Source organism: Delphinus delphis, chromosome 3, assembly GCF_949987515.2.
Source record: "Delphinus delphis chromosome 3, mDelDel1.2, whole genome shotgun sequence".
In the NCBI taxonomy this organism is placed as follows: Eukaryota; Metazoa; Chordata; class Mammalia; order Artiodactyla; family Delphinidae; genus Delphinus; species Delphinus delphis.
Genome location: NC_082685.1, coordinates 81,669,494 through 81,741,582, shown reverse-complemented (window position 1 = coordinate 81,741,582; position 72,089 = coordinate 81,669,494). Strand labels below are relative to the sequence as shown.

General features: G+C 40.4%; 1 protein-coding gene across 1 annotated transcript; it reads left to right on the top strand.

Moving 5' to 3' along the window:
- Positions 1-26,144: 26,144 nt before the first annotated feature.
- REEP5 (receptor accessory protein 5) lies at positions 26,145-69,589 on the top strand. Its single transcript, XM_060009023.2, has 5 exons — positions 26,145-26,394; positions 27,049-27,142; positions 52,070-52,208; positions 62,221-62,389; positions 67,197-69,589. Exons 1-5 carry the CDS (start codon positions 26,277-26,279, stop codon positions 67,244-67,246), a joined length of 570 nt encoding a protein of 189 aa, XP_059865006.1. The 5' UTR covers positions 26,145-26,276; the 3' UTR covers positions 67,247-69,589.
- Positions 69,590-72,089: the final 2,500 nt, after the last annotated feature.

Here is a 72,089-nt window from a genome sequence, read left to right as displayed (position 1 = left end):
CCACCCACACCCTTGTGTTTTGGGAGGGTTTGATTCCTCACCCCCAACCCCTTCACCCTAGCCCCCAATCTCCAAGAGCATTTGTCACAGTGATTAGTTAAGGGATAAGCTAGGAACACAAGTCATGCTCAATAAACCCAATACTATGACATTTGGGGGGCTTAGTGGAAAAGGAATGTCTTCTTTCTGCTCTTCTTGCTAAAGTGCTCAGAACATAAGCTTGGAGATTCTGTGCCTTCTCTGCTACCACTCAGGAGAGCCTGCCTGAGAATGAAGCCAAGACAGATGAAACAGGGGCACGAGATGAAAAGAAACCATTTCTGATCACATTGTTTGCACTCTGGAATCCAACTGAGCCTTGAACTACATGTATCCCCTGCATTTTTCGTGACCTTAGCGAACACATTCTCTTTTACTGATGGTGGTGTTGTTGCTCTTTAAAACAAGTTTGAGTTGAGTGTCTGTCTCTTGCAACCCTGAGTCCTGACTGACACACTAAGTCTGGTCTTCCTGTGTTTTGGGGAATCAAGGAAGAAGTGTGTGCCTACATTTGGAGTGTATGTTTATTAAGGGAGCAAAGCATCAAGAGAAAAAAGTTGTGAGAGCAAGAGAAGATTGGCAGGAATGGAGCAGCAGGCCAAAAGCAAGAGGGCGACCTTGGGAATGGAGATGAAAGCTTAAACCCTGTTTGACACTCAACAAGAATGACCTCCGAAACCTGGAGACCTTGGGAACACTCCGATTATACTAATAAAGTCAGTATATCATAAATGAAATATGGTATCTGCAAAAACCGTCTCATATGTCCAAGTGGGAAGAGCTGAATCAGATGGTTGGCTAATATTATTCACATCTTCAAAAAACAGCGAGCCAACAAGGTGTAGAGAGGAAAGCCTGAAAGAGATCTGAGATGCGGAGTTTGGCACTGCCTCTCCAAGTCCCACAGACTGGAGACACACTGAGCAGCCAACTTGAGCCTCTGCTTGGCACTTCTTCCACATAATGGCTCTGATAGGACCTTTAACCTTTAAAAATTACTCAACTTAGGTGCCATTTCAATTCAACACTCTTCAAGCAACTTTAAGATTACAATTTCACATCCATGTAGCCTTCCATCAGCACTGTCAAGGCTGATGCAAGGCCATGGAAAGGAGAGGAGGCAGGTTCAGATTAAAACCATTTGAGAGCATGCAACATCAAACGGCACCAGAAGGCCAAGTCCAAAGACCAGGTCTGGAGGGTCCTAAACAGAATCAGAGTTTGGGAAAGGGGTGTGAAATTGGAAGGTGGTGTTGGGTGAGGGGGCTACACTTTCTGAGACAGAGACAGAGTAATAAAAGATCAGGTTGGAAATGAACAAAGAGATTTGGTAATGGTTCTAATCAAACTAGAGGGTCTGCATCTGGCCTTTGTTGGCTTGGGCTCTGAGATGTGGGGCTGGTTAAAGGACAGGGCCCACAACACTTGGTCCTAATTTTTGCATGGTAGAAGGCTCCCTGCCCACTAGGGGCCAAATCCACATTTTCAGTAGTGTTGGAAATACCATTTTAGAAACTTAGTCCTTTGTTCTTATGCTTTTTCCCCTCTTTTGCATTTGGACAAATGCAAATGTCCATGAAGAGCATTAATACATTAAACTTCATCACTCGTATAGACATCCTTATTGAGAATTTTCTTTTTTTTTTTTTTTTTTTTTTTTTTTTGCGGTGCGCGGGCCTCTCACTGTTGCGGCGGAGCACATGCTCCGGACGTGCAGGCTCAGTGGCCATGGCTCACGGGCCCAGCCGCTCCGCAGCATGTGGGATCTTCCCGGACCGGGGCATGAACCTGTGTCCCCTGCATCGGCAGGCGGACTCTCAACCACTGCGCCACCAGGGAAGCCCGAGAATTTTCTTTTTTTAAGCAAAAATTAAGTGCCTTCTGTTTTACTTCTTAAAAGAGTTTCATTGTTTTTACTAGTAATCGACTTTCTAAAAGTTAATTTTCCTAACTTTGAATATGAAAAATTCATGCAAATCGATGAAGGACTCACTCTGAGAATAAATAATGCATGCAATTTTTATGCTAAAAAGTCCAAGCCGTGATGTCATTAATATACAAAAATAGATTGTTAATTTCTGTACACCTGCCCATACATATTATTATTTTCATGACAGTGGGGTATGTGAACCATAAATTTATATTTTCCAGAATTACATGTTTTAAAGATGATCCACATCTAGCTTTTGAGTGCCACTTCTTAAGAGGTATTTGTTTGAGAAAGAATTGAAAATAATGACCAGCTGGCAGACTGCCAGGTTTCAAAAGGACTGGTTTGGCCTTGTATCAGTACTTACATTAAAGTCTGTTTATTTAATTTTCTACAGAAGAGAATTTGCATTACTAAAGTTGGCATGTACAGCATGTGTCCCTAATTTAGGTAAAACACCCATTCTGCCAGAAATCCATAATTAGAAAACAAGCATAAAAGCTATACAAAAGCATATGTTAGTTTTTACAGATTTAAAGTTTTATGTCCAAAGCATCAGCCCACTTGATACAGGTGTTACGTGTATCATGAATTATTGAATGAATTATTGCTCACTTCCTCTGCCCTGCTTTTGTTCCTAGTCTGGCTTACCTCCTCTCTCTTCCCTTCTCCCCAGTAATCCGTGTCCCCTACCCTGAGCAAGTTAACAATCTCTGCATGTCCTTGCATGCCTTCTCCCTACTCTTTTTTTTCTTTTTTCTTTTTGGCCACGCTGCGTGGCATGTGAGATCTTAGTCCCTGACCAGGGATCGAACCCATGCCCCTGCAGTGGAAGCACAGATTCCTAACCACTGGAGTGCCCGGGAATTCCCTCCCTACTTTTTAACTTAGACAAACATATATACATGGGGATTTCCTCCTCATTGTCTTACAAAATAAAGGAGGGTTATAAAATTTTTAAAATTTTCTTTCTTAGTAAAAATATGTGGAAATCTCTCCAGTCAATTGATAGAGAACTCACTCATTCTTTTAAGTATATATTTTGTGTTGCTTTATATTCTATGATGTGGCTATACCACAATTTAGTCAATCATTTCCCCACTGATGGGCATACACTTTGTTTTCGATCTTTTGTCCCCACAAAAAAAAAGTTCTGCAATAAAAGTCCTTTATGCAAGTTCTTAAGTACTGGTGCCTCTATTTCTAAGGACTAGCAGGAGTGAGATTGCTGGGGCAAGGGTGTGCATATTTTAAATTTTAATAGGTACTGCCAGATTGCCTTCCCAATGCACAGTATTGAATTCACAGTTCCAAATGTAACGTATGAGTGTGCCCTCCCCTGCACTCACTTCTACTGCCACCAGTCATAGGCACTGTTATTCTTTTTAATTATTGCATATTGGTAAAAAGTGTTGGCATGCTCCCTGACTTCAGACTATACTACAAAGCTACAGTAACCTAAACAGTGTGGTACCAGCACAAAAACAGAAACATAGATCAATGGAACAGGATAGAAAGCCCAGAAGTAAACCCCCACACTATGGTCAATTAATCTACAACAAAGCAGGCAATAATATACAATGGAGAAAACACAGTCTCTTCAATAAGTGGTGCTGGGAAAACTGGACATCTACATGTAAAATAATGAAATTAGAACATTCTCTAACAGCATATATAAAAATAAATTTTAAAAAGATTAAAGACCTAAATGTAAGACTGGATACTATAAAACTCCTAGAAGGAAACACAGATAGAACACTCTTTGACATAAATCACAGCAATATATTTTTGGATCCATCTCCTAGAGTAATGGAAATAAAAACAAAAATAAAAAAATGGGACCTAATTAAACTTAAAAGCTTTTTCACAGCAAATGAAATGATAAACAAAATGAAAAGACAACCTATGGACTGAGAGAAAATATTTTCAAATGATGCTACCAACAAGAGATTAATTTCCAAAATGTACAAACAGCTCATACAGCTTAATATCAAAAAACAAACAACCCGATTAAAAAATGGGCAGAAAACCTAAATAGACGTTTCTCCAAAAAAGACATACAGCTGGCCAACAGGCACATGAAAAGATGCTCAACATTGCTAATTATTAGAGAAATGCAAATCAAAACTACAATGAGGTAGCACCTCAAACCAGTCAGAATGGCCAATTTTTTTTTTCTGGCCACACCACACAGATGTGGGATCTTAGTTCCCCCACCAGGTATTGAACCCATGCCCCCTGCATTGGGAGCACAGAGTCTTAACCACTGGACTGCCAGGGAAGTCCCCAGAATGGCCATTATTTAAAAAGTCCACGAATAATAAATGCTGGAGAGAGCGTGGAGAAAAAGGAACCCTCCTACACTGTTGGTGGGAATGTATATTGGTACAGCCAGTATGGAGAACAGTATGGAGGTTCCTCAAAAAACTAAAAATAGAGTTACCATATGATCTTACAGTCCCACTCCTGGGCATATATCTGGAGAAAACTCTTAATTCGAAAAGATACAGGCACCCCAATGTTCATAGCAGCACTATTTACAATAGCCTGGTCATGGAAGCAATCAAAATGTCCATCAACAGATGAATGCATAAAGAAGATGTGGTATATATATACAATGTAATATGTATATATATATATATATATATATACACAATGGAATAGTACTCATAAAAAAGAATGAAATAATGCCATTTGCAGCAACATGGATGGACCCATAGATTATCATATCTAGTGAAGTAAGTCAGAGAAATACAAATATCATATGATATCATTTACATGTGGAATCTAAAAAAATGATACAACCTTGTTGAGATCTATTGAAAGTCAGCTCTCGACACAAGGCTTTGTAAAAAAAAAAAAAAAAAAAGAGAAGAATAAAAAAAAGAAAAAACTGATATACAAAGGAATTTATTTACAAAAGAGAAATAGACTCAGACATAGAAAACAAACCTATGGTTACTAAAGGGGAAAGGACTGGGGAGGAATAAATTTGGAATTTGGGATTAACAGATACAGACTACTATATATGGAATAGATAAACGACAAGGACCTTCTGTATAGCACAGGGAACTATATTCAATATCTTGTAATAGCCTATAATGGAAAAGAATCTGAAAAAGAATAAATAAATAAATATTTATTTATTATTTGAATGTTTTGAATCACTTTGCTGTATACCTGAAACTAACACAACATTGTAAATTAACTATACTTCAATTTAAAAAATAGAAAAAAGTGATAGTTGTGTTTTTAATATTCATTTTTATTAATTTTATCTTGAATGCACACACGGCAGTTAGGGATCAGAGTCAGATTTCTTAATACCTCACAATAAATAGCATACTGGTCCCCTTGCACCAGTTCTGATTCACTTGTTGTCTGTATCATGGGGAAGTTATGTGATGTGCTCTCTGAATCCTTGTGGATCCATACAGAATTTTCTTTCACCTCAATAGATGAATGCTATCTGAGCTGGGTAAAGATTCTTGGGTAGGGATTTTTGTTTTTTCCTGTCAGTATTCTGTAGATTCTATTTCATTCTCTCTAGCTTCAGATTTTTAATGGGAAATCTGATGCCAGACTGATAGCTTTCCTTTTAAAGTAACTTTTTCTTTCTATCCAACAGATTCTAAGATTAGTACTGCTGATTCTTGAAGTTCAGGAATTTTACTAGAACATACCTGTGTGTAAATATATGTTTGGTTTTTTTGTCATTATTATGTTTTAATCAATCTGACTGGAACTCAGGAAGGCCTTCCAATCTTCAAATTGTTCTTTAGCTCATATAAAATTTCTTCCTTTTTGGTTCAGTTATTGCCTCTTCTCCATTTTTTCCTTTTTCTCCTTCTGGTAATACTATTTACATGTTGCATCTCTAGTATCTGTCTTCCATGTCTTTATTTTTCACCATTTCTACTGCTTTTCTTCTTCTGCGTTTTGAAATATTTCTTCCCTTTCCAGACCACTAATTCAGGTTTCAACATTACCATCCCATATTTAAATTTATCTGCTAAATTTTAAAATTAGAAAATTATCCTTAATATTTCTAGAAATTCTCTTTCATGCTATAATTGAATCACATTAAATTCTCTGGCTTTTTGGCTGTGGTTCAGGTTGTCATTTTTCTCCTGCAGTAATTTCTATTTTGCTAGGAGTCATCTGGTGTATTAGTTATCTATTGCTGCAAGACAAATTACCCCAAAACTTTGTATCTGAAAACAACAGTAAACATTTATCTTCTCTGGAGAATCCAAATGGAATCAAAGTACTCCAAGAAAAGTAAAAGTCATTTCCAGGTTTTTGAGCACAAGCCACCTGTCCTCCTTGCTTGGCCCCTCAATAAACTTCTCTCTGCTCCAAAAACTTTTTAAAAAGAAAGAAAAAGAAAGAAAGAAAGAAAGAAAGAAAGAGTAAAAGTCTTCCTTCTACCCCAGAACTTCACTTCCATCTATGCATTCATCTACCCAGAGATAACTATATTTTATAGTTTTAAAATATTTCTAAGCATATACAAGCAGATACACATATGTGTAAAGATATATTTTTGGCTTTTTGCTTTGAAATAATTTCAGACTTACAGAAAAATTACAAAATGGCACAGAAAACACATACCCTTCACCCAGACTCCTCAAAGATGAGTATTTTGCCACATTTGTTTTCTTATCCTCTCGCTCTATACTTTTTTTCTGAACAATTTGAAATTGGGTTGCAAATATGATGTCCCTTTACCACTTTATGAATGCATCACTATGTGTTTCCTGAAAACATGGACATTTTCCTTTATAACCATAGTATAATTATAAAGATCAAGAAATGTACATCAATGGGAAAACAGAATGGAGGTTCCTCAAAAAACTAAAAGTAGAGTTGCCATATCATCCAGCAATCCCACTCCTGGGCATATATCTGGACAAAACTCTAATTCAAAAAGATACATGCACCCCTGGGACTTCCCTAGTGCTCCAGTGGGTAAGACTCCATGCTCCCAATGCAAGGGGATGGGGTTAGATCCCTGTTTGGGGAACAAGATCCCACATGCATGCCACAACTAAGAGTTCGCATGCTGCAACCAGGAAGTGCACATGCCACAACTAAAAGACCCCATGTGCCACAAGGAAGATCCCGCGTGCTGCAACTAAGACCCAGCACAGCCTAAATAAATAAATATAAATAACAAAAACAAAAAAACCCAAAATAAAAAGATACATAAACCCCTATGTTCATAGCAGCACTATTCACAATAGCCAAAACATGGAAACAACCTAAACATTTATCGACAGATGAATGGATAAAGTAGATGTGGTACATATATATATATGATGGAATACTACTGAGCCATAAAAAAGAATGAAATAATGCCATTTTCGGCAGCATGGATGGACCTAGATATTATCATACTAAGTGAAGTCAGACAGAGAAAGACAAATACCATATGATATCACTTATATGTGGAATCTAAAATATGACACAAATGAACCTATCTTTGAAACAGAAACAGAATCACGGACATAGAGAACAGACTTGTGGTTGACAAGGGGGAGGGATAGATTGGGAGTTGGGGGTTAGCAGATGCAAACTATTATACATAGAATGGATAAACAACAAGTTTCTACTGTATAGCGCAGGGAACTATATTCAATATCCTGTGATAAACCATAATGGAAAAGAATATAACAAAAAATGTGTGTGTGTATATATATATATATATATATAAAAAACTGAATCACTTTGTTGTACAACAGAAATTAACACAACATTGTAAATCATCTACATTTCAATAAAAAAAGAAATGGGCATCAATGTAATATTGTTATCTAATCTACGGATCTTATTCAAGTGTTACTAATTACCCCACTAAGGTCTTTTATAGCAAAAGAAGAAGCATTTTTCTCTGGTCCAGGATCCAATACAAGGTCATATACTGCATTTAGTTGTCATGCCTCTTTAGTCTCCCTTAATCTGGAAGAGTTCCTCAGTCTGTCTTTTCCTATAGATATGTTTTCATAAAATCACAAGATAGAATAATTCTATATAAATCTATGTCCCTTGTCTCTTGTACTTAGTCTATCTTGGACATTTTCCATTTCGGTACATTTTTATCTGTCTCATATGTTTTATTAGCTGCTCAGTAGACAGAATCAGTCAGGATAATCTAGGTTATGCTATGATAACAAACAACACCAGAATCTCAGTGGCTTAACACAACAAAAGCTGATTTTCTGTTCATGTGAAGTTTGCTGTCCTTGCTGTGAAGGCTCAGTCTGGCTGCTTCTGTCTTGTGACTCTCCCTCCCAATGTGTGTTTCTACAAATGCTGCATCAGAAGAGAGCATGGAGAATCTACCATGGGCTCTTAAAATTCTTCTCAAATCTCAGGGGCCAAAGCAAACCACACCAGCATGCTCAACTGCAAAGGGACAGGGAAATGTATTCCTTCCATGGACTCAGAAAGAGAAGGGATTAAGAAATGTTGGTGAACACTAGTAATGTCTACCACACATATCATTGAATGGCTATACCATAATTTATTTAAATAGTCCCTTATGGGGCTTCCCTGGTGGCGCAGTGGTTGAGAGTCCGCCTGCCGATGCAGGGGCCGCGGGTTTGTGCCCCGGTCCGGGAAGATCCCACATGCCGCGGAGCGGCTGGGCCCGTGAGCCATGGCCGCTGAGCCTGTGCATCCGGAGCCTGTGCTCTGCAACGGGAGAGGCCACAGCAGTGAGAGGCCCGCGTACAGAAAAAATAAAACACAAAAGTTAAATAGTCCCTTATGATGGACATTTAGATTACTTCTGGGTTTTTTTTTTTTTAGAGATCTTTCTACTTTTATTTTTGCACACTTGTGTGAGTATATCTACAGCACAAATTCCAAGAAGTGGATTTGCAAAAGTAAAAGGAATGTGCGTCTAAAGTTTTGACAGATCAAGGCTGCCATTTTGAGCTATGTGCCACGTGAGTGAACAGAAGAAGACAGAAAACAACGAAGGAGACAGAAACAGGAAAATCAAGGAAAGAAAGAGATGGGAGAGACAGAGAGAGTAGATTTCAAAGCCTGACTTTCCAATTCACAGGCCCTTTGAATGCAAGTATTCATGTCTATTAAACCTCAGCATGTGTTCAATAAGCACTTGTTTTCACTTTTGCATGTTTACGTGGGTTTCTGCTCCTTGCCTTAAGTTATACCAGAGTTCAAGGGGAACAGAAAGAGGCCTAGTATGATCCTTACTCTCATGTCAGCTTTCAACCTAGTACACAGTGGGGGCAGGAAAAGACGTGAGCACTGAGTTATCCAACCAGAAGGTTCCCCACTGGACCAGTGTTTATGAGTAGAGCTGCTTTTAAATCCAGTGCCAGTGGTTATGGAATGAATTTTCCTCAGGTCTGGAAAAAGAGCACAGTCCAAGAAAAGCCTTGCTTTTCCATCTCTACACCAGAGGACATTTTTCTCATTTTTAAAAGCCCAGCTCAGATGTCACTTACTTCATGAAGCTTCACCAACTGCTATCAGATCTTATCTGATCTCCAATTTTTCTAAATTCTTATGACACATGACATACAAGTTAGCCTATATTTGGTTTCATATTGTCCTCTGTCTTATATCTAGAATTAGGTTTTAACTTATTTGAGTGTAGGGAAAATATTTTATATTTATTTTAAATTTCCTACAGAACCTTGCAGATAAAACACTCAATAAATGTATAACTGTTGACTGATTAATTCTACCTAAGCCATGCAAACCAGAATTAACATGAGTGTATTTAAAGCCACAAACAAAATGAAGGACAACTCAGCTGAAACCAACATGTGGTTCACATTTGCCAGGATTCCCAAGGAATAAAGATTATTGCCTTGTTGATATAACTGCAGCAATTTTGAAAACCTAGTGTGTGCACCTTCTAATGACTACAGACTATTTTCTTAGACTTGTATTATAAACTTGCCTTAAGTAAGCTTACACACATTCTATAAGCAGATTTACAAAATCTGGTACTCACTCCATAAGTAATCACTCTAAAGAGAGATTTATTTTAAAGTATTGAAAGTCTCTTTCTCCCTTTCTTGGAAAATCATTCTATAAATGTCATTGTATATCATTCCTGTGAATGTTTTCATATTTTTGCCATATTAGTATATATCCATAAATAATATGTGCTATTGCTGTCATGTACATTTTAAGTTGTTTTTTTTTTTTTTTTTTTTTTTTGCGGTACGCGGACCTCTCACTGTTGTGGCCTCTCCCGTTGCGGAGCACAGGCTCCGGACGCGCAGGCTCAGCGGCCATGGCTCACGGGCCCAGCCGCTCCGCGGCATGTGGGATCTTCCCAGACCGGGGCACGAACCCGTGTCCCCTGCATCGGCAGGTGGACTCTCAACCACTGCGCCACCAGGGAAGCCCCATTTTAAGTTTTAAGTGTAATCATACTCTACTTATTATTCTGCAACCTCCCTTTTTTCTCTTTATAATATGTATTTACAATTTACCTCATGTTAATATAACTGCAGATAACTTATTTTAACTGTCTAGAATTTTATTTTAGTAAACCCATTTTCTTCTTGATGCATATCCAAACTACCTCCAGGGACTTCCCTGGTGTTCCAGTGGTTGGGACTTCACCTTCCAATGCAGGGGGTGCAGGTTCGAGCCGTCAGGGAGCTAAGATCCCACATGCCTCGCGGCCAAAAAACCAAAACATAAAACAGAAGCAATATTGTAACAAATTCAATAAAGACTTTAAAAATGGTCCACATCAGAAAAAAAAATCTTTAAATAAACTACTTCCAGTTTTTCCCAGGTTCAAAAATAGGCTGCAAGGAAAGTTCTTGTTCATATCAACTTACACAGATACAGAAGGAGTTTCTCTGTGGTATTTGCCTACAAGTAGATTTCTGGGTATTGATATCTTCAACTTTGAGAAAGAAACCATCAACAAAATGTAAAGACAACCTACCGAATGGGAGAAGATAGTTGCACATGATATGACCAATAAGGAGTTAATAACCAAAATATATAAACAGCTCATACAACTCAGTATCAGAAAAACAAACAACCCAATTAAAAAATGGGCAGGGCTTCCCTGGTGGCGCAGTGGTTGAGAATCTGCCTGCCGATGCAGGGGACACAGGTTCGAGCCCTGGTCTGGGAGGATCCCACATGCCGCGGAGCAACTAGGCCCGTGAGCCACAACTACTGATCCTGCGCATCTGGAGCCTGTGCTCCACAACAAGAGAGGCTGCGACAGTGAGAGGCCTGCGCACTGCGATGAAGAGTGGCCCCCGCTCGCCGCAACTGGAGAAATCCCTCGCACGGAAGCGAAGACCAAACACAGCCAAAAATAAATAAATAAATAATTTTTTAAAAATGGGCAGAAGAACTGAATAGACATTTTTCCAAAGAAGATATACAGATGGCCAACAGGCACATGAAAGGATGCTTATCATTGCTAATCATTATAGAAATGCAAATCAAAACCACGAGATATCGCTTCACACCTGTCAGAATGACTACCATCAAAAAAAACACAGGGACTTCCCTAGTGGTCCAGTGGTTAAGAATCCACCTGCCAATGCAGGGGACACGGGTTCAAGCCCTGGTCCGGGAAGATCCCACGTGCTGCGCTGCAACTAAGGCCATGTGCCACAACTACTGAGCCTGTGCTCTAGAGCCCCCGAGCCACAACTACTGAGCCTGCGTGCCTAGAGCCCGTGCTCCGCAACAAGAGGAGGCACCACAGTGAGAAGCCCCCGCTGGCTGCAACTAGAGAAACCCTGGGCACAGCAACGAAGACCCAACACAACCAAAAATTAAAAAGAAAAACACACACACGCACACACACACACACACACACAAATAACAAACATTGACAAGGGTGTAGAGAAAAGAGAATCCCAGTACACTGTTGGTGGGAATGTAAATTGGTAACCGCCACTGTGGAAAACAGTACAGCGGTTTCTCGAAAAACTAAAACTACCATAAGATCCAGGAATTCCACTCCTGGATGTATATGCGAAGAAAACAAAAACACTAATTCAAAAAGGTAAATGCACCCTAACATTCATAGTAGCATGATTTACAATCGCCAAGATATGGAAGCAGCCCAAGTGTCCATCAATGGATGAATGGATAAAGAAATATTTTACATACATACATATATATATATATATATATATATATATATATATAAATAGAATACTACTCAGCCACAAAAAGGAATGGAATTTTGCCATTTGCAACAACATTGATAGACCTGGGGGGTATTATGTTTAGTGAAATAACTCACATGAAGAAAGAAAAATACTGTATGTTATCATTTATTTGTGGAATCTAAACATAAAACAAATAAATGAATATAACAAGAAGAAAAAGACTCAGATACAGAGAACAAACAAGTGGTTACCAATGGGGAGAGGGCAGCAGGGAGTGGCAACATAGGGACAGAAGTAAGGGATTAAGAGATACAAACTACTTTGTATAAAATAAGCTACAAGGATATATTGTGCAGCACAGAGAATACAGCCAATATTTTCATAATAACTTTAAATGGAGTATAATCTATAAAAAATTTTGAATCACTATGTTTTATACCTGAAGCTAATATAATATTGTAAATAAACCATACATCAATAAAAATTAATTAATTAATTTCTGTGCTCACTATTTTTTCTTGCATCTAATTTCTGCTCCCTGGGTTTACTGTTCTTCTTATTGAAATACATCTTTTACTAGGTCTCTCACTGTAGGTCTATGGTTAGTACATTCTTTTCCTTTTGTATATTTATTTTCTGTATTTCATATCTAAAAATGTATTTTCATCCAACACTTAATGCTGCCTTTCCTATACAAAGTAAACAAATAGAAGTGGAGAAGTTTCTCATTATGGAAGTATTTCACCAACTAAAAAAAGAAAGAATGATTAAATTTGAATATCACCATTTTGCAACTCCTAATGAATTAGTAGATCAGTGGCTCTCAATATTACACAGAGAGAGACAATCAGCTGTTACATGTCTCCTCCATGCCACCTACAATGGAGTCTGTCACAAAATTGTACTTAAATCTGATCAAGTTCATAATCTCATTCCCAATTTGTAGAAAATACAGAAGACAGAGGAATGGGGAATACAATTAACAAAATCCAATTGTGGGAAACTGTACAAGCAAATCAAACAACCCAGTTTCTTACAGAACTAAGTTGTAAAGAAGAAGGTGGGGCAAAGGAAGAATAGAATGTACTTAGAGAATTGGAAGAGACTTAAAAGGTGTACATTTTTTAAACTATAGGGTTTAGAGATGTATCTTGGTTGACAGACTATAAAGAAAGTAAGGAAATGACCATACAAGTCAAGATATGGTTACTTTTGGGCAAAAGGGAAAGGTTTGGGATTGATACAGGGTAAATGAAGGACCTCTGGGGTGGCTGGCGCATGGACCCAATCAGGGTACAGCAGAAAACAAGACAAAGTCCTGGGTCTCAGGGAGATTGCCTTCTATAGGCAGACATATACCAATACATGCATAATATTACAATGACAGTGATAAGTGCTATAAAGAAATATAAAGGATGATTGATCCAAAACCGCTAAACAAGCAACAACTGAGTTTCACTCCTAGCATAAAATATATAGAAAATGTAATTATTTGATGAAGTCAGTAAGTAACACAATTTTTCTCAGTATCTTACGGCAAAACCAAAGACTGATACATAGAGAGATACCCACAAAGGCATAAAGAAACACCCACATCCATGGGGCTAGTAATTTTATGGAGTAAAATCTTTTACTACTGCTACAAATTCACCACTCTATGTAAATACATTTTCTATTTTTAAAATTAATTAATTATTTTTTGGCTGTGTTGGGTCTTCGCTGCTGTGTGCGGGCTTTCTCTAGTTGCGGCGAGCGGGGGCTACTCTTCGTTGAGGTGCGTGGGCTTCTCATTGCAGTGGCTTCTCTTGTTGGGAGCACGGGCTCTAGGCACATGGGCTCAGTAGTTGTGGCTCACAGGCTCTAGAGCGCAGGCTCAGTAGCTGTGGCGCACGGGCTTTGTTGCTCCGCGGCATGTGGGAACTTCCGGGACCATGGCTCAGAACCCGTGTCCTCTACATTGGCAGGCAGATTCTTAACCACTGCGCCATCAGGGACACCCTACAACCTTACTTTTTTACTTAATATATCATAGATATTCTTGGTATGTGGTAGAATGAAAAAATAAGTTACTGAGTAATACATATGTTCATAGTATGAATGTATTTCATTTTAAAATTCTATGTTTATATCTAGATACAAATATAAACCTAGATATACAGATATATGCTTTATTTATACAGAAAATGATCTGGCAGGGTACAAATCAAACTGTTAACCGCAGGGGATGGGATGGAAGGGGGATAAGTAGAGGAAACTTAAATTTTTTACTTTATATATATATATGCATCTATTCTAAAAAGGCATGTACTGTTTCAGAAATTAATAAAAGTATACATAATGAACAGCTTTTCATGTCCATTAAAATATTTGTCACCCTTTTTAATTGTTCTTTTAAAATTTGTCACCCTTTTTAATTATGTCATCTTTCAAATTGTTTAATAATATTCCACTGTACAGCTATACTCTAGCATTTAATCCATTGTCTACTTATTGGGTTTAGGCTTTTACCTATCTTTTGGTATTAAAACAGTGTTGATAGAATATCCTCCTGTATGTTTTCTGCACTTTCTCATCAGTCCTGGGTATTATCAATTTTAATTTTTTTTTTCACCCACCAGTCAAAAATGGTATCTCATTGTTTTAACCAGCAGTTTTTGATTTAAAGTGAGAATGAACATGTTTCCCATGGTTGTTGTGTATTTTTCTTATTTTGTGAATTATCCTATTCACTTTGTCCACTTTTCTTGTAATTTTCCTATTTTTCTTAGATAACTGCTTATACATAGTTACTAACCCTGTCTGTGATATACACATGAAATATTTTCCAGATTTGCTTTTGCCTTTTAGATGTCTGTTTTTACCATTCCTCTCCATTAAAAAAAAAAAAAAATATATATATATATATTTATTTATTTGGCTGCATCAGGTCTTAGTTGTGGCACGTGGGATCGTTGTTGAGACATGCAGGATCTTTAGTTGTGGTATGCGGGATCTAGTTCCCTGACCAGGGATTGAACCTGGGCCCCCTGCATTGGGAGCGAGGAGTCTTAACCACTGGATCACCAGGGAAGTCCTCCCCTCCGCTTTTGTTCACATGTTACTTTTACGTATATATTGTTGTCTGTCTATATGTTGTTTTATTTCTCATTTGTCCATTCTTTTTTTTTTTAATTAATTTATTTATTTTTGACTGTCTTGGGTCTTCGTTTCTGTGCGAGGGCTTTCTCTAGTTGCAGCAAGTGGGGGCCACTCTTCATCGCGGTGCGCGGGCCTCTCACTGTCGCGGCCTCTCTTGTTGTGGAGCACAAGCTCCAGACGCGCAGGCTCAGTAGTTGTGGCTCACGGGCCTAGTTGCTCCGCGGCATGTGGGATCTTCCCAGACCAGGGCTCGAACCCATGTCCCCTGCATTGGCAGGCAGATTCTCAAACACTGCGCCACCAGGGAAGCCCCATTTGTCCATTCTTGCACCAGGATACATGGCTTTAATTACTGTAGCTATACACCTGATAAGACAGTCTCCCCGCATATTTTTCTTTTTTTGAATGTTACTAGTTATTTTTGCATGCTTATCCTTACCGGTGAAATTTAGAATCATCTTGTTAAATCCAAAATGTTGGGATTGTGTTAAATTTATGGATACATTTGGGAAGAGCTGACACATTTATAATATTGAATATGTCCCAAGGCTTTTATGTTCCTCAGTCAAGTTATGTAGTTTTCTTTAAATATGTCCATCAGGGACTTCCCCTGTGGTCCAGTGGGTAAGACTCCGTGCTCCCAATGCAGGGGGCCCAGGTTCGATCCCTGGTCAGGGAACTAGATCCCACATGCATGCCACAAACTAAGAGTCCATATGCTGCAACTAAGAAGTCCGTATGCCGCAACTAAGATCCCACGTGCTGCAACTAAGACCCAGAGCAGCCTAAATAAATAAATAAATATTTTTAAAATGTCCAACAATATCTTGTCAAATTTGTGCTTATCTATTTTATGCTTTGTGTTATTAACGCCAATAGGAATTTTTATTTCTGCTTAATAGTATGACTGGCATTTTATAGGCATGCAACAGCATTTATTGAATGAGTAAGTGCATAATAGAGAAAACTACTTTTAAAAGTCATGAAAACTGGGCTTCCCTGGTGGTGCAGTGGTTAAGAATCCGCTTGCCAATGCAAAGGATGTGGGTTAGAGCCCTGGTCCGGGAAGTTCCTTCATGCAACAGAGCAATTAAGCCTGTGCGCCACAACTACTGAGCCCATGTGCCACAACTACTGAGCCGGTGCACCTAGAGACCGTGCTCCACAGCAGGATAAGAAGCCCGTGCACTGCAACGAGAAGCCCGTGCACTGCAACGAAGAGTAGCTTGCCGCAACTAGAGAAAGCCCGCACGCAGGAACGAAGACCCAACGCAGCCAAAAATAAATAAATAAAATAAATTTATTAAAAAAAAATTAAAAGTTGTGAGAACTTTAATTATAGATGAAAGGAGAAATGTGCTTTAATATCTAAAAGATTTTGGTTTAATTGTACTAGCACAAAAAAATGTAGCCAGCTTGGTTTACTAGGACTCGTATCAAAAAGTGAACTGATCATTCAGGACTCAAAGTCAGGACTAGCCTTATTCATTTATGGTGGACCTTGGGAAATTACATACATTAAGGGGAGAAAACCTCCATTATTGCTTCACTAATGTCTAGAGCTCTACCGTTAATGTCACTGCTTCAAATTAAGGAATTCCTTTCTCTGACAATGCAAACACCTCTGAGAAAGATAGTAGAATACAATGAATTTAGCCATTACAGTCTTTTACACAATAGTGTGAATTAACAATCAATTTATTCTCAACTTGTAGCTAATTAAGAAGAGCTTTTGACAACAGGAGAGAATAAAGAGAGCAATGAACAAGAAGTACTAGGATACTGGACATATGAGGGAGGTACAGAGGTTAAAAAGAAAAGGTCAGGAGAGGAAAGCTAAAATTTATAAATTTCTTTGGGCAGGAAGTGCATCTTATTCACCTTCAAGAACAATGCTTAGCACATCACAGCCACTATATAGATACGCGTAAAACAGATGAGTCAGTGAATAAATAGCTCTGCTCACCTCACAATTTTGGCTTTGGGTTGTCCTGCCCAAAGCTGTAGTCTCAGGCTATTTTGGGGTGACTCTGCTATTCTGGCTTCCTTTCCTCAGAATTACTCAAGTGGGATAGGATGCCAGAATCTCATTGTTAACATATTAGTTCACTGGTATAACAAAAAATTTCTAATTGCCAACACATTTTACATTAAGGTAAAACAATAATATGTCTGTTTATACATTGGAAATGTCTCCCTACAGAATAAAAGGAGATTATTAACATAAGGTGCTTGGTCAGGTCAATGATTAGCTCTCCCTCCCACTCCTCACGGGTCTGATCATTTCACAACTGACCCCACTAGGGAAGTACTGGGAGACTGGAAGATGGGGGATAAACAATGGGTCTTTCCCCCTTGTTTAGTTTTTTCCACTATTAGCACTTATGAATTTATTATGTAATGTGGCATAATGATGATTCACCCGTGAAGTCACTACTCCCCCAACTCCTGTTGGATCTGGGGAAAGGGGGAGAGAAAAGCTGATGGAGTTGGAAAGGATTTGCTGCTAGCAGAGTAGGCTGTGGCTGGTAAAGAATGAACAAATGATACCACATAATGGTCAAGTGGAGAAGTTTCTTGACCTTGATAATAGTTTTCTCTTTAGTGAAGAAAAACATAAGTATTGGGTTAAGATATTAAAGTTTCTTTCAAATTCTCACTGATATATATCAAATATTTTGAGATACATAAAGCTTGGACCTCATCTTTCTTGGTTTCTGGTGTATATTCAGTGCCTAGCAGATAGTAGGTGTTCAGTAAATAAATGTTGAATGAATGAATATTAAGTACTGATGATTCAGTAGCCTTCTGAAAATGAGTCTGAAACCTTTAGCAAATTAAATCTAAATAGTTAGGTCTAATATTAATGGAAAGTGACTTCAAGGGTGGAGGAGTATATTCTGGAATATTTTCTATACTTGACAAAAACAGCACTGACCATTCTAACTCATCCTGAAAAATCTACCCATGTCCAATTTTTCTCTGTTAAAACGCCATAGCATGGGGCTGTCTACACCAAGTTATTGTTCATATAATTTTTAGCAGTAAAATCCAAAGATTTTTGCTTAACTCTCCACTTTCCTCTGTCAGTGGGGATGTAATCTAAGGCAAGTGAAAAGAAATCATACTCTATAAACTGATGCAGGTCTTCAGGCTAAGTTGATTCTTTTCTTTATTCTCCTCTGAATTAATACAAATTGGAAAAAGTAATTTGAGGTAACTATAAAAAATTATGTTAAATAGATTACTCTGAAATTGAGCCAATGTTTTTATTTTCGCTTATCAAGATAACTGCCTATCCGCCACTTAATTTTGCACTCAAGTCTTTTGTGGCTTATTTAAGATATCTGTATCTAACCAAATCATGGCATTAACATTAAAGTTGTGAACTTGATATCAAGCAATCTAAGTATAAAGGTCCTCCTACATGTTAAAGACATATGCTGTAAGTAACCACACTCGCCCAAAATCCAGAAATGGAAACTCCTCCTTTAATCCATTTCATATGTCACTGTGTTATAAACATACCAAATATTCAGGTGATGTAGACTTGGTGTACTGTGCTAAACATAAATTTAGTGACAATTGTACAAAATTATAAGTTACAGCTGTAATGACTAATGTTTCCAAGTTCAAACTGTTTGCCTAAGAATGATCATCAAAAGTCTCAACACTGTGACTTTCAGTAAATTGTGTAAAGGTGATTAAGATGATACACACAACAGGTGATGTTTTTTGGAGGCAGTGTACGTACATCATAATTTTTTATACTAATACATTCTCACTTTCAGCAGAGAGTTTTTCTTTCGGTGGTCGATAGGTAAGGAGTTCTTAGAAACATAAGTGACAAAAAAATCTGGCCTGTACTCCCAAATCTTATTCCAAACCCCTCAATACTAACTAGTTATAAATCTACATCAGCATTGATTTTAGAGAGACCATCCTGGATAATAAGCAAAAGGCTACATGATCAAGTCATCCTCTCCTAAGTGCAGGGCAGACCTCATAATAAAGCAAAAGTTATTTACGTATTTTAAGGAAGAGGCATGTTCTTGAGTCAATGAGTGTGGTCACAGCATGAATGATGTCCAAGAGCTTGAGGATCTTGGGCCAAAACCCATCCAAAAAAGGATGAAAGACAGAGCCCAAGGAGAGAGAGGAAGCATTTGGAGACTGTTAAGTGATAAAAAGCTGCATACATCAGCTTGCTGTGTGTCAGAGGACAGCTTGACCTGACCGGGCATGCGTTGTTAGGTCAGTTCCTTGTTTGCATCTGTGCAGGCCTGGCGAGTCCATTTCCTTTGGCCACTGATTAGTCAAAGGGTCCTAAACGCAATAGGAAATTAGCAACTTGGTTTCACTATTGTGTACCTGGAGAAAGTCTACTTTTTAAATCCTCAAGCACCTGGTGCCTCCACTCTATTAAAATATGCTCTTAGATCCTTCATGGACACAAATCGCTAACACGAAATAGGTGCTCAGTAAAAATTTTTGTTTTCCTTCCTCTTTCCCGTAATTGCTGATGAAAATATGCTCTTATTTCTTCTAGAGTATTTTTATTTTCACAGATAGCAGATATTGGAATCAAAGGGATGAGACAAGAGAGGAATTTCAGGTATCGACTCTTATGATACTTCACGTATGTATGAATCTTTCAGATTAGCGCCAGCACTCATGAGGCTGGGCACTCTAAGGAGTGCTTTATTTATTTTTTTGTTTTTTTGGTTTTTTTGTGGTACGCGGGCCTCTAACTGCTGTGGCCTCTCCCGTTGTGGAGCACAGGCTCCGGACGCACAGGCTCTGCGGCCATGGCTCGCGGGCCCAGCCGCTCCGCGGCACATGGGATCCTCCCGGACCGGGGCACGAACCCATGTCCCCTGCATCGGCAGGCGGACTCTCAACCACTGCGCCACCAGGGAAGCCCTAAGGAATGCTTTAGATGAAGTAGGCCATTTGTCTCAACAACCCTATGAGGTATTATATTAGTCCATTTGGACTGCTATAACAAAAATAGACTGGGTGACTTAAACAACAAACATTTATTTCTCACAGCTCTGGAAGCTAGGAAATCCAAGATCAAGGAGCTGCCAGATCTGGTATCTGGTGAGAGCTGACTTCCTGGTTCATGGACTGCCATGTTCTCTCTGTGTCCTTGCATGATGGAAGGGGCGAGAGAGCTCTCTGGAGCATCTTTTACAAGGGTACTAGTCCCATTCATGAGGCCTCCACCCTCATGATCTAATTACCTCCCAAAGACCCCATCTCCAAATACCACCACATTTGGGATTAGGTTTCAACATATGGATTTGGGGAGGACACAAACATTCAGGCTACAGCTGGTAGATACTAACATTACCTTCATTTTATAGACCAAGGAAAGTGGGGCTTTTGGAGTTTGAGAACTTTCCTAAGATTTTGCAGCTAGTAACCCAGGGCGTCTGCTTCAGGACCTGTGCCTTAATTAAATCTTTGCCATGTCCTGGGTGGGCCCTCAGTGTGAATAAAAGGGCTACACCAGCTCATTGATCTTAACATATTCATTCTTTCTAGGGACCTTGAGACTGGTTTTGGACCTTCCATGTATGGCTGGTACGTTAGGCAGAAAAATGACTCCCCTGAAAATGTCCATGCCATACTATCCAGAACTTGTGACTATGTCCCCTTACATGGCAAAAGGGACTTTGCAGATCTTATTAAGGCTATGGACCTTAAAATAGGAAGATTACCCTAGATTATCTGGGTGGACCCAACATAATCACATGAGACCCTAAAAATGAAAGTGGAAGGAAGATGGGTCAGAGAGATGAGATGGAAGAAAAAGGAAGAGAAATTTGAAGTATGAGAGGGATTTGACCGACTGCTGCTGGCTTTGAAGATGAGGAAGGAAATGGCAACCTCAGTCCTACAACCACAAGAGCCTGAATTTTGCCAAAAACCCAAAATGAGCCAAAATACAGATCTTTCCCTGAGTTTCCAGAAAGGAATGTAGCCTTGCTGACGACATGTTGGTTTTAGCCCAGTGAGACGTGTTTCAGACTTCTGACATAAAGAACTGTAAGACAACAAGGCTGTGTTGTTTTAAGCCACCAGGTTTGTGGTAGTTTGTCACAGCAGCCACAAGAAACTGATACAACTGCTTGCTTCCTTTATTCAAGTTAAGTACATTTTCCTGATGCCTAGTCACAAAGGGAAGTGCACAAAATTGTCTGAATCTTTCTCCTCCTTCTCCTCCTTCTCCTACATGGAAAGAAAAGCAAAAAATGCACACCACCCTATAGGCTATGAGGCGAATCTGGATTGCTCTCTGTGGTTGGAACCAGACACCAGGGTCAGTGGACAATCTCAGTATGGAATCCAAATGCCATGGTTTGTCCAGAACTGGACTAAATGGTCTTGAACATAGAGAAACAACCTACCAGTGACTTATTTTCTATTTGTCTCCTGTGCAGGGACTATAAGAGAAATGGACGGCCATTTTATACCTGGTGAAAATCTCAAGATTTATGGGCAATAGCAATGGCATATGATATTTAATTTCAGAATAAAAATCTTTTGCTAAACAATAGGTTATTCCCAGGTTGATTTATTCTCAATCGTGAGCAGTAATTTTCTAAAATTCAACTTCTTGTTTGATACATGGAAACACAATAAAATGCTTTGTCCATATTTTCAGTAGAAAGTGTTTAAGAATAAGACAAATGAGGCAAACAAAATGTAATTCAAATGTATTCAGTGAAGCATGGTAATTTTCACATTTTATTTCTTTTAATACTCTTTCTTCAGTTATATTAATAGCCTCTGCATTTTCCTCCTGTCGTCTGTGCCTCAGGTTTTGTTTACTTCGTCTTTTCCTCTTTTTATTTCTATGACATGTTGCCACTAGCCTCCTCCAGCAGAGGGAGGTGGGGTGTGTCCAACAGGGCTGTGTCCACAGGGTCAGAGGGTCTCTTGACTGAGAAGGCTGGCTACCTCATGGGTGCCAGGCTCCAATAAAAGCCAGGGTCCCCCCTCCATATGTGGGGTGGGTAACAAAGAGATTATCTGGCAAACTATGCCCTACAACTTCTTCCTAACATACATGAGAGTTAGAACAAAAATATGTTAATGACTTCAAGTGGTTAAGAGATTATCTTAACCTGAAGAAACAGCTTGTGGAGAACAAAAGTGACCTGATCATAGGTCTCGGGCAGAAATTTCTTCCCTAGCTCAGGAAAGGGTAGAGTAATAGCATTTGCATCATCCCGAGTTGGTTTGACTTCCTTCTTAGGAACTGCCAAAGTCAGCGGGCTTCAGGCCAGCCTGCTCCATCGCCTTCCAGGCAGAGACCTGGTCTGTCTGCTTCCCAGGTCTAACAGCGTCTGGCATCTAGGATATACTCCATAAATACAACTAGGTGAATGGTTTGAGATCCAAGTCTGAGCTCTTATCTTCTGCATCTTTTTTCTTAGCTCTGAAAGAGTCTAAGCTTTGTAGTGGTGTCTGAATGGGCTAAGGGTCCCACACTCCCCAACCTTACTGTCATTTCCTAAAGGCAAGAACTATGTACTCTATCTCAATTTTAGCATCTAGCTGTGTTTTTTCTTCTTCTTTCTTAAATTATTTAAGAGGGACTTCCCTGGCAGTTCAGTGGTTAAGACGCCATGCTTCCACCACAGGGGGTATGGTTTCGATCCCTGGTCGGGGAACTAAAGATCCCAGAAGCCAAAAAAAAAGAAAAGAAAAAAATATATACACTTAACCAATACTTATTTTGCAACAGGCACTCTTCCAAAAACTTTACAAATAGCAACTCATTCAATCATCATGATAACCCTATGAAATAGGTTCTATTGTCACCCCTATTTTGCAGATGAGGGAACAGAGGAACAGAGAGCTTATGTAACTTGCCCAAAGTCACACAGCTAAATGGTGGACCTGGGATTTCATCTGTACAGGCTGGATCCAGAGGCTGTGCTCCACACACACACTACGCCTTACCTTGCTGCCTCATCTTGCCAGTGTTAGAATGACGGAGGAAAGAAAAAATTTGGAAGCTAACTTCACAGAAAACTGGGAAGGGAGCAATATTTATACAGAAGAAGTCCAAATGAATGGTATGTTTCCAAATACTTCACGCATAGTGTGTTGACACTATATGAAACGTAGTCATAAAAATCTAGGCTGATTTGAATACCTAACTTGAAAGATGTTGTTCCTTGGCTTAAAAAAGATAACACTATCAAACTGTGAATCATTTGAAGTTCTCAAAAACATGACACTGACTTCCAACCAAATGAATAATTACTGTACTCACTTAGTAGGAAATTATACAAACACACAACTGGTTAAAAAGTTCAAAATTCAGTTATCCTCGTAGCCAGTTGTACTAGCTACGGCTGCCGTAACAAAGTACCACAAACTGCCTTAAATAAAAGAAATGTATTGTCTCACAGTTCTGGAAGCCAGATGTCCAAGATCAAGGTGTCAGCAGGGTTGGTTTTATTTGAGGGCTGTGAGGGAAGGCCTCTCTCCTTGGCTGGTAGATGGCTGGCTTCTCCCTTTGTGTCTTCAGATCATCTTCCCTCTATGTGTGTCTGTCTCTGCATCCAAATTTCCCCATTTTATAAGGACCCAGTCATATTGGATTAGAGTCTACCCTAATAACCTCATTTTAACTTGATTACCTCTATAAAGACCCTACCTCCAAATAAGGTAGGGGTTTTAACTCCAACTTATCCATTTTGCAGGGGACACAATTTAACCCGTATCAGCAGGGGGTAAGAGTCCTGTCTGAATTCTAGCTCTGACATTTATCAATTTTGAGACCCTGGCATACCTCATTTCCCTCCCTTAAATGAGGATAAAATAGATAGTATCTACACCATGCTGTTGTGAGGATTAAGTGAATTAGTACATGTAACACATAGAATACTGAGTAGTACAATGCATGTTAGATATTCGTTAATTCATCAAATAGTTTGAACACCTATTAAGTACCAGGCACTGTTCTAGGTGTTTGAGACACAGATATAATCAAAACATGCAAAAATACCCACATTTGTGGATCTCATAATTTAGTGGGGAAAGAAAAAAAATACAAATAGAACACACAGACTATCAGACAGTAATGTGTTATAGAGCAAAATAAAGTAAGACAGTGGCTAGAGAGCATCGGGGGTTGCAATTCTGGATCAGAGAGGGCCTCACAAATTTGTCATTTGATCAAGGACCTGACGAATGGGAGGAGACAGTTAAGTGCTTATCTGGAGCTTTTAGAAGGGTTTCCCCACTTCAGCACTACTGACATTTGGGGCTGGATTATTCTTCTTTGCGGGGGTGGGCGGTGGGGGGGACTGACCTGTGCATTGCAGGATGTTTAGCAGCATCCCTACTAGATGCTAGTAGTGGTGAGTAACATCTGCTACCCCAGTTGTCACCACTCATCTGACAACCAAAGATGTCTCCAGACATTGCCACATGTCCTGTGGGGGACAAAATCACTGCGGTTTGAGAGCCACTGAGACAGCAAAAAAGTAAAAGCCCAGGGGCAGGAGTGGGCTCAGCTTGTTTGAGGCACAGCAAGGAAGTAGGCAATAGGAGATGAAATTAGAAGGGAGAAGGATGAACCACACATATCATCTATGACCTTGAGGCCAGCAGATGGGAAGCTACTGGAGGGTTAAGAGCAAAAAGACAGCACAACTTGACTCACATTTTAAAAATATTCCAGTTGGCTGCCACACTGAGAATTGCCTGTAGGTACAAAGACAGAAATGGACACCTCAGCGGGGAGGCTATCACAGTAATCCTATTATTGGTTTATTTACTTTTTTTTAAAAATTTAATTTGGTCACTGATTTGTCTGGATGGTCATGGGACTACTGAGAGAATTGAGCTAAGATCTGGGGAAGAAAAGAGGAAGGAGAATTAGCACAAAAGGAAAAGGCTAAGAGTGGGCAAGGTAGCTTTTCACCGAAGTGTAAGGCAGTACTGTAAAGTCAATTTGAAAGAGCAGAGGGGTTGCACAGGACAAAGAGAGAATGTTGGGGCAAGTCTGTGCACAGGGCCAGTGAATGCTATACTAAGGAATGGGAGCTCTGGTCTGTAGGGAACGGAGAGCCTTTCAAGCTTAAGCAACCAGGAAAACTCTGCAGCAGGGTGCAGATCACAGGAGTAAGAAAGAATACTTTCAAAGGGAGTTTCCTGAAATAATACGGGCGAGCGCGGTAACAAGAGCCTAAGTTTAGGTGGAGGAAGAGCATGAGCACGACATTCTGAAGGAAGCAAAGTGAAGTTCTGCCCAAAGGTTTGGAATTACCTTCTGCAGGGTAATTTTGCTTGTAGGCAAGCGCGCACTACTGACTTCGCAGCCGGGGTCTGGAAAAGTTTCCATGGTATCAGAGACCAAGCAAATGCCAAGCCCACCATGAAATGGTTTAAGCAGTGTAGGGCAGGACTTTTCTTGGAAATGGTGTCCCCAGAGGAGGGTGTGTTACGTTTCTTCAAGGGTCTTTTCAAAAAGACTCCTATCTGTAAGTGAGAAGAACTATGCCGAGTACTGACAACGAAGGGAAAAGTAGGTCTGCAACCAAAGAGCTCTTTCAGGATGGTCGAGCATTTCAATTTCTAGATTTAAAACGTCTCAGCAGGTTTAGCAGAACAGGGTAGGTACATCAAACCAGTCCCGCTACTTTTTAGGTGGGAGCAACAAGGCCGCCTGCCCCCTCCTTTCGAGTACGATTTCCGAAGGGACCTCACAAGACTCACCACCCTCTTTTTACCCAGTTAACAGAGGCAGTGGGCGGCCGCCCAGCAGTGAGCAGCGGCTGCTAGCGCCGCCACCGAGGGTGTGGCGCTCGCCGAGGACCGCGGGAGGGAGAGGGGGCGGCGCGGCTGGGCGGGGCGAGGAGGGGGGCTGCGGGGCGCGAGCGGAGGGACTCGGGAATCGACCGCCTCCCGCCCCACCCGGCGCCGCCCCAGTCACCTCGCTCTGCGGCCACCCGGCACCAGGAGCAGTCCCAGGCGGCGGCGCGACGGTCCCCGCCATGTCTGCAGCCATGAGGCAGAGGTTCGACCAGTTCCTTCACCAGAAGAACTGCATGACTGACATCTTGGCCAAGCTCGAGGCCAAGACCGGCGTGAACCGGAGCTACATGGCCCTCGGTGAGTGTGGGGCTGCGGCCCGCGGGATCCCGCCGCTTGCCCGGCCCGGGAGCGGCTGTCGCATCGCAGCTGGGACCACGGGCTCGGTGACAGACGGGGGTGAGTGGCGTCGTCGGGGACAGAAGTGGCCGCCTGGACAGGCCAGGGGCCAGAGACCTCGCCCGGGGCGGCCCGGTGGCGGAGCGCCCGGGACGTGGGGCCGGGGACCGGCCGGCGCTGACGTGTCTGCCCTGCGGCCCAGTGTCCTGTGCCTGTGGCCGAGCGCAGAGCTGACGCCGAGTGGCGGGGTCCCCGTGGCGGAGTACCGGGTCCTAGCCAGACCCTCCGCGGAGTTGGGCGCGGGACGGGAGGGGCTGCGGGCAGGCGCCGGAATCCCGGCCTGCCCAGACGCTCCGGGAAGGAAGCGGGGCTCCTGCAGCTGGTGCGCAGTGTGGCGTGGGGCCCCTTGCGGGAGGGACGGGGGAAGGAAGGGCACAAAGGTGCGGCCTGCCAGTATCCCCAGACCAAAGGCAAAGCCCCGAGAAGGCGCGGGCCCAGCCTCGGTGCGGTTTTTCTCCAGTGCCTAGAACGGGCCAAGCTTTGCGGTGTTGGCGGGGGCTGCCCGGCTGGAGCGCCTGTGTGCCACCCGACCCACTTCCCTCCTCGTGTCTGCAGGTGTCATCGGGCTGGTGGCTTTGTACCTGGTGTTCGGTTATGGAGCCTCTCTCCTCTGCAACCTGATAGGATTTGGTTACCCAGCCTACGTCTCGTAAGTGGCTCCCCCTGCAACCGTCCCTTCCTCCCCTTCACTCCCCTTCCCCCATCCAGAACTGTTCTAGTTGCTGTACCATCCCCATTTCCCTGGGAGAGTGGTCAGAGGACCAAAGAGTAGTAACTGACTGCTTAAGGTTACATATTTTAGAGCTTTACCTTGACACCTGATCTCCCGATGACTAGCCGAAATGTATATTTCATCAGGTTAAACTGGCGGAGTGTATGCCTTCTAACAGCTGCACAAATGAAAGGCAGAGCAAAGTCGACCTTTACTGGTGGGACGATCTCAACGGGTACAGAGAGCCGATTCTTTCTCCCTAATAATTATTTCAGTGTGTATTTCATCTTATATTTATGTACACAGTAAATCCCCATCAATTAGAGCTTCTTTAATTCAGAAGTAATGTTAATTCAGACACTGGGGAGAATTTTGTCTTCTTCTTTTTTTTTTTTTTTGTCTTCTTTATATTAAAAAGGCTCGCCACTTATTACAGGCAAACGGGAAACACTTACCCTAGTATAAAAACAAAAACAAACCTTATAAAATGCATCCCTAATATATCTCCTTGGTTATATAAATGACCCATCTATATAATTAATCTAAATGGCAAGTGAATCTTATCAGATTACGATCTGACTTTTCTGCTAGCTGAGGCTGTTTTTACTCTACAGTGTGTTTGATTTGAAAATATTCTACAATTTCATTTTTCCATTCATTCAATAGGAATTATGCTTCCCCACAAATAAATTTTGTTGTATTCTACAGTTCTTCCCAAGAAAGCTGGTGGGTTTTACTTCTATTGAATTGGTCTGTACAACTTTCCTCAACCACAGGGATTAAAAAAAAAAAGGAAGAAAATATTTCAGCTGGAAGGCTAAGACACCAGTAACACATTATTACGACTGTGTCTATCCTAGGCCCGGCTAGAATTTAATATATGACTAGAAAGGGGAAATGTGTTTTAGAAAAAGTTCGGACTTGAAAAATTAAATCGAAATTACGTAAGTAGTAATTACTGAGTTAGTCTGGTACAGACCCTTAGTGGCTCCAGAAAATCTAGCTACATATAGGACACTACTTGCTTTTGAATTTGGAGATCCTCTCCACATTATCGGCTAAAGTACCATCCACACTGTTTGTGTATACCAAACAATTCTGAAGACAGACCAGAAAAACTGGTTTGACTTTCAGATCAATGAAAAAGTTATAAGAATAGTAGTTCTCCATAAAATAATAGATGGTGTAGATAGAAAGTTTGTAGGCAACACTGGTTCAAAATGGCTTGCACATCACTGTGTCTGTGATAATGGACAAAATAACCAGGTAGAACATTCCTTTACTTTTCTTCTGTTTGTGTATTCTACTTGGAAGAGTTCTTTTAGTAATAAAGATTTTGAAGCATTTTTCAAGTTTGTGCTTCAGATCTTATTGATCACATTTAATAACTGCCTAGCTGCTTGAATTGTTTTGAACTAGGGAAGACTGTGGATCTTTAAAAATACTGAAGAGCATAAAAAACATTTTTTCCACATCTGTGCTATTAGGTGAGTAATCTTGTGAGAAACATAACCTTGTCTGTTGGTGTGATTAGATGATTGATATGGGCTTTAGAAAAGTAAAAATCTGTTTCTGGGTGGGATGTATAGATCCATGTATGTGGAAGTGGATGTGACTGAAGGCAGACAGGGCTTGGACATGCTTTTCTTTGACCTAGTGGATTAATTCTAGCAGGAGCCACTTTGTTTGTCTGTTTTTAAATTAATTTTTATTAGAGTATAGTTGCTTTACAATGTTGTGTTAGTTTCTGCTGTGCAACAAACTGAATCAGTTATACGTATACATATACCTCTTAGATTTCCTTCCCATTTAGGTCACCATAGAGCATTGAGTAGAGTTCCCTGTGCTATTCAGTAGGCTCTCATTAGTTATCTATTTTACACATAGTAGTGTCTGTATGTCAATCCCAGTCTCCCAGTCCATCCCACCTTGCCCTTCCCCGCTTGGTAACCATAAGTTTGTTCTCTACATGTGACTCTTTCTAGCAGGAGCCATTTTTAAAGTCATATTTTAAAAGTAATTTCAAGCAAGTCAATTTCAGTTTTTTATCATTTGTTTGAACTCATTCTTTCATTCATTTTCTACATAGTCAATTGAATATTATTGGCTCTCTTTATTTACAAGAAGCTAAGTGTTCGTGCCTATTGCTAGGAATTCTGTGAAATGGTAGAGATGGTCATGTATCTGAGTAGTTCAGGTAAGTGGGTTTTATATATTTTAGAATTTTTTTATTCACCAAGTAGATACACTTTTCTATCTGAGTATTCTGAGGCAAAGTGACATTTGTAGTAATAGGAGTTGGAAGAGTATTAAAAATCTAAAAAAGGGGATTTAATGATTTAAATAAACATTCAGGAAACAATTTATGAGTATCTCTAGATTAGTATTTATTCATAGGATGCTTCCTTTTGGTACAACCAGCTTTTACCTTTAAAATGAATACAAGATCCTATTATCATAAGGGAATTAAGTGAAGGTTGGTCTCTGGGTGCTTGGATTTTTCACTAAAACAGTGCTTCTCAGCCTTGGCTGCCCATTGGAATTATCTGAGGAGCCTTAAAAAGTGCTGATGCCTGGGCCCTATCCCCAAAGATTCTGATGTAATTGGTCTGGGGTGCAGCCTGGGTTTTGGAATTTTTAAAAGAGTCTCATGTGCAGCCCATGCTGAGAAGCCCTGCTGTAGAGCAGCAGCATAACCTGCGCTTGTTACACTTGAAGAGGGGGTGAAAGGGGCAGAAGAACAGCCTGCTAACCCTGGGAATAGTCCACAGGCCCACCTGGCCTCTGCTTTGTGAAGGAGGTTCAAGGACACATGGGATTGTGTGCACAGTAAAAGCACGCAGACCCCCAGTTAGTAAACATTCAGGCAATCACGGTTATATTAGTCAAATCAAGTCTGTTCATTGCTTAACTGATGTAACTGTACAATTGTCAGAAAGAAAGTCCTTGTAAGTGGTACTATTAGTAGCACCACAATCAGTGTTACTTAAGATGTGATCTGTGACCACTTTAATTGTTCTCCTTGTCTCTTGGAATTCTCCCCAGCCAGAGTTATTTTTAAAAATACAGGTTCATCTCTTTGTTTTTAAAAATACAGGTTCATCTATTTAGCAAACATCAAATGCCAACCATGCACCAGACACTGTGGCAGCACCTCAGATACACCAGGGACTAAGTTGGGCATACTCCCCATCTTTGCATGACTAGTCTACAGGGTAGACTGCAATAAATAGTAAAGTAGTGACAGTGTGGTGAGCCCTCCACAGAGCACCCGCAGGGAGCTGTGGTAGAGATTAACAGGAGGGGCCCCCTGTAGGTATTTATCTGAGCTACTATTTGAGTAAAGACTTGAGGGATGAGAAGCTGCCCGCTGAGAGCAGAGTCAGGCAGAGGGAGCAGCGAATGCCAGGCCCTGGGCAGCCAGGCGTTTGGGCCGTTGAAGGACCTGGTGCGTTGGAAGCTCTGAGAGGGAAGAGGGGCGAAGGAGGACCAGAGAGGTGCAGGTGCCATCAGGCACAGCTGGTGGCTGGCACACCAAGTGTGCATTTTATTCCAGGTAGCTGTGGGGAGTTTGCATGTTTTCTGATTGCCTTGGATGGGTTCTAAGTAGGAGGTGACATGTTACAATGTACATTTTAAGGTCATTCTGTCTGCTGTGATTCCTGGAAGGAATTGGTGATCCTGCCAAACTATTGCTAATAGTCCTTCCTTTCTCACCTTTCAGCTTTTGCTCCTGCTGCTTCCTTTCCTTGGGCCACCATAGAGTGGCCCACAGATTGTGCTTAATGGTCAGTGATAGGCTTAGAGGCTGCAGGGTGCAGAAGTGAAATAAGGAAAAGCCTATTTGGCTTCGTAGCTTTTCTCGTGACTCACTACCTGGGGAAATCTGTGGGTGGGGCTCAGGTGCACCTGGCTTCACACCAGGCCTTGTCATGTTGGAGCACTAGACAGCTGGAGGCCTGGCTGGCCCTCGGGGCGGGGCAACCCGTGCCTTATCAGGTAGCCCCTTCCTACTGGTTACTCTTATTTTCTGTGTATATCATTTCCCTTTGAGAGCAGGGCCATTAATCCTCTACCTCTAAGTTTCCAGACTTTTTGGCCACCCTTTATAGGCAATTTGAAATATAATTCCAGACTTCTCATTACCAAGAGCTGTTGACAGAATGACTTTAATCTCCCTACTTCCTTCTATTTCTGATAAGAGAAGGCAGACTACTGCATAATAATAGGAACGTTTATTATTACAGCTGACCTGCCCCTCCCCCCATTTTTTGCTGAGATATAATTTCCATGCAACCCTTTTAAAGTGTACAATTCAGTGGTTAGTATGAAGTTTTGCAACCATCACTGCTTTCTTTTTTTTAATAAATAAATTTATTTTAAAAAAAAGATGATGCAGGAAATATAACAGAAGCAGAAGTAAGATCTCACCCAACAATTTTTATGTAATGTTAAATATAGCATTACCATTAAAATATCTCCAAGGATTTTTAATCTTTTTTGTATAAATAACTTTCACTGCTCTTAAGTTTATGATCCCCTCTCCCAACTATTATTCTCAGGTCAAAAAAACAATGAAAGTCGTCTAACAAATAAACCCTTAACAGCCACCACGTGTGTTACTTTTATAAGAAAATTACTGAAATTTTGAGAAAAATAAGGTAAAATAAACTGGAATCTAGAAAATGCATGACACAAAAACTAAACTGTGATCCCTTGTGTTTAAAAATCTTAAAAAATTGTTTTTAGCTCTGGTGGAGTTCCAGATCCACCCCATTTTTCTCTCACACATTATTACGAAGAGAAACTACTCCAAAATAAAAATAATAATGTCGTGCATACTAAATACAGTCTTTAAAATATGTTCCACATAAGAGCTCTTCCAAAGAAAAGCCACAAATTTCCTTTAATATGGAAAGTAAGAGTTCCAGGCAAGTATCTCTTTTGTAACAGTAAGTCTCTCTTAACAGTTTTAATATCCAGGTTTTATAAAACTATTGGCAAAAAAAAAAAAAAAAAAAAAGCATGAATAGGTATCTTGCTAAGTATCAGCATCTAAGGAATTTATTAATAATACACATGGGGCTTTCCTGGTGGGGTAGTGGTTAAGAATCTGCCTACCAGTGCAGGGGACACAGGTTCGAGCTCTGGTCCGGGAAGATCCCACATGCCGTGGAGCAACTAAGCCCGTGCGCCACAACTACTGAAGCCCGTGTGCCTAGAGCCCACGCTCCGCAACAAGAGAAGCCACTGCAATGAGAAGCCCGCACACCGCAACGAAGAGTAGCCCCTGCTCACCACAACTAGGGGAAGCCTGTGCGCAGCAACAAAGACCAAAAGCAGCCCAAAATAAATTAATTTATAAAAAAATAAAATAAAAATACTCATTATTTCAGGCCCTACGTATTTATACATCTCCCTTGTTTGACTTAAACAGGATAAACATTCAAGTCTAAGAAATATTGTTCCTAACATGGACACCAAAAAGAAGATTCCTATAATAAAATGTTGCCTACTTTTACAGGTTTCACACATTCTCCACAGTAAATGAACATTCATTCATATTGCCAATGCAATTTTTGTTCTCTATCCATTATCATAAATTATAAAACGTATGTCCCATCAGTTTGCAAAAAGTATGATGGAATAGTAGAATTAAAGATTCCACAGGTTTTTCTTTTTATATTAAAGCCAACTACCCATCTCTTCAGTTTAACTCTTTAACCTCCTTCAAAACCTGTCTAAACTCCTAAACCTAGAACTCTAGTGAGCAAAAGGCTAGAAGCACTTCAGGTGCCAATTAGAAAATACCTGGTCAGGGCTTCCCTGGTGGCACAGTGGTTGAGAGTCCGCCTGCCGATGCAGGGGACACAGGTTTGTGCCCTGGTCCGGGAAGATCCCACATGCCGCGGAGCGGCTGGGCCCGTGAGCCATGGCTGCTGAGCCTGCGCATCCGGAGCCTGTGCTCCGCAACGGGAGAGGCCACAACAGTGAGAGGCCCGCGTACCGCAAAAAAACCCAAACAAACAAACAAAAAGAAAATACCTGGTCATTTGCTCTTATCGTTTACACTATACCAAGAATATGATTTACTAACAATGTACTACATTAAAATGATAAAATTCTGTAATAAAGGCATTGTAACTATCAACTATATCAAAATAATAGAATTTTTCTTGTATCCCAATATTTAGTACATTTGGCCTGTGTAGGAGATCTGGCTGCATCTTTACATAAGACAGCCATGAGAGTATAATCATCACAGAGTGACCAGCGGTTTCTAAGTACCATGACCTCTCCTTGCTCTACCCTCTGAATTTCCCCCCAAAATAGGGCTCCCTCAGCCTAATGACTGCAACTATCTACCATTCCCATAGTCAAGTCTCATGGGTCAGATAAAGATAAAGTGGCAGGGCATGTAATATTGAAGGAATGACCCAAGATGCCTCTTACCCAGTCTCTCCACAATAATTTTATACTCTTATTTTCCATCTTGTACCTTTATACCCAGCCCTCTGGCGACCCTGCCCCAGTCAACCCACAGGTACAGAAATGAAAGGAAGTTTGAGCTCCCAAGAGAAAAAGTTATTTTGATTTCTGTTGCCACATGATGAAAATCTAGAGGCATTTAACATGAAAATATTGTTATACCTAGCAGACGGGTTCCATATGAATATACTTCAAGTACGTCAGTGTTTAAATAAGCTGCTGTTGACTAGTATGGAAATCTAAGAATTTATAACATTAAAACCTCAAATATATTTCCTTATAGAGAAACAATCAGACTAGTGTACATTTATAATACAGTCAATTTGTAGCTGAGAAATGCCTCTACTAAGATATGTAAACCTTATTCAAGTGCATTTATAATACTCAAAAGTACACTATATATAAAAAAAAAATCACAGGACAGTCTTACTAACATCCCCCCCCATTGCCTCAAAAATTTTATAATTCAACTTAAACATATTCAAGAAAAAAAACAGTCAGGTCCATTAAAAAAAAAAAAAGACAAACCTTTACATATAAAAATTAGTACCTGATCCATCTGTTCCTGAACCAGATCTGACAGACGCATCTGTGAAGGAAATGGATTCAGAATCAGAGTCGCTAGCCTCACTTCAGGTGTCATAAACATTTCCCTCTTCCTTCTGGTCTCTCTCATCCTGTTCATCTTCCTCCTCCTCCTCCTCCTCCTCCTCTCCATCGTCATCCACCTCTTCATCTTCCTCTGCATCTTCTTCTGATTCTTCATCTTCTTCCGCATCTTCCACCCCTTCCTCCTCATTCTCAGTGTTGTTGCCTTACTCATCAGAAGAACCAGTGCTGCCAGTCTCATGGTCAGAGCCATATTCTTCAGAGTTCACTTCCTCCTTAGAAGACTGGCTGCATCTGCTTGCACGTCTGTCCACTTCAAGCCCAGTTCTCTCAGAGCCATCTGGCATAAGGGATTTGACCCTCCTTTCAGGATCCCTTTTCCGCAGACATGTTTTTTCAGGTTGACTTTTATAAGGTTCTCTGGAGGCACTGCTTGACAAACGAATTTTCCGATCAGCTTCTAGATGATTGTTTCAGATCTTTGATATTCCTCATTTTTATACTCTGTGACTGACTCCTTTTGTACTAACCATTCTTTTTTTTTTTTTTTTTTTTTTTTTTTGCGGTACGCAGGCCTCTCACTGTTGTGGCCTCTCCCGTTGCGGAGCACAGGCTCCGGACGCGCAGGCTCAGCGGCCATGGCTCACGGGCCCAGCCGCTCTGCGGCATGTGGGATCTTCCTGGACTGGGGCACGAACCCGTGTCCCCTGCATCAGCAGTCGGACTCTCAACCACTGTGCCACCAGGGAAGCCCTGCACTAACCATTCTTTTGTTATTGCTAACTGATGAGCTCAGTGACTTAGAAATCAATTGTCTTGAATGAACAGAAGGCTTTTGTCGCTTTGTGTCAGTAGATTCCATTTGGTCACTTTTTCTTTGTGAACCCTTTTTCTCATTTTTATCTTGTTCACTCTCTGGATTTTGGAGTTCATTATCCTGTTCTGGTACTTCAGTCAAAATATCATCTAGAACATTAAGTTCTCCATCTGCTAGTGTTGGAAGGGCTCCTGCAGAGGTGGGGGGTGGCTGTGGCTCACCACGGGGACAAGGACACTGGCAGCAGAAATTCTGGGAGGTACTTCTTGGTGTGGGCCCTCCTGGAGTCTCCATTACCGCTTTCTAATTCCAAAACATGTTTATCACCCCAAAGGAAACCCTGTACCCGTTAGCAGTCATTCTCCATTTCTTCTACACCCCAGTCCTCAGAAACCACCAATCTACTTTCTGTCTCTATGGATTTGCCTGTTCTGGACATTTCATATAAATGGAATCATATAATACGTGGTTTTTGGTTTCTGGGGCGGCCCTGCTTTGAATGGCACAAAAGCCATTCTGAGAGACCTCTCGGGGAGTGTGCTTTGCTGCACCGTCACATACACAAAATCAGAGCCCGAGACCGAAGGTAACTGCCTCCCAGTGGTCCCAGAATGTGGAGGCTGCTCCTGTCCCTGCTTCTTTATTCAAGTGTAGTTATGACAGAAGTCTAATGACTTTGTTTTCTATTTTTATCTTTGCCCTGCAGAGAAGGGAAAGGAGGAGGGTTGTCTTTTTGTCCAACTCAGCCATCTTTTCGTTTAAAATTCTATTAAAACGTCTGTTACTTTTCCTCTCATTTATTTCGTATGTTTCTTAAGGATCAGGTGGCCACCTTCCTGGGACTATCAGAGGTGGGCCTTAGAGATCAAACATGTAGTCTGATCACTTTTCAAAAGACTGAGGGACAGAGAGAGTTAGAAGGTTTTCCAAGGTCACACAGAGGCTAGACTTGTAACTGAGGGCTCCAGACCTACACAGAAATGTGAAAGCACATTTAGGCATATTTTAGTACCAAGCTTGAAAAGATTAAATATGCTTGGAGTCCAGAATTTTAATGTCTGTATTTAATGTTTGGCAACACTTTTCAAATCTGATACCCACTTTAGTGATGTGTCATTTTATCTTCTGTGTGTCCTCACCAGCCCATTTTAGCCTTTTGCTATCAGTACAAAGAGTGTTACTGCTTTTAGGTCTTTGCACGGCTGCTGAACACCGGTGTAGCCCTTAATTTAATAAATACTTAAATATCTCTGTTTAAGTGCTTTATAAATATACCTTATTTAATCCTCATAACAACCCTATGATACAGGTATTATGATTATTCCCATTTTACAGGTGAGGAAACAGAGAAAGAAGTAACTTGATTAAGGTCTCATAACAGTAGACGGTGACACTGATATTTAAACCTAGGGAGTTTGGCCCCAAAACCCATGTTTTTAACTTTTCGTTATATTGCTTCCCATATGGCTCTTCAGGTGTCCCACAGATACATGCCATAACCTTATATAGAGATGAAAATTAACTACTGATGTAACTTTTTCTTTTATCAGTTTGACACTGTCAATACAAATACATGACCTTCATGCAGTGTAGTTCTCAAATAAGGTACTACCATCCCAAATCATATATCTGCACACATAGTCATTTGCAGTGTTTTGTGAACATGAGTTAGAATATATTACTAACAAGTTCTTTCTCTTGTTGGCCGTGGTACAGCATTGATTTACAACAGCAGCAATATAGCTCATCATGTGCAGAGACCTGCTTTTTTTTTAAGCAGTGCAGTGCATGCCCATCTGAAGATGACACACTGCATTGTATCTCCTGAGGAAATGCAGCCTTGTCTTTAGGTCTTTGTCAGGAGGCAACGAATCTCAAGGGGGAGATGTTTGGGGATGGTCCCTATGAGGTCAGATCAGAAAAGGGGATCGTGAGGGAGAATATTTGAAGGAGACAGTCAAAATAACTACAAGAGTTGTAAGACAGTCTACCACAAGTAAAAGCTACAACATCTTAGCAAATGATGCACAGCAGATAACATGAGGGAATATAGGTTAAAAAGGGTTGAAATCTACTTATTTACAGTTTGCAATGACAGATTCCTGAACAGGTTCACTACCCAGAGGAGAATTTGAGAAAGTCGCCATGGTTCTGACTCATGGTTCTGAACCACTTTCTGTTTCTCAAGAGCAAGTCATCTGAAGCAGAGCTAGGCTCCCCTAATGTTGCTGGAGGATGTGTATTTGTGGTTGTCTTCATGGACTCATTAGTAAGGGGTGTGTTTGTTTTCTTGTGTTTTTTAAAGAACTTGTAATTATCTTATTTTTTTTTCTCTTTTTTACTCATGAGCATTTGGGAGCAGATATATTTTCTACTAAGCTGCTAATGTTCCTATTACACCAGCTTTTCTCTCTGCAACTGTGTGTTCTTTGTTGCTAGCGCTTTAGGGCATAGCAGCTCATGCCCACACTTTCCTTCTCTGGGTAGTGTGAAGCACATGCACATTTTCTGGCCTACTGGGCACTTGGACCAAAAATACAACTGGCATTCTTTAAATGCCTTAAGCAACAGTGTAGTCGTAAACATTTAAACATTTACCTTTGTCAGCTTTTTGCTGGTTGTGTTTTCACTAAGTATTATGGCTAGCATTACTGAACTATTTTAAAAGGAAGGAGTTGTGGAGAAAACTTAAATGTAGATAATTAAAGCCAGCATTTTGGTTATGTTTTTGTTTTTTTCCCTTTGCCTGTGAGAAAAGAAAGTTTTGAGGAGCAAATAAGATTTAAACAGTTTATTCATGATCTAGTTTCTGGGCTCTAAAGCAGTTGTGGAGGGCGATCTCATTCCTAAGACTCTGTTCTGGAGTGTTCCCTATGAACTTTAATGAACTTTTTTTGTTCTCTTTATGGAGGCCCTGGAGATAGGGTCTATTTGTCCTTCTGAGCTGCCTCCCTCCGCCACCCCCCCCCCCACCCCGTACCGTCCTAGAGCTCTCTTTTTTAGGACTTTGAATGAGAACTCTGTTTTTCAACTTAATATCCTCAGATAGTATTTAAAACAAATATAAATACTTATGGGCCATTTTAAGATATTTAGTACCTATCAATAATATTACCAAGTAATTAATTTTTCGAATAAATGATTATAGCAGAAGTTTAAAAACAATTTCAAAAATTGCTAATGAAATTACTTTTGTAGCAGTTGAAATATAAGCAGGGGGTGCAGAAACCTATCCTGATTTCATTCTAACACTCCCTGATTCCTGGGAGTGGAAGAATCAGGGAGTGGAGCTATCAGGCGTCCCTCTCACATGGCTACTATATATATCCTGCAGCTTCTGGTAGTTTGGCCAGGTGATCTAGTTAAGGGATCACTTACACGTCAGAGGTAACTCTGGACTGCTGTCTACATCTTGATGCGGCCCTCTTTTGTCTGGGAAAGGTCAGTTTAGGTTGTTCTTATGCAGGTTGTGAGGGTGCTTGAGCCTAAGTTAAATTTTCCGATGCCAGACCTGACATACATATTATATATACAGAGCCATCAATTTTATTGACAGAGGGTTGTCCCAGTAGGATTTGCATCTGCTGTTTGTTTGTTTACTGAAGTATAGTTGATTTACAAAGTTGTGTTAGTGATTGCAATGTGGTGTACAGCAAAGTGATTCAGTTTTACATGTATATTCTTTTCCATTATGGTTTATTACAAGATATTGAATATAGTTCCCTGTGCTATGCAGTAGGACCTTGTTGTTTGCATCTGCTATTTTATTGCTTCAGGCGTTCATCTTTTTTAACTGTCTATTGAATAGTCTAAATGCATTCTGTTTTGAGTTATAAAATGTTAGCTAGGAGAGGTCTTAGAGATCAGGCTGCTGGGGCTATAGCTATCTTTAACAGATTTGGAAACCGAGGAGACAAAATGAAGTTTTATGGCTCAGGTCACAAGTCTGTTGAGGCAAAGCCAGGCGTAGGTGTAGGGGTGCCTGACTCCCCTGGCCTGCCCACTGCCAGCATTCCTCATGCTTTATATTCGACTGTGACTGAAGCTTCCATTTTGCATTAAAAAACAAAATGGTGAACAGTTGACAAATAAGATCAGTGTAATTAAACACCAAAATATTTGACCAGTAAATGACTGCTTTTGGTTTTTTTGTAATTTAATCTCCGCTAGAGATGTTTTACAGACTCATCTTAAAATGCATTTGCTTGTGAATTTACCTTATATTATGCATTTCATTAAGTCAGTCATCTTATACTGTAGGAGAACACTATTAAAAATGAAAGGAGCATGGTATATTTTTTCATTGTTCTTGTATAGTCATCTTATAGTTTCTACATATTTAAGAGGCATATTTGCTGCTAGTGATTGTATCTTTTTTGGTGTGGGGAGGAGGATTGGGCATGATATAAACAGTAAATAAGCAAATTGGTTTTATTGTATGTTTAGTTTTTTCCCTTTGTTTGTTTGCTCTCTTGCTCTGTTGGTTCTCTCTCTTGCTTTGAAAGCACACCTACTCTGCAGTGAAAAACAAGTGTACTTTTCTGAGTGCCCATAGTTTCTGACCTTTTTTCCATGAAGAAGAAAAGTCTTTTCCTTACTGGCATGGAAATAAAATACTGTTCATGTCTTAAAATGTGTGATTTTTTTCCTTCTAATTTGACACACTGTATGTGTCAAATAATATTTGCAATGGCAGACTGCTAAACAGAGGTAATAGGAAATAGGAAAATTATTTTGAGCTATCAGGAATTCCTGCTTCCCATTCTCTAATAAACACAGCCAAAAGCAGTCCTACACGTAGTGGGCACTGTGGATGGTCACACTGTGTGTCTGCTGTATCAGAAAGGATTATAAACATTATGGTCTGTATTCTTCATATTCATGCTTCAAAGACTCTACCTTGAACTCTGGAATATTTGTTATTAAACATAACTTACCACGTTAGAAATAAAACAAAGCAAATGGACCAGAAGTAGATTCCTTTCTGTTCTTTACCAACAGCACACCTCAAAGCTTTTTATTGTTATAGGTTTTTTTCATGAACTGCTTTTTTTGATGTCCTGTCTGGTAATATAATCAACTCATTAAAATTAAAATCCTATTGATGACTACAGCTGGTTTCAGTAGTAAAGCCAGTGGTCTGAAGACATATAATATTACTTAATTTTATATCATTTGGCTAGTATGAACTGTAGTGGCTAAGTTACATATGAACCATGTACAGTACAGGTAGTGTGTACCTAAGTTTCTTTGGTATGAGTGATCAGAAAACATATGTACATGGACCTGATAATTACTAGTTGAATTAACCCCTGGGGAAATAGGTTAACTTTTATAATACTCAATTTTCTCAAATGTAAAAGGAAGGGATAAGTTAAACTCTAGCACAGGATCAAGATTTTAGTAAGTGTTTAATTAAGTGTGGCTACTTTTGATTAACATACAAAGAGGAAAACTGACAATCATTGTCATGGTTGTCTAACTCCATGTCATTGAACTTTAAATGATTAAGGAAGAACCTCCCAAGTAGTATTTTCTTTCACTTATTTTTTTCGCTTACTCTTTTTCTGTTCCTTATCTTACTTTTTCCTGTACTTAGATCAGCAGCTTAAGGCTTCGTTATTCTAAGGCGCAATAAAGTACCATAAAGTTTTCTTCTTCCAAGTTATAAATATGGCTAGTGGTTTTCTTCTCTTTTGGTACAGTGGTATACATGTTCCTAAGCCCTGGGCATGGTTTAACGAACAATTTTTAAATATTAAACCTATTTTTTACTTGTCTTGTTTCCATTGAGACTTCCAGTTTCCCATAACTCCTTCATTGGACCCCTCCCCACACACACGTGTGCTGCTTACTTAAGAATGGAATGATCTTTTGACTGTTTTTGACTTTATGTCCTTGAGCATCACTGTTTTGGCCCCAGAGCTTCAGTACGGTGTCAGTGCATGGTCAATGCTCGGCGTATGCTTGCATCCAAAAGAGTCTGTCACTGACAGTTGCGGTGGATTACCTAGACAGGGCCTCTCTGGCCATTTCACTTCACCCCCCACCACTAAGAATTGAGTGGAGAAAAGTAGAGCCAGTTAGGGTTTTGGTTTGTACTGACGGTAAACAATCTTACTTATTTTTTTCATTTCCTTTTTATCTTAAGAAAAATTTTAACAAAGAAGATTAAGCCAGACAGTCTTATTCCCTGTTAGAAGCTACCTTTAAAGTAAACCATTTGGAATACAGGACATAGGAATAAATAATTGCAAAACTTCTCAGTGAGCTTTTTGTGTTTGTCATCTATCTTATGCTTCTCCTTCATTGTAGACATAGATGTATATAATACTAAATATAACATACACACAGTTTATCCTTCATACTATTGTAGGAAATTGACATTTTTCAACTTAATGACATGAATGAAGGTTTTGAAATACCCATTAACCAGGAATAACCTTTGAGTCTGAAAAAGTTAATATAGTGTTAAAAATGCTTAATTTATAACTACATCAAAGTAAGAGAATGCAACATCCATCCAATGATAAATATAACTAAAGTTGTCATTGATGGAAGAAGAAAATCTCAGTAACAAATATCTATGACATATCTCAAAGGCTTAGAAAACATGGCTTTCCTCCACGTATCTGCTTTTCCTATTTGCTAGTTTTAATTTCTTAATGATATAACGATAGAATATTTATAATAGTAAATATTAGGTAAAAGTTGGGTAGCAGGGCTTCCCTGGTGGCGCAGTGGTTGAGAGTCCGCCTGCCGATGGCGGGGACACGGGTTTGTGCCCTGGTCCGGGAAGATCCCACAGGCCGCGGAGCGGCTGGGCCCGTGAGCCATGGCCGCTGAGCCTGTGTGTCTGGAGCCTGTGCTCTGCCACAGGAGAGGCCACAACAGTGAGAGGCCCACGTACCGCGAAAAAAAAAAAAAAAAAAAAAGTTGGGTAGCATATTATTTGACATATTGTTTATATTTGTTAATTGCTTATACCTCTGAAAGCTATTTACATGTTACACATAATAAACATGGACTTTGTCCTAAAAAGACAAGAATTAGAAACAGAAATATAAATACTAAAGGTTGTACCAAAGGTTGGTACAATTCATATATAGAAAAGCATTTTTATCTATTTTGCTTACTAATAGCATGAATCTGAATTAAGAGGATGTGCGTAAAGGTGAATGTTTCCCTGATGGATGTGTTGTGTCTGAAATAATTCTAAAAATAGTATGGAGGGTTATCTCTTTCCTGCCCTCCTACGTGAGCATTAACTGTAAACAATGATATATTTAATCAATAGATAAAACCTCAGTAAGGGAAGCAGAGCTGTTTCTGACAGTTACCTAGATATCTAAATATCTAACGTAAATTTGGTTTAGAAAGCTTTTGGTGGGGCCACTCACCTTTTATATCAGGGTTCAGTCAGCTGCTTCCATCAACAGTGGCCTGAACCACTGAATTATCTAGCATAATAAGAAGTCTGGAGGTTGATATTCCAGGGCTGGGACAGCAGATGTTCAGGCTTTTTTTCTGGTGACCTTGGAGTGCTGGCTTTCCTGCCCATGCCCATAGCTCCAAGGTATCACAAGACTGTTGCCTCCGTTAATGATTTTTGAACTAGTTCATCTCTAAAATACCTTCCTTTTGCCTCACAAAATTATTTAAACCCCCTGGACTGTCCTTAGTTTACATGATTTCGTTCTAATAAAGTACTCAGGGGACTTGCAGTTTAGTGGTGCCTGTGGGTCAAAGCATATTTAGGTTCTCTGAATGATGACTCTTAATTTGGGAGGGAGAGAATGCTGGTAGCCCAGGACCATATCTGCTCAAACTTTGGTTTCTTCACACATGTTTAACGCTATCCTTTGGCCATTTTAAGTTCGTGATCTTACGTTTAGAAAAAACAGCAAAGAAAGAAAGAGATGAGCCAACAAGGTAGAGTCAGCCAGTACCCAGTCACTGGCGCTGGGTGGTCTGGACAAGGGCTGGCCAGTGGTTACCTCCCTATCAGTACCAATCCGATACCAGCATCAAGACTTTTGGCCAGTCCTCCCCTGTAGCATGGGCCTGAAAACTGTTTTCAGCGGCGTCCAAATTTGTTGCCATTGACCTGCAAATAGGATTTTTGGATTTCAGCTAACCATTTACTCTCTGTAGCATTTGGGATTTGGAGAGTGAGGTACAATTCATGAGTAATTCCCCTAATCATCCTTTAGCCTTATTAACAATGCTGTTAATCCTTTACCCATTCTACTTAGCCAGAAGGACTGGAGTGTTCTTATTGCTCTTTTCTTTTTAATCTCTTGCCTCTCTATGATAATAATAAACTATCACCACCATATTATAGTTACTACCTAATGTAATATTTCTGAGTGCTTACCCTGTTTAAGTGCTTAACATGTATCAACTAAGTTAATCTTCACAGCAACACAATGAGGTTTATCATCTCTACTTGACAGATGAGCACACTGAGGCCCAGAATAACTTGCCCACGGTCACGTATTGGGTTGGCCAAAAGGTTCATTCGGTTGATGAATACGTTGTTCAATAAAGTTCTTGGTGAAAATGAAAAATGTGTCTACTTAAAACCAAATGACCTTTTCGGCCAACCAATACCTAGTAAGTGGTAGAACCAGGATACAAAGCTGCAAGCCAAGAATGGTGAAATGATGTAAAGCCAGGTGAGCACTGGGAAGAAATGAAGGGAAAAGCCTGGCTCTTTCATAGTTCAGTGTAATTAATAATTTTTTGATAGTTTGCTTTGTTTAAGGAGGAAATCAGAATGAGTCAATTGCATGTGATGGGCCGTGTGACTTTCTTTTCTCCCTCTGTGCCTTTCTGTGTGTATTGAAGCCCTTTTAATGCCCTAAAACACAATAGATTGTGTCTGATCATTGTTAGAGAGGTTTGTTTGTTAGAAAATCACGAGCTGTTTCCTCAAGAGAGAAATTAAATAAATGTGTCTGATGTTCACTTTAGTGTGTTTTTTTTTGTTTTTTTTTTTAAAGAAGATGTTGGGGGTAGGAGTTTATTTATTTATTTATTTATTTTTGCTATGTTGCGTCTTCATTTCTGTGCGAGGGCTTTCTCTAGTTGTGGCAAGCGGGGGCCGCTCTTCATCGCGGTGCGTGGGCCTCTCACTGTCGAGGCCTCTCTTGTTGCAGAGCACAGGCTCCAGACGCGCAGGCTCAGTAGTTGTGGCTCATGGGACTAGTTGCTCCGCCGCATGTGGGATCCTCCCAGACCGGGCCTCGAACCCATGTCCCCTGCATTAGCAGACAGATTCTCAACCACTGCACCACCAAGGAAGCCCAGTGTGTGTTTTTAACAAAGCCCTAAAGAGAGACCTAGTCTCATAGGAGAAAGTAGTTGTATAAAGTCTGGTGCCCTGGGCTTCCCTGGTGGCGCAGTGGTTGGGAGTCCGCCTGCCGATGCAGGGGACGCGGGTTCGTGCCCCAGTTCGGGAGGATCCCACGTGCCAAGGAGCGGCTGGGCCCGTGGGCCATGGCTGCTGGGCCTGCGCGTCCGGAGCCTGTGCTCCGCGGCGGGAGAGGCCGCGGCGGTGAGAGGCCCGCGTACCGCATAAAAAAAAAAAGTCTGGTGCCCTGTGGTTTTTTTTCCTTCCAAACAAATATTTTTCCTCACTTTCATTATTTAAAGTAGTACATGCTATATATGTATAACTGATTCACTTTGCTGTACACCTGAAACAAACACAACATTGTAAATCAACTGTACTTAAATTAAAAAAAAAAATAGTACATGAGAGCAGACTCACAGAGAATAAACTAGTGGCTACCAGTGGGGACAGGGACGGGGGGTGGGGCAATATAGGGGTAGGGGATTAAGAGGTACAAACTGTTAGGTATAAAATAAGCTATAAGAATATATTGTACAACACAAGGAATATAGCCAATATTTTATAATAACTATAAATGGCATATAACCTTTAAAAATTGTGAATCTCTGTACTGTACACTTGTAACTTATATAATATTGTACACCGGCTGTACCTTAATTAAAAAAAATAACACATACTCATTGTAAAGATCTTAAAAAAGTAAAATTCTACAATCCCAATACTCAGGATTAACTGTATACAACTTGAAATATATATTTCTGAATACCATTCTTGGTCTGTAAACACATGCAAATATATCTTCCTTTTTTCTTTTAAACACAAAATTAGTGATCTCTTTTGACACAAAACTATATCTTGGACATCTTTTCCTGTTACTGTCCTTTTCAAAGGCTTCAGAATATTTCATTGTATGGATATACCTAAATTTATTTAAACAGTCCATTCTGCCCTTAAAAAAATGTGTAAACACATGCTTCTATAATCGTTTTTTTCTATAATCTTTTAGTTTGAGTTGAAATTCATTTTAATATCACTCTTTCTTCTTTGAACTTCATTTTTTGTGTCTATAAAATGTGGAATTTGAACTAGTTCTTTAAGATATCTTCCAGTTCAACATTCTACAATTTCTAATTTGCTCAGTGAATTTTTAGAACTGCTAGCTGCTCCCATAATATTGCCAACCATCTTCCTCACCCTAGGCCCATCTCCTGCTCACCCAGGCCTTGCTTCCTTTTGCCACCTGCTTGAGGGAGGTGAAGCTCTGCCTCTAGAACATGGCAGGTGGCTCAGGAGAGAATAAGGAGCCACAGCTCTGGGCTTAGGTGGCCAGGCTTTGGGCCAGTGGTGAGAATGTGGCAGTAACAGTGGGCAGAGAGCAATGTAAGACCATGGTGCCCGTCTTTTGTGAATGTGTCCTTCCCAAACCCCTGGGAGTAGTTCTGAGCCCAAGGTCACTGCTGACACCTGCCATTTGAAGACGAGGTGGCACTAGAGAGATAGTGGCCCAGGACTTTGGAGAGAGTGGTGGAATTGCTGTCAGCTGCCGTTGGGACAGTTTCAGAGCTCCTCTAGGATTGAGCTTTTCTTCTCTCTTGGCTTCTCATTCATTGCTGGAAAGGGGTGGCCTCCCCTCTGGCTATAGCTGATGGGACCCAAATCAATCATTTTGATTTTCTGTCCTAGAAATGACATGACGAAGTGGTACTGAAACTGGAACTTGTAGCTAGTGATTCTGAAACTTGGCTGTGTGTTAGGATCGCCTGCGTATGTTTCTAAAAGCACATACCTGTGCTGTACATGGTAGAGTTTGAGTCACTAGATCTGAAGAAGGACCTGGGCGTGTATAGTTTTGAAAAGTTCCCAAGGTGGATGTGGATCATCATCTAAGTTTGAGAACCAGCCCAACCTTTTTGGCACCAGGGACTGGTTTCGTGGAAGACAGTTTTTCCATGGACGGGGCGGGGGATGGTTCGAGCGGTAATGTGAGCGACAGGGAGTGATGGGGAGCAGAAGATGAAGCTTCAGTCGCTCACCTGCTGCTCCCCTCCAACTGTGTGGTGCGGTTCCTAACAGGCCACGGACTGGTACCCAGTCCACGGCCCGGGGGTTGGGGCACCAACTCAGAATACCATCCTGTTCACTTTTTTTAAATGATTAATTAATTTATTTATTTTTGGCTGTGTTGGGTCTTCATTGCTGTGCGTGGGCTTCCTCTAGTTGGAGCGAGCGGGGGCTACTCTTCCTTGCGGTGCGCAGGCTTCTCATTGTAGTGGCTCCTCTTGTTGCAGAGCACGGGCTGTAGGCGCTCAAGCTTCAGTAGTTGTGGCTCACGGGCTCTAGAGTGCAGCCTCAGTAGTTGTGGTGCACGGGCTTAGTTGCTCCATGGCATGTGGGATCTTCCTGGAGCAGGGCTTGAACCCATATCCCCTGCATTGGCAGGTGGATTCTTAACCACTGAGCCACCAGGGAAGTCCCATCCTGTTCACTTCTAATGATCCCCCCACCTCAAGGAAGCAGGATGGAGGGTGGAATGGTCCTTTAGGAATCTGGATGTTGAGACTATGACCTTTTCTCCTGTTTGCTCTGTGCCCAAGTTAACCTTTCTAAGCCTTGATTTTCTCCAACAGAGAACTCTGGTTCCTTCCAAAAGTAAGATTATGACCTCCTTTTGTATTTATATTTATGCAATAAATATTTAGTAGCTGCCCACTTAGCACCAGACACTTTGCTAAGTGCTGTGCAGTCGGGTAGTGAGTGGTTCTCCCAATTAGGAAAACAGCTTGGGATAGAGAAACAGACACAGGCTTTGTTGGAGTTAGTCTTGGGTGTAAACCCAGTCTCTGCTGTTGCAGCTGGGTGCCCTGCAACGTTATTTTTCTTCCCTAAGCCTCAGTTTCTTCCTCTCAAAAATGAGAATAACGTTACCTATTCCATAGGGCTATTCTGAAGGTTATATTAAATAATTATTAGGTTCCTACCCTTCCCATTCTTTAGCTTTGCCACTTTGGCTAAAGACCAAAAACTACACATGACCTAAGGATAGAGACCGCATCTTAGGATTTCTTGAATCCCCTGTGTTGCCTGAAAAGTTGATACATCCTCATTCTGATACGCGAGTTGAAATACCATTTAGCATAGGTACATGGCAGTAGAGCACATTGTCAAAGAATCACCCATGTGCAGAGGGCCAAATTCGAAGGCTTCTCCACACCAACAAGCAATTCTCAGATGCCAGCAGAGAGTCTGAGAGTTCAACTCAGTTCTGTCACCTTCTACCCGGAGATAGAATCAAATTGCCCAGGTAAAGGGCTCAGTCCAACAAGACTGCCTTCCACTTCAGACACCAGTAACAAGCCTGGGTTGTTAACCTGTGCTTCTGACCAACTGGCTATAAATCAGAGGTCCCGACGTCCCCCTCTTCAGGTTCAATTAGAATGGCTCACAGAACTCAGGAAAACCGTTTACTCACTAGATTACCAATATATTATAAAAGGAAACAAATCGATAGCCAGATGAAGAGATACATAGGCGAGGTCCCAAACAAAGGAACTTTTGTCCTCATGGAGTTTGCGGTCCAGCATGAGTAGCACAAGGAAGCATTGTGGTTCCCCAACATGGAAGCTCTCTGAAAAGGGACAAAAAGCTGTCCTTTGGGGTTTTATGGAGGCTTCATTACATAGTCATGACTGACTAAATCATTGGCCGTTGGTGATCGATTTAACCTCCAGCCCCTTCCCCTCCCCAGAGGTCAGTGATGGGACTGAAAGTTCCAGCCCTCTAATCACATAGTTGGCTCCAGGGATGTCCAGCTCCCCTCCTTATGTGCTTTATAAAAGTCACCTCATTAACATAACAAAAGACACCTTTATCCCTCTCAACACTTCAGAAATTGCAAGGGTTTGGGGAGCTGTGCAGGAACCTGGATGAAGACCAAATATATAGGAGAACTATATTTTGGTCTTTGGAATGACCAAATATATATTTTGCTTATAAATCACAATTTTGCATCCACGCATTTGGACAAGACAGTATATACGTAAATAGCGTTCAGGAAATCCCGGTATTAAGCGCTTTTCTTCTTACCTCTTTGAGTCTTAGGTTCCTCAACTGTACACTGAGTGGGTTAGACTATCTTCTGTGTTCTTTCTTGTTCTGACTAGCTTATGATGTTATGACATGTAGACACATTTTAAAAAATGAACATTGTGGTATTTTTAATTAAAACAGTAATTAACTGCTTCAATAATAGAAGTTCTATTTAAAAATTCTCTTTACCTTAATGAGACTCTGTGATCTTTTCCTATCTTTTTTCCCAGGCCTTGCTTTTCTACAAAGTTGTGTTCAATATGTGTGCTCAATTTTGAGTTCTTCCTACTTTTCAGTGTTACTATAGAGTGTTCCAAGTGTATCAGCATGGAAACTTCTGAATTCATATTGTTGATAAGTTAGGGAGCTTATTCCTTGAGAGACTGAACTTGAACTGTTAGTTTTTCTGTTTTTGAATCTGTGGATCTTGACTAACATCTTAAAAATAATGACATAACAGGGCTTCCCTGGTGGCGCAGTGGTTGAGAATCTGCCTGCTAATGCAGGGGACACAGGTTCGAGCCCTGGTCTGGGAGGATCCCATATGCCACGGAGCAACTAGGCCCGTGAGCCACAACTACTGAGCCTGCGCGTCTGGAGCCTGTGCTCCGCAACAAGAGAGGCTGCGATAGTGAGAGGCCCACGCACCGCGATGAAGAGTGGCCCCCGCTTGCCACAACTAGAGAAAGCCCTCGCACAGAAACAAGACACAACACAGCCAAAAATAAATAAAATAAATAAATAAAAATAATAATAATGACATAACAGTTTTCCAAGGCAATATTAAAGCAAAAAAACCCAAATGGGACCTAATCAAACTTATAAGCTTTTGCACAGCAAAGGAAACCATCAGCAAAATGAAAAGATAGAATAAAGAATGGGAGAAAATATTTGCAGACAATACGACTGACAAGGGATTAATTTCCCAAATATACAAACAGCTCATACAACTCAATAACAAAAAAACAAACAACCCAATTAAAAATGGGCAGAACCTTATATAGACATTTCTCCAAAGAAGACATACAGATGGCCACTAGGTACATGAAAAGATACTCAACATTATTAATTATTAGAGAAACGCAAATCAAAATTACAATGAGGTACCATCTCATACCAGTCAGGATGGCCATCATTAAAAAGTCCACAAATAACAAATGCTGGAGAGGGTGTGGAGAAAAGGGAACCCTCCTACACTGTTGGTGGGAGTGTAAATTGTGCAGCCACTATGGAAAACAGTGTGGAGATTCCTCAAAAAACTAAAAATAGAGTTGCCATATGATCCAGCCATCCCACTCTTGGGCATATATCCAGATAAAACTATAATTGGAAAAGATATGCATATCCCAGTGTTCATAGCAGCACTATTCACAATAGCCAAAGCATGGAAGCAACTTAAATATCCATCAACAGATGAATGGATAAAGAAGATGTGGTGTGTGTCTGTGTATATCTATCTATCTATCTATCTACATATATCTATATATACACAATGGAATATTACTCAGCCATAAAAAAGAACGAAACAATGCCATTTTCAGCAACATGGATGGACCTAGAGATTATCATACTAAGTGAAGTCAGACAGAGAAAGACAAATACCATATGATATCACTTATATGTGGAATCTAAAATATGACACAGATGAACTTATCTACAAAACAGAAACAGACACACAGACATAGAGAACAGACTTGTGGTTGCCAAGGGGGAGTGGGGGTGGGGAGGGATAAATTAGGAGTTTGGGATTAGCAGATACAAACTATTATATATAAAATAGATAAACAACAACAAGGTCCTACTGTATAGCACAGGGAACTACATTCAATGTCTTATAATAAATTATAATGGAAACGAATATTAAAAAGTATATATACATACACATATATATAACTGAATCACTTCGCTATACAGCAGAAACTAACACAACATTGTAAATCAACTACAATAAAAAAATAATAATGACATAGAATGGAATTGAAAATATCAGTGGTTTCATAAATGTTTGTTTCAGTTGAATTTGTGTGTGGATGTGTGTTTGCTGTTTAGTCATGGACTGCTTTGGTTCCCACAACTAAGACCTTAAGTGAAATATAACTATGTATCCCCTCTGCCCAGGATGGATGTGTAAGAAACAAGTTTTTACCGTAATGATAACTTTAAAAATCCACTTAAATATAAATAGGTAAACCATATTCTATACCAAATAAAGCGCAGAGGGGAAAAAAACCTTACGTGTAAAGGGTATACATTTTTTAGTTCTTTGGTTCACATGCTTGCCTACGCTTTTCCTTTGGCCTTCTATTACATCAGCTAGCTTCTACCTGAGGAAAGCTAAAACACAAACACAGTCCACATGTGAGAAGCCATTATTTTATAATTAGCTGCCTTTAATTCATTTTATGATTCTGTGTTTATTCTTGACGTTCAAAGCAGCATTCATTTAATCACTCCCTCCTCTCCTTTTCCTCATTAGCAGTCATCTCATTCAGCTATAACTTTTCCCTGCTCAGTCATCTTCTTAAAACACTCATGCAGGCACTCACACCTACACACACAGCTACTTCCAATTAATTCAGAGGCTTTCTTAGGGGATGACTCAGCATGATTCATCAGCCTGTCTCTTTGGTGAACCCGTGTTACCAAGTAGCCAATGTATTTTTAATAGTTAACCCATCGCATAGGCTAAACAAGATTCAGGTTTCTTCTAGTTTACTGTTGTAGTCCAGCTCAGTTACAATAAGTATCCAGGCATGTATTAGGATAGGATAAAAGATTATGGAATTGAGGTTTAGAATGAAAGGATTCCCAGGACTGGAAGAAATTCCTGTGATTCAGAAGTAAAAGAAGGTTATTTTAAATTTAGTTCTATTCATTTACAGAGTAAATTTTGTTTAAGCAGTAGTTGATACTGAGAAAGTCATATTAACTGATAAGAGGAGGAAAGGTCACAGCCTGAGGATCACATAATGTCAGTCGAAACCAAATGGACACCATGATGTTTGTTTTCACCTCTTTGTAATGAAGTGTGTTGTGAACTTTGGACAGTGCCTAAACTATGTTCCAGAAGGTCTTTTATGGAATGCCTCCTCACCATGATGTACTTCAGTTCTTAAAAGTGCATAAGAACTGAGTTACATGAGTGAATTATTGATATATCCCTAGTGGCAGGACCCCACTTGAGAGTGGGGATTACTCTAGTTCCCAGTCATTGGTGGTATTTCCTGGAGCCTTGGTGGAGACTCAAGCAGAGTAGAGATCCAGGGGACAACTGGTGCTGGTTTCTCTGGTAACCAGAGAACTGGTAACAGGTAGTTATAATGGCTTGTCCTGACATCTCTACATTGCTGCCTGTTTTCATGTTGTACTTTTGCATCTAGTGACATGATGCATACATTTGCCTGAGTTTCTCAGTTGGTGTTGGAGGGCAGCTGTGAAAGTATGTTTGAAAATGTCTCATTGAGATCTTACTACTTGATACACTTGGTTTTGTATTGCCTTTCAGAATTAAAGCGATAGAGAGTCCGAACAAAGAAGATGATACCCAGTGGCTGACCTACTGGGTAGTGTATGGTGTGTTCAGCATTGCCGAATTCTTCTCTGACCTCTTCCTGTCATGGTTCCCCTTCTACTACATGCTGAAGGTACGTTGGCTTTCCTGAACTGCCATTTTCTTCCATCTGTGTTTTTGCTTTGCGCCCTACCCCTGAAATAAACTCCATCTCAGGACCTCTATACAAGGAATAGGAACAGATGCTTGAATGTTGGACATCTGTGGCTCTGCCTTAGATTAATAAACAGGAAGACAGGATTCAACATGTCTAACTTATTTTGTATATTATCTTGGAAACAGCCAAAGCAATTGTATCTTTACAATGTGTTTGATAGTAATAAAAGATGGAAATACCGTGAACTAGCACAAGCATTGCTCTTTGCCAAGATCCTCTCTTCATGCTCTGTTGTCTGTGTTTGATGCGTCAACATTGCAAATTTTACCAGGTCATCAGTCACTCACAGTGGTGTGCTGGAGTCATTATTTCTGGAAAAAAATACTTATTTCTTAATCGGTTTGGAAAAAGCAGACGTGAAACGGCCTCTCTGAGGAAGTCATTTTAATAACTCTGGCAGGTGCAGTAGTCTGGGATCAGCCCTGCCAAGCGTTGTTTGCCAGAGAACTCTCCTCGGCTACTACTGTGTGAGGAAAGGGAGTAGGACGTTGAACTCGTCCCTAATGGCACCTGTATCACCTCCAGCCTTGGCCTCCAAGGCACATGACAATGAAAAGTTTGCATCTTTTGATAGAGTGGTTGGTTCTTTTTCTCTAAATGGGACAGACTGTCTTCAGTTGATTCCTCAGGTGTCTTCCGTGGAAGAGGCTTGCTTCCGGTTAGTTGCATAGGTTGTAAATAGTTCCTCAGGTTCACCGACCCAGACTTCCCAAGCTGCCGAGGGTGGTGAGTCCAGCTCTTATGAATTCTGGGTCCTCTTCTTTTCCCTCATACTCTTAAGTATTTGCTTTAGTAAGGGTTACACATGACATAGTTTAAAGACTCAAATAGCTCTGGAAGAGTTTTGATGATCTACACTCCTGCCCCTTATATTGCCTTTCCTTAAAAGCAACCGCTGTCCCTTCATTTATGACAGATTATTTTGTCATTTACCTCTGTTTCTAAATAATATCCTTGTTTAGTTACCTTTTAATTTTTATGTTTTACACGTTAGCTCTTTTATTTATTTATTTCGCTGCGCCAGGTCTTAGTTGTGGCATATCTGCGGGATCTAGTTTCCTGACAAGGGATAGAACCTGGGCCCCCTGCATTGGGAGCACAGAGTTTTAACCACTGGACCACCAAGGGAAGTCCCTACACATTAGCCCTTGATTCCCACCGGAAGATAAGGATTTGGCTTTCTTTCCTCCTTCCTCCCTGCCACACATGCAGGCTTGATAGTAATAAAAGATGTCCTCATCTTCCTCAGGGATAATTTTGGTTAGATAGGGCTTCACCACTTTTATTATTATGACTTGTTAAGCACTGTTTAGTTGGGCCATATAGTATATATATAATGTACATGCAGTGTTGCTGCAGTTTTTTAGTTTCCCCGGAATCAATAATTGTTTCCTTATTTCTATATTTAGGCCTATTTTGAGTGTCCTTGTTATTTTAATTTGTCCTAATGTCTACATTTCTATTTACTTGCTTTTTAAATTTTCTATCTGAAGAAATGTAGTTACAGGAAATTAGATAGCGGAAGCTCTGTCATCCTTTGGTCTCCTTCCCCGCAGCCGCCACTACGTTGATATTACCTTGATTTTTAATTCTTGCTAATTATGGATATATTTTTTCTTTTCCTCTGGCCTTACCTATTTTTCAAACATATTTATTTGTATTTTCCTTCTTTCTGGGAGATTTTCTCAATCCGATCTTCCAATTTTCAGTTTTGTTCCATTCTGCTGTTTATGCCATACATTGTGTTATTTCAGTTGTTGTATTTTTCATACCTAGTAGTTTTGCATGGCTCTTCCCTATGTTTTCTTGTTCTTCTTTCATGTCTCTGTATTTCTTTTAGTATAGCTGTTTTTAAATTCTTGGTCATTCACTTCTAAAATTTCTGCTGCTGATAGAATCTGTAGTTGATTGTGCTGTCTCTGTTTTGAACTGGTTGTACTTTTCAAATACCTTGTTATTTTGGCCTGTAAGTTCCTTCTCCTCCAGGAGTATCAGCTGTTCCATCGGGTGTTAGAATGGAGGAGGCCACACCCTGATCCATGCTAGTCCATAAGCTCAGGGTAGGGGTGTGTGAGTCCTAGGGTGGGGAACCCCAGGCAGCAGAAGAGCCACAGTTGATTCCCTTCCCCCACTAAACAGCTCTTCAGGTGCAGGTGTCACCCTTTGCTCCCCCAGCAGCACTAGAAGCAGGTGCTCCTAAGTTGGAATTCATAGCTCTAGGGGTTGGAGCAGGAGGGCTTGAGGAGGAACTGCCCTCGCTACTTAGTCCCTAGCTGTTCTCCTTAGTGCCTCACAAGGCAGGACTTCTATGCCAAAACCTCTGTTTTAGAAAAAGTATAGGAGAATGTTTTTTAACTTGGAGGTATAGAAACAAGACAGAAATTTCTATATGACAGTGGGCAGTATAAGCAAAGATAAAATCATGACAGACTAGGAGGATGTATTTAGAACACTTACACCAGATAAGGGATTAATATCCAGAATATATAAAAACATTTACAAGTAAGAAGAAAAGGAGAAAAATGAACAAAGGTTATAAATAGACATTTCACAGAAGAGAAGAAAATATGAGTAGTCAGTGGTCTGGGAAATGTGAGTTAAAATAGTGAAATACCATATTTTGCTCATTACATTGGCAGGTATTCAAAAGGTTGAGGATATCTGGTATTGGTGAATATATTGGGAAATGGATGTGTGGTGGTAATGCTATAAATTGGAATAGCCTTTTTAAAGGAGGCTTTGACAGTTTCTTGTCAAAATGAAAAATGATACTCTAGCAGTTCTAAGCATCCATCCTAGGAAATCTTCACCACGAATAAGAGAGCTGCATAAGGACATTTACTGCAGCATTTTTGGTTATAAATAAAAGTTATTAAAAGAAAAAACCCTGCAGGGTCCGTCAACTGGTAACTGGTTAAATGAATTAATAGTACATCCATACAGTTAAATGAAATGAAATGATCCATTTGTAGATATAGAAATTTTGCATAATTCATTAATTATAAAAAATTATAGAATATTACAGTATGAAACCACTTATGGTAAAAAAAAAAAGCTAAATAGTTTAAAAGTTTAAATGAAAACATGGATGTTCTCTTAATTTTGAATGCTGTTACCACAGAACGCCTGTAACACAGCAGAAAATTTTTCCTTCAAAACAAATGGGAAAAAAGTTGGTCTGTGGGAAGATTTAAGATTCCAGAGATTGCTGGATTTTTCGTATGTTTTTGTTATCCAAAGATATTTAGCATTTATAAAAATAATTTTATAATCTTTAATTTGAATGTTCATATTTTAAACTTAAAATATTTGTGAACCCCTTAATAAGATCCGTCTGATGGCAGTGACGTGACATTGTGGTCTCTAACAGAAGGAAACTGGGCTTTTGCCTTGGGCCCCACTGCTTGCCCCGAACAGTATCCCGTCAGCAGAACCACTCACACCAGTATCTGACCTCAGACTTCCGAAACACAAGCCCGACTTCAGCCTGCTCCTGATCGCCTCTGCTAATGGAGGCCCCTTGAGGTAGAAAGTATCCAAAATAAAAGATAATCACCAAGTCATTTATATTTGATTTTGAAGTACATTACAGAAATTGCTTTGCAACAAATTTTCCTCCCTAACGGTAAAACAAATGCACATCCATTAGTAGTGAGTGTCCAGCTGTTTGATGTCACGGCGTCCAGAATGAGAGAGTGAATTTACCGCATATGTGCCAAATAGATAATATACTTGAGATGATTGAAAATTGATTATGCTGTCAATAAAAATGCTTTCTTCCTGCATTAGTGGCGTATTCTGAGTGGCTTCAGTGAACTGACTGAGAAAAGGTCTCTGAATTGCAGAGTGTGTAGGAGAATATCCCATTTTAAGGACTAGCATAGATCTTACCTGCGCCATTGCTACAATCACAAGGTGATTGTGTGGGAGGATGAAAAGGAGACCTGCAACTAAGGCCATGTTGACTATTTTATCTTTTGCAGAATTAGTGTTGTTGGCCTTTCCCCCCATTTTTCTAAAGCAGCCTATAAGATTGCAGGAATACAAGAAGAACCAATGATTAGGCATCAAGGGTTAGTCGAGAAGATACTGTTCAATGTATTGAGCTAGAAAAAGTGGATCCTGCCTGTTCAGAGCTTTGCTCTGAGGTCCATCTTTGAACAGGAAGGTTTAAAAATAAATGTATTTATTTAAAAATAAATTTTTTCTCCGATTGTGAAAGTAGTGTATTTCTTTATTCAGCAGATATTTATTTAGAACCTCTATGTGCCAGAATCTGTTCTAGGTCAGGGGATTTTGGTGAATAAAACAAAATCCCTGCTGTCATACTGTTTGCATTTGTGTTGTGTGTGTGTGCATGTGTGTTGGGGCATGTTTTAGATAGGGAAGAAAATAGTATTTGGAAGACTACCACTGGTATCATCTTAGGGTAGTCTTCCTTTTCTTTTTTAATGTGCAGATAAATTGCTTGATGTAAGACAGTTGTTATTGTCTTAACCATCTATGTATGGTTGAAACCATATATATCAGGGGTCCCCAACCCCCAGGCCACGGACCAGCACCAGTCCGTGGCCTGTTGGGAACCGGGCCACAGAGCAGGAGGTGAGTGGCGGGCGAGCGAGTGAAGCTTCATCTGCCGCTTCCCATCGCTTGCGTTATCACCTGAACCACACCTCCCGCCCCCCGCGGAAAAATTGTTGTCTTCCACGAAACCGGTCCCTGGTAGCAAAAAGGTTGGGGACCAATGATATATATATGATTCTATAACTCACTTTTTTTCAGTTAACACAATATTATGAGTATTTTCTCATTCAATATTCTTTGACATAAATGTCTAATCCATTATAGGTGATAATGTATTCATTCCCCAGTTAATAGACATTTAGGATATTTATCTTGCTATTTTAACTAATGCTACAATGAGTATCTTTGCACCTCATCTTTACTCTCATTTGAATCATCTTCTAGATTTATTTTAAAAATAAAGGTTGAATAAATTTTGGCAAGTTTAAGTCCTGATCCAGACCGTCACCTGTATCGTTTCACCCATTGACAAAGAGCATAACATTTCTCTTCTTAACTTTGTAGGAGGCAAAAAAGATAGAAAAATCTTCCCCTTCACATGTTCGTTTTTACCTTTCATTTGTGCATGCTGAGCAGTCTGTTTTAACTTTAGCTCATTACTATTCTCGCTATTCTCGTGGCTGTGTTGCAAAGGCTTCCCAAGGCTTCTGTTTTTGATCAAGTGATTGCAGCATACCAGGAAGTCAGTGTTGAAATACATTTTTTCTGGCATTAACTCTCAGTTCTCACCAGGCTAGTCCCAAACCGTGCATATTAAATATATCCCTACCTTGGAAATACCTCTTCTAGGGGAAAATTGAATAGTGACAGCATTAGAATCATTGACAGAATTATCTGGCCTGTTGTAATTTGTAATTTAAGGATTTAGTGTGTCATTGCTAATAGTGCCGAGAGTTGAGTTGAAATGGCATGGCCGGACTCTTTGTCTGAACTCTGTGTCTGAGTGGGCTTGTGTTGGCCGTTGGAAGTTTCGTCAGCTGGCACTTTCAGGGCAGCTTGATTAAAAGGATGGCCAGATCTGTGTAGCTCAGGGTATTCCTCGGCTGTAGAGTAGTTACATAGATTAAGAAAAGGGACTTTTAAAAGCTGGTGGCTGAATATCACCTTGAGAGTTGAATAGTAATTAACTTTATTTTTAATACAAGAAAGTTACTTCATATGAGAACTGGAAAATGCTCACGATGTGAGTAAAGAGCAGTAATTATTTTATTGTCTCAAGACGATAGCTAGAGGGTACCAGAAAGAACTAACTAAACAGCCTGGAGAATAGCCTATAAAGTTAATCACATTGCAGAGGTACAAAAATGTAGAGTCTTGGCTCTGGTCCTGTCTGGTAGCCATGCTTAATTCATCCAGAAAAGGTGAATGAATCAGCTTTTCTGGGTTGCTGAAGGGCTGTTATCTGCATAGGCAGGTAATATTTCAGAGATTTTTCAACAACAGTAAGAACTGTAGGACTTGGTAATACTACTACTATCTTGTACGTTTCTTAATTTGTGACTTTCCTAAAAATCCTGCAGAAGAGAAAATCGACTCTTAGAGAGGTTCTTTGATTTACCTAAAGTCATAGAACAGATACCAACTCTCCTGATTCTTAACCCAGTGAGTCATTTCTACTTCACCTTGAGGCCTATGGGCATGTGTGTCTACATCAATAATCCATTCCTGACAATTAGATATTCTACGTAGGAATACCAGCCAGGAGACTATTTCTTACAATTTTAAATAATAAAAATTAAAATGTATTACATGTCAATTTAAAACTCCATGCCAATTTCCTAAATATTAATACAGCAAGATGCCCCTGTATAAATAACAAATATATTGGATGTTAGATGCTAAAAACTAAATCCAAATAGTTCCTGCGCTCCAAATAGTTAATATAGTTGGTGGGAAACTATTGCTTTGTTTGCAGTAAGTAGTACATGGCACATCCCCTTGGACACTTCATTCTCTTCACAATGTCCACACAGAATTCCGATGTTCTGTCAAGAATGTAACTTTTCCTTTTCCTGTATATCATCTTGTCTAAATTGTTTTATTAAGTTTTAGGTGTGTGTGTGTGTATTAGCGTTACCTATATAAGCAACTGATGGAGGGATTTCCCTGGTGGTCCAGCAGTTAAGACTCTGCGCTTCCACTGCAGGGGGTGCAGGTTCCATCCCTGGTTGGGGAACTAAGATCCCGCATGCTGTGTGTGTGGCCGGAAAAAACAACAACAACAACAACAACAAATGATGGAAAACATGAATGTTTGGATACTAAAAACCACAGGGAAATGTCAACTAGAGAGATGGTCTCTAGGGTCTGCCTGTTAATAACCTGGCTGTAAGCAGAGGACATTAAAGCTAAAGCCAGTGAAAACTGCAGTCACACTTAGTCACACTTCGTTCCATACTTTGGGTTAATGCAAATGTGTAGTTCAGAAAACCAGGCTTCTCTGGCACATCTTCACAAGGATGGCTGGCCAAGCCCAGTGTGTGCTGGAGCAGAGTCACTGGGAAAACGAAAAGTAAACGTGGAGCTACACACACACACTAAAGACTGAGGATATTTCAAGGAACTGGCTTCATTTAAGAGCTTGGACCTGTAACAGAAGGTCTTACTTGCCACTGTGTGTCTGTGCGGGCTCACTGGAGTTTCGGGTGGTTGCACGCACAGCTGTAGTGAGACTACGAGATGGCCAGTCTGAATCTTTGCCCTTCCCCTGCCTACTGCCATGCTTTCCCATCCTTTGCTTTCCTAACTCTGAACATCCCATTTTCAGTAAATGAGTTTTGGAGTCTGTCGCACGTAAGGGGTGGGAGAGGTGAAGAGAGGGCTGGCTTGGTATCATAACTTGGAGATTGTGGCAGTGAATTGCATTTGGCTGAATTCTCTGATATGGAAAGGAGGCAACCTTTGGGGAATACATAGAGAAAATTTTGTCTGTAGCTGTTAATAGTCACTGATTCTACTTATTATTTTATATTGTTTTCTAATACAGTTTGGCTTGAATATTTACACTTTAAAATACATTGTTTTTTTATAAATTACTTTCACTTTTTTTTTCTTTATATTCCAGTTAGAAAACTATTTTTTTTTTTTTTTTGTAATTGTGTATGTAAGTATGTCATGACTTTGAATTTCATTTCAGGTAGTAAAAGGAGAGGTAAGAACAAAATAATTGTTTAAAAAGGGTGTGTGTTGGTCCTGGGATTTGATTTTACCTGGTTTAAAGCTCTAATGAGGTAGCTTGTTACTGTTTCACGGATGTTGGTAGAAGACACAGTATTCTTGGGAGAGGGACAGAGCCTTACTATGCTAGATGCTCAAAGTGTTTCTTATTTTCTTACAAAATCTGTATGAGGTAGATTTTTTAAAATTTCTTTTAATATATATATATATTTTTTATAGAGTCAAAACAGACTTAAGCAATTAAGTAACTTGCACAAGGTTTTCCCAGCTAGTAAGAAGATTGGAACCAGTTTTTCTGAGCCCAGTTCTCTTACCTCTGTATACTGTAGTATACAATTCTCTTAGTCCCCAGTTTGTTGGGTGGAGAGATCTGTGTATATCTTTAGATCAAGATTTTAAATTCTGTGTATTTTGCTTTGTATTCTTACTGATTTCTAGTTTTTTGATATATCAATTTCTGATGGAAATGTTAAAAATCGATTGTGGATTTTGTCCATTTATCTATATAATTCTGACTTTCAAGTTTATACATTTCAAAGCTATATTTGGAAGTGATATATAATTATAAACTACATAATTATAAAAATTAAAATTTATATAATTGTAAATATAAAAAATACAATGCTATATATATTTACGTATTTCAAAGATATATAGCTTCAGGCAAATTGTTCTTGACAAACTGCTTTCCTTCTTTATCACTGTTTACTTATTTTGCCTTATGTTTACGTACTATTAATATTACTATAATATGTGAGCTAATTTGAGAGTTGGTATTTGTCAGATACATCTTTTTTCATCTCCTTATTTTCAGTGTTCCTAATTGGTTTTATCTCTGGTGTGTTTCTTATCAGAAACATACAGCCATAGTTTTGTTTTTTTAAAATCCAGTCTGGTAACCCCTGTCTTTTGAAAGCTCGCCCCCCGACCCTAATCTGTTTAGAACCTGCATTTTGTTTCGTATTTTGAGTGTCATAGTTCAAAGTGTAATGGAAATTTCTCAGAGCCAACGTGGTACTGCTGGGGTGAGCTTTGGGCACAAATGTGTGCATTTTAACTCAAGCTCTCTGTCATTAGTAGTAGCCCCTTAGCAGGTTTGCATCTCTAGAGCAAACTTAAAAGACCATGTTAGAAAGGAACGTAGCTTCTTGATTATTTGAATACATTCTTTGGTTTGGAGTAAAAGGACTGTAGAATTAAATATATATATGGCATAAGAAGTTGAAAGGATTTTACTTTAAGGAGGAGAAGTAAAAACTACAGAATTGGAATCTCAAGAAATGACTCCTGTTTTTTATAGAGTCACCTATGCTGTGTGGAATACAATATAGTTAGAAGCTTTTAAGCTGAAAGAACACAGTATGCTGTTTATCAAACATTCTAGGGAAATGAGCATATCATTCTGAATGTTCCCTTTTTCGCTCATTCATTATATTATAGAGGAATAAATTGCTTGGACAACTTAAAGTGCTGAGTTGTTTATCATTTGAATAAACAGTAAAGGTTTTTCAAAGTAAACATAGTGTGACAATTCTTGTTGTGTAAGTTTTTAGGGTAGAACTCTTGTCAATTTTTCATCTCAATAGCAAAGTAGAGCCATAAAGAAAGAGTTAGGGATAATATCTACATTCAAGGTGAAAGATGATGAACAGCTGACTGTAAAGATTCCTTGAAGGCTAAGATCTACCCAAAACTGAGATCCCACTAAGGGAAGAATTCAAGAATGGCCAGGATATTTTTTTCTATAACAGGATGAATAAAGGTGACAAACTTACTGAGGTAAGCCTGTTGAGAACAAGCCTCATAGATACCTACGTGGACAGGGTTTACACACACAGATAAATACTACTTTTTTAATTGATTAAGAGTTATAATTAATAAAAGTCTCTTGTAACTGTCAACTAAAAAGTGGTCCAAGTTAGGAAGGAAGTTAAGCTGCTGGACTTGGTGTGTTTTGCCTTTCTTTGTCAGTCTCAGCTTTTCCCTACTAGGTCATTATTTGTCATGTTTTTTCCATCTAAGAAAAGTGCACCTGTATCCTGCAGGAAACACTGGAAATGCTGTTGGGGCAAATAGCAGAGGCAGTGCCATCCCCAGAGTAGTGGTGGCAGCGTGTGTTGTCAGATGCCGCTGCACTCTGTCACCATGCCGCCTCTCCTCTGTGCAGTGTGGCTTCCTGTTGTGGTGCATGGCTCCCAGCCCGGCCAACGGAGCGGACCTGCTCTACACGCGCATCATCCGTCCTTTATTCCTGAAGCACGAGTCGCAGGTAGACAACATGGTGAATGACTTGAAGGACAAAGCCAAAGAGACTGCAGATGCCATCTCTAAAGAAGGTATGGCTCGGGGACAGCTGATTCAGCGTGTGAGAGGACATGGGATATACTGAGCCCACGTAACAAGCTTCCTCACTTTGTGTCCTATAACCTTTCCTCAGCCGTGTGCCAGGGCTAGTCCGGGATTTCTTTCCCAAGACTTTGCCTGTTGCCTTTACTTTTCCCGACATTCTTCTGCCATGTCACATAAAACACATCATTCGGTCAGCACTTTAGGAAAAATGACTTTCCTTTGGTGGGTAGAGATTTCAGAGAGTCATCTGTATTTATACACAAGTGCCATCTCTTTATTTCATTTCAGGTTGAACTGCTTAATATGCTGTTCACACCGCTTTTGTTAGAGGGCCAAGAGAATGCCCTCTCTCTCAGCTCTCCTGATCCTTTCATTCAAATACTTATTTGTAGAGGTGCTTGATATGTGCCAAGCATGTTCATAGCACTGGGCATGAACCAGGGAACCAGATAGACCAATGGACCATAGTGAACTCATGAAGGTTACAATCTTGTTGAGAGAAAGAGAGAGACAATACCATTGAAAAGCAAGTTATATGGCATACTTAGCAGATGATACAGAGAAAGATTAAGCAGATAGAAAGATAGAGAGTGCCAGGGGCTGATGGGAAGCTTACAATTTTCAATAGAGTGATGTAGCAAATCCTCACAAAGAAGGCTGTACTGAGTCCAAGTTGAAAGTGTTAAGGGTAGGAACCATGGGGAAGAAAGCTGCAGATAGAAGAAACGGCATGTGCAAAAGCCGGGAGTGGGCAGAGTACGATTGGCAGGGGGTGACCTAGAGGGAGAGTTGAAGGAGACAAGGTCAGAGAGGCTGGGGAGTGGAGCTGGAAGAGGACAGATCATATAGTACCCACCAGGCTGCTGTAAGGGCTTTGGGCTTTTATTCTGCGTGAGATGGGCGTGAGCTGGGGTGCCATTGGAGAACTGTGAGCAAAGGAGCAACATGATTCGTCCTCTGTTGGAACAGGCTTATGTTGGCCACTGTATTAAGAATAGACTGAAGGGGGACAAGAAGGAAATCAGGAGACCAGATAAAAGGTTATTGCGGTGATCTGGCTGAAGGTGGTGGTGGTGGCTTGTTTGTAGTGGTAGCAGTAGGAGGTAAGAAGTCAGATCCTTGCTATATTTTGGAGTTAGAACCAGTAGGATTTGCTTATGGATCAGGCATGGAGTATGAGAGAGGAGTCAAGGACGAGGCCAAGTTTTTTTAGCCTGAACACATGGGAGGATAGAATTGCCACTGAGCTGGGGAAGACTGGGTGTTAACAGGTGTAGAGGGGAAAATAAGGAATTTAGTTCTGGACATAACTTTGTGTCTACTGGGTACATGGAGAAGTCAGCACAGCCAGGTGGATATGGATGTTGAGAGTTCAGGAGACAGGATAGGGCTAGGGATAGAAATTTGGGGGAGGGGGGTTACCCACATATGGACAGTATAATAAGCATGAGACTGGATGAGATCACAAGGGAGTGAGTGTAGTTAGAAAAGAGGAAGTCTGAGGCCTGGGCCCTGTGGCCACCAATATTTGAGATCGAAGAAATGAGAAGCAACTGATAAGACTGATAAGGACTGGCCAGTTGAGCAAGCAAGAAAACTCGAGACTGTGGTATCCTTGGGGCCAAGTGAAGACACTGTTTCAAAGAGGAGGGAGGGGTCTGTGGTCACACGGTACAGATGGGTCAAGGAGGCTAAAGGCCGAAAACTGACTCTTGGATTTAGCAGTGAGGAAGGCACTAGTCGTCTTGACAAAACAGAGTTTGTGGGGTGGTGAGAGCAAAATCCTGATCAGAATGGATTTTATGGGAGGAAGGGCATAAGAGAACATAGATTAGTCTTTTCAGAAGTTTCCCGCAGAGAGGAGTAGAAGAATGGGGCTGTAACTGGAGGAAGGTACTAGGGTCCTGAGGATGTTTTTTTCTTTTTCTTAAGGTAGAAGAAACAAAGTAGGTTTGAAAATTAATAGGAATGATCCAGTAGAGAGCAAAAAAATGATAGGAGTGAGGAGGTGAATTGCTGGAGCTCTGTCCTGGAATAGACCAGAGGGGACAGGGTCTAGAGTACAAATAGAGGGATCGGTCGTAGGAGCAGGAACAGTTTAGAATCATAGGAGGGGAATCAGTGTTGATGGGTGAAGATGCTGGTAGCTGAGTGTATGTGATGGTGAGAGCTTACAGAAGTGATTTTCTCATCACATCAAATTCCTCAGTAAACTAAGAAGGTCAACTGAGAGAGGGTGGGGAAGGAGGTGATAGAAAGGGGAGATGGTATGAAATAGTTACTTAGGACGAGGGTCAGCAAGCTTTTTCCGTAACGGGTCAGATAATAAATACTTCAGCTTTTGCCGGCCGTCAGGTCTCTGTGGCATCTACTCAACCCTGCCATTGTAGCTTTACGCAACACACAGCCAGAGGTGACACGGTGACCGGTGCGTGTGACTGTAATGTGCTGGCCGCTCTAAGACAGGGGCGAGTGGATGGACTAGGACAGTGTCGTGTGATCGCCAGGGGGCATTAGAGGCTCACGGGAGGTTTGTGTTCCTGGACTTACAGTGAGGCCGCGTAGTCTGCTTGTGTCTTCTTTTCCAGCCACATTTCCAGCTGTGTGGGTGCAGCTGTGGGATAGATGGAGAGCTGCATCCGGGTTGACTTGGTTAAGTGGGAGCTCTGAAGGGGGACCTAATGAGTGGTTCATGTTTGATGGCGGAGGAGGGAAGTGAGGACAAAAGGGAAGTGAGGAACAGTGAAAGGGGTGATAGAATCGATGGCTTATACAACCAGGTGGTGGGGGAAGAAGAACTCGGAGTCAGGAAAATAGAGGGAGCGGGCTGCAATGGTAGGAGGTGATGGTGGAGTGGGACGCTCGGCGCTGAGACCGGAGAGAGGCAGCCATTACTGGTTGTGACAGTGAGGACGTGAGGTAGGCTGGAGCAGGTAGGGTGGAACGTCAAGGTTTTTGGAGGGGAGGAACCAAGAGGCCAGGATACTGGAAGAATATCGTAATTACTGATAAAGTAAGAGTAGTGCTAGAGAGTGATATTTAGTTTGGAGTTAAAATCTTAAAGAAATGAGGCAGCACAGCCCAAGGGTCAGTGGACTGGAAAAAGAAGGGCTAGTGGGAAAGATAATTTGATGACATGAGATTCTGAACATGGCCCTGAAGAACAAAGGACGCTTTCTGGACCTCCAGACCCAGTAGTACCAGGGTCATGGAAGGAAAAAACAGCCGAAACTTGAGAAAGCAGTGTCCTTAGGGGACAGCCACGTTTCTTTAAAAGGAACAAGGTGAAGGAAACATTCAGAGAAATGGATGAGGATAGAGGAGATCTCGCTAATGATGGGACTTAAATTCCAGAGGGCACAGTAAGGGTTTTAAAAAGTGGAGAATGGGCATAGAATTAGAGAATTAAAAAAAAAAAGTTCTACAATAATGAGAAAGTGGGAGACAAGAGGTGACCTGGCCCCTGAGGAAGGAAGATCCCCCAGACGGTCCCCCGGCAGCTGTGTGTCCCCGCAGTGGTGTGCTCTCCCCCCACCCCCCCAACAGGCCGTTCTCTCCCGACGCCCGCTCCTGGGCACATGGCTCCAGTCTCCTTCAGAACGTTTTTTAGTTTCCTCACATCCTCCCGCTTTGGGATCGCCAGTTCCTTTTTAAGAGATTTCTTAACTGTTCCTCCTTGCTCTTAGCCTAACCAGCAACCTCTGGTGATGTCATTTCTGTCTAATTTGCCCACATTTCTTAGTCTTTGGTTCTCTCAGATCTCAGTACTCTGAAATCCGATTTTACTTTGATACATTCCTAAACACAGGTGTGAGAATGAAAATAAGTTAAGAGGAATTTAGGTGCTGACACATTTTAGACTTTTCTCCCAGTTTCTGGATTCTCCAAAAAGGACATTTTTGCAAAAGGCTAGTTAAGAGAGAAGCTGCAGTTTCTGTGTAAACTTTGTTCAGCAATTTTAATTGAGTGAAGGGAGAGCAGCTGTCAGGCAGCTGGTGAACAAGGAGGGCCTCCTTGGCTGGCATTCCCCTTGGGGCTCCATCAAGAACAGCTGCAGTTTGTGGAATCTCAGGAGGCCTGGAGGCTTCCAGAACACGCCCCCCTGCCCCATCACGCATATCACACTCACTCTTACGGCACATTTCAAGCCACTTGGTAATTAGGCAGGGTAGGTGGGGCTTAATCTCCCACAGATATAAGAATATTTTCCTGATGAATGTAGCTTCGTGCCATGAACTTGAACACTTACAGCAAACTCTTCCCATCATAAGCAAACTCTTCCCATCATACAAGGAAATGGTGGCACAACGATAAAACATAAACATGCATGTAAGTATTCCGTCATTTCTTGATTCGGGGAATGATGGTTTTCTCTGATTTTTGTCACCAAGGCATAGACAGCCGACCCTGTTGTCATCAGACTGAGACATAGTGAAATTGTACAGGTGAGCACTCAGGCACAAAGGAGAATTTCTTGAATGTGCAGGGGACACTATACGCTCAAGGAATCTCTACTTCTTGTGATACTTAAAGGAGGACAGAGGGCAATGGCTTAGGTGACAGTCACTACAAGGGGGCTAGGCCAGACGATCTTCAGTAACTCTGCTCAAGTACTCAGGATTTGCCCTTGAAGAGGTCTCTTGTCCATTTCCGGGAAACTCTCCTAGCCCTGCCCACAAACCTCGGTATGTTCTCATCTGAGCATGAGTCATCCAAGTTGTTAATCTAGTAGCTACATTAGGCACAGAACCGCATTGCAAATAGCTCTGATGCAATTTTCTTTCCTCCTAACAGCCAAGAAAGCTGCTGTGAATTTACTGGGTGAGGAAAAGAAGAGCACCTAAATCACTGACTGGATGAAACCTTTCTGCCCTCTCTGTACCTTCCTTTTAGAGCTTGATGTTATATTAGGAACTGTGGTATAATCATTTTAATAATGTTGCCTTGGAAACATTTTTGATATATTAAAAAAAGGAATGTGTAAGTTTTTTTGCTTACTTTTACTGTCTGTATACACAGGGAACATTTAAATTTAATGCAATGGGCAGTGTCCAAGTTTTTGGAAAGTACATTTTGCCTCTGGGTAGGAAAAGACACATGTCACCATCCTGCAGGAAAAATAAACTTAAAATTATATATCCTACAGGCTTTGTACTTTAGTGGGCTCTCTCTGCATGCATTTTCTCTGTACTTTTAGGATACTCTATAACGGTCTACTTCATGTAATGTACAATTTTGCATTAAATGTTTTTAATGTATTTGTGCATACACACGCATAGGGAAATGTTACTGTCTGTGCGTAATGCTCATGGGGAGCTCCTGCCAAAGGCTGAAGGTTCCACTGTGCTGGTGTGATCTGAATAATACTTTAGAAAATTAATACACATGAGTAGTGTTTCGAGTGAACAGTTAAGTGATAAATGAGGCTGAACTGGAGGCTGGCCTGGTGGTTTTCCTAACATTGTAGCAGCTGAATACAAAAACAGCTTTGTAAAGCAGTCAGTTGAGTGATAAATGGGGAAAGGTACACACACACATCACAGCTCCCAGTTCTGCAGAACTACTAATATTGTCTTGTAGCTTTTTAAAAATTGGCTGATAAGCTTTCAATCTGTTTTTAAGATGCTATAGTGGAAACCATCCCTGGTTTCACCTTCATAGCTGAATAATATGTTGGTTTAGTCTTGTTTCTTTTCCAGTCTTTTTAAAAGCAGTTAAGGAACCTCCAGAGGCTTGCCCACTTCTGATTACATGTACATTCTTGTTTTTATCATTAGCAACTACATGCTAATGATGACACCAGGCTCTAAGAGCAATTCTCGGAGAAGAAAGGAAGTATGATATAACCCATAATCCAGTTGGCAGTGGTTAAGACAAACGGCCTTCACCTTCTTTCCCTGGCCTTTAAGGTCAAACACCAGATGCTTCCCTAGTTTACAAATCAGAATCATTTGTAGTCCATTTACACGCCTTCATCTTTATGCTTTACTTTGATAAACTGCACACAACCTCATAGTTTAAGTACAGAACACAAAGTTAAAATTAATGTCACTAGCTTGATTAGCCACATAGCTTATAGGGACCTTGACAACTTGTCTGTACTACAGAATCTGAGCTTTGCACCAACCATACTGCTAGGATGCTTCTGAATTAGACTAAACTGACCAAACAAGAGCATAACAAAACTAAAATTAAATATCCAGGCCTGTAAAATATTTCTTAAAGCAAATAAAGATGATTAGTTCCCTTTTAGATAACAATTAGGTAAAATCATGATGTCTCATGAAATCATTTCTCATGAAATATCAAAGATATCAAAAATAGGGGATAATATCACCCTAATAATAATATGGATAATATCACACCCAATATTATAATAATATTTTTTTGGGGGGGAATGTGATGATAAGGCATCTTATTAACCATACCTTAAAAAATAAAAAACTTTTGGAAAGCAAACAGAATTACTTGTTATTGGAAGAAAAATCAAGCCTTAGGTTAAAGATTTTAAAAAGTACCTCTAGGAGTATTTAAATCCCTTTCCCCATAAATAAACTATGCTTTTCTTGGTGACAGAAGAATGAAAATTAGCAACTTCTAGCTAATCAGAATATATAATCAGATTAGTATACAAAATATGTAACTTTTAGTATACAAAGTATCAGGCAAGGTGGAGCATACAAGTTACTATTGCTCATAACTACTTACAGGCTAGTATCAGTTTTAAAACTACTATACTAAGAAAATTCTGAATGCAATATTTTTTATCCCTATAGCTTTATCCTGCAGTGCATTCTGTAAGAAATTTTAGTTACTGTTTTTGGCAGTCAACGTGTACATATTAATGACAGGAGAACTTATGAGTTGAGCAATTCTGTCTGTTTCGTTTTCCCAAATAAGATATTGCCATGGCTAGAGTATTTGAAAAACTAATCGAGCCTGTGTCTAGCTATAAGACAAGCATTTGTTTATACATGAACACTATTTCGGGGATATGTAAAGGCAAAGAATTCCTACGACAATTCTTCTCCTACTTAAGAGCTTCTGATTGACAATTACTGCTACTCTGGGGAGTCTTCTGCCTACAGCCTGAAGAACATGAGCATAGCCTTTAAATAAGTTACCAACTATCCTGAAGATGTGATACAGTAAATGAAAATGGATGTAAATAAAATTCCGTTATCTCATTGAGCTGTTTTAGTTCATTTTATCTGATGGGGCTTAAAAGACTTTCCCTAAAAACATACCAACCAAAAAAAGTTTCTACCAGTAATTAGCATGAGATGGAGAGGAAACCTAAACTACTCTTGACCTTTGAAATAACACAGGTTTGAACTGCACGGGTCCATTTACATATGGATTTTTTTCAATAAATACATACTACAGTACTACACGATCTGCGGTTGACTGACTATCCAGTTGCAAAACTGCAGCTCTGGAGAGCCGTTTGTTTGCAAAGTTATCACTGGATAGTTGACTGTGATAGTTGTCAGCTGTACTGCTTTCTACTGGCATAATGTATTACACACAGTCGCATACAGCTACTAGTTGGTGTTATTATTGCATGTAAGTATATTTTGATGTAGTAAACACATATGTGCCTCCAAATCACTCTGTACTTTAAGAGACCAAGAAAAGAACTTGGGATTTTATTAAAAAGACCTACTTCTGGAGGGCGTACTTTGGTCAGCTTCATCTCCTGCATTTGCTTATTACATGTCTGTATGTCTAGAATCATGGTGTTTAGAGTAATAGATACAATTCACATCCTTAGCCATCAAATATTACAGTTCTATATAATACAGCAGGAGAAAGTAAATATATTTGAGAATGACCTTATTTAAAAGTTTTTCTGGCTGCTTACTACAGTATTAGCTTATAAAGTATCTTTGTAAACACACACCTCAGAGAACTAAGAGAAATAAAGAGGTTATTTGGTCAAATTAGTGGTTCTCAAACTTGTGTGCATCAGGATTTCTTGGTGGGGGTTGCGGGATCGGGAATTGGTAAAACAGATTGCTGGCCTCATCCCCAAAGTTCCTGATTCAGGAAGCCTGTGGCAGGGCTGAAAAATCTGCATTTCCAACAAGATCCGAGGTGATGCTAATGATCCAGGAATCACAATTGGACACAAAACCACTGGGTTAGATTAATGCTCTCTTTACACTTAGTATACAGAGGTCTTCAGGCCTGGGCTGTGCATTACAATCATCTGAGCAGCTTTCAAAAAATACTGGTATCTGCCTCCACTACCAGAAATTCTAACATTAACCTGCTATACACCCAGGTGCCAGTATTTTAAAACTCTTCAGGTGATTCAAACATGCAGCCAGGGTTGAGAATGTGAAATAAGATTCGTATTTATGGCAAGACAAGAAAAATTTAAACATAAAAATTCTTCTCTGTCCTTTGGTCTCCCCTCTCCCCCCAGTGTGCACTGTGTACCCACATTATGCATTGACCAAAGCTCCCCCATTAGCAGGAATACCTGCTCAACCATAAATAGCAACATTCTCCTAGCATCAACAAGACAACTCCTTGAAAGATAACAGGCTTCTTGAGCTTGTAAAGGTTCACATAACCCACCACGATGGCGCTTAGATCTGGATTATGAAAACTGTCAAGTACAAACACATCATTTAACATACAGCCCTGTCTTAAAAAAAACCATATATAAACTGTGTCTTGACTTCTAATGGGCAGAACAATTCTCAGAGCTTTCTGAGATGCTCTTCCCGGGTTTGAGGATGCTCAATCCTCAAATTTGGCTTGAATAAAATTTTCCCATTCTTTCTTAGATCAACTGATTAAATTTTTCGCCAACAAGAACTACTGGTAGAGACTACTAGTAAGGTCGAGAATCCCAAGGTCTGGAGAGTTTGTCTTAGCTCATGAGTTCACCTGGTGTGTTAGTTTCCTATTGTTACTGTAACATATTACAACAAATTCAGTGGCTTAAAACAACACAGATGTATTAGCTTACAGTTCTGAAGGTCAGACATCCAAGAGGTTGGCAGGGCTGCATTTCATCTGGAGACTGTAGGGGAGAATCCATGTCCTTGCTGCTTTCAGCTTCTACACGCTGCCTGCATTCCTCGTTTGTGGCTACTTGGTACTCTGACCTCTGCTTCCCTTTTATAAGCACCTTTGTGATTTACATTGGGCTCACCTGGATAATCCAGGATACTCTCTGCAGCTCAAGATCCTTAATCTCATATGCAAAGCCTTTTGTCATGTAAAGTAACATACTCACAGGTGGTTTTGTTTTTATTGTTTTTGTTTTTTTTCCGCGGGGGCGGGGCCAGTGGTAGGGAGAGCGGCCCATTCTGCCTACCCCACCTAGTCTCTCTTTGGGTACAGAAATTTCATTATAGTTACCCTCAATATCAAAACAACTGTAAAGAGCATCTTAATGTTGGGAGGAAACTAAAAAAAAAAAAAGGGTTTAGGGAAGAACTATTCATATCCAAGTAAAGACTGGAGGTTTATCCTCTGGAGATAGTAAGAGGATCTTTGGAGTAGGGGACACAGGCAGAGTTAAGGGAAGGAAGTTGTATTAAAAACAGGATTGAGCAACTAAATGCTGAGACCCATTAGCCCCACCCTGCCTTCTCTCACTAGGCTCCCAGATCTTTATCCTCCTGGAAGCTTCTTAGACTTCTCTCTGGGGAAGCACATCAGCCTAAG

Coding starts and splice junctions, on each gene's coding strand:
- REEP5 (XM_060009023.2), top strand. CDS start 26,277: ATGTCTGCAGCCATGAGGCAGAGGTTCGACCAGTTCCTTCACCAGAAG. Junction 26,395..27,048: donor CCGGAGCTACATGGCCCTCG/GTGAGTGTGGGG, acceptor TCGTGTCTGCAG/GTGTCATCGGGCTGGTGGCT. Junction 62,390..67,196: donor AGATGCCATCTCTAAAGAAG/GTATGGCTCGGG, acceptor TCCTCCTAACAG/CCAAGAAAGCTGCTGTGAAT.